The sequence below is a fragment of the Thermobia domestica genome, chromosome 14 (assembly GCF_964235325.1).
Source record: "Thermobia domestica chromosome 14, izTheDome1.hap1.1, whole genome shotgun sequence".
NCBI lineage: Eukaryota > Metazoa > Arthropoda > Insecta > Zygentoma > Lepismatidae > Thermobia > Thermobia domestica.
The window spans coordinates 171,134,341-171,206,429 of record NC_137467.1 but is presented as its reverse complement, the minus strand read 5'-3'; the positions used below and the strand labels follow the sequence as shown (position 1 = coordinate 171,206,429).

At 37.8% G+C, this 72,089-nt stretch overlaps 1 protein-coding gene across 1 annotated transcript; it reads right to left on the bottom strand.

Annotated features, from left to right (window-relative positions):
- Nucleotides 1-26,611: 26,611 nt before the first annotated feature.
- LOC145670109 (alpha-galactosidase A-like) lies at nt 26,612-60,536 on the bottom strand. Its single transcript, XM_081738479.1, has 5 exons — nt 60,448-60,536; nt 41,831-42,001; nt 33,368-33,542; nt 28,948-29,122; nt 26,612-26,646 (listed from the first exon to the last, which is right to left on the bottom strand). Exons 2-5 carry the CDS (start codon nt 41,983-41,985, stop codon nt 26,612-26,614), a joined length of 540 nt encoding a protein of 179 aa, XP_081594605.1. The 5' UTR covers nt 41,986-42,001; nt 60,448-60,536.
- Nucleotides 60,537-72,089: the final 11,553 nt, after the last annotated feature.

Below are 72,089 nucleotides of genomic sequence, written 5' to 3'. Positions count from 1 at the left end.
GCTGCTTCGTGTTGAACTGCAGAATTCCCTCGCGTTCTTGAAAATTTCCCACTTTAGCAGAGTTGGTAATTCTCGAGATTTCTGTCGATTTAATGTTTTTTGCTTCTAATTTCTTTATTTTAAGCTAATATCTAACACAAATATTAAAATCGGGTTTGTTATTAACCTGTCCTGCTGGGGAAACCTTCCGAAATTTCGAACATATAAAGAAAACGAAGATATTTTCAAAAAACTTCAAAATAAAGAGACGCGTCATTTATTTTGCTCATGGTAGTACCACGCTATGCCTACCCACCACTGGATCATCTCTTAGCAATATACGAAAGTACCGAAGCCATAGATCAGTATAATCCTGACCGCCGTATCTACCACGAAAATCCACATATATATTGCGCATAACCTCCGTACATGTGCTCAAGAAACATTTTAACACAATAGCCAACTCTGACACATTCTCGTCAACTTGATTTTGCTATTGGTTCTCTACTTCAATCCACATTATTATATAGCCTGACATCATTCTCCATGTCCTATAAATCAAAAGGTTGAAAATATCTCTGGCCACAGAGAAGGTGTTGCCTTCTACGGCCCGCCCATCCATTGGATGGGAATGAAACTCTTGTTAAAAAAAAAATCTACGGCCCCTGAACTGGCCACCTGGAATCTCTAACCAGGTAAAAAAATAGGGTATCCGTAGCTGGCGGAGAAAAATAAGCAAGTCCCTAATATTTCCATCCCATTGGTTGAATCGCGAACTTCTAAATACGGTTGGATTACTTACCTCTTGAGGTTCAAGGAAACAACCGTCGAGTTGATTTAAGCCTCCACGGAGGCTAGCACACCTAACTGCTCTTATCTATTGACGACGCTGCTATTGTTCTTGGTTTTACGGTTTATTTGGTATCTCATACTCGGGCTTCGCCCACCATACGGCTTTCACGATGGCGGACTCTGGCGTAGACACTGGCAAATCCATAACCGGTCGACACAAGTTACCTGGCCTCATTTCAGGACCTTCCGGATGTTCGACTAAGGTGGAAAAACGAAAAGAGCGTTCAAAAGACCTAACTGCTCGTACCAGGAGTGCATCTCAAAGTTCCATTAACTCTGTTGCATCACTGTCTTCAAGAATCCAAGGTAGCTATGCTACTCGTTTGCAGCTTTCACCACCTAGTAAAAAACCACATAAGACTTTGGATATTGAGATAGGTACCAACAACATGGAAACCGAACCATCTGCAGCTTCTGATTATTCCAGTCCACCATCTGCAACAACTTATTCATTTCTTTTGACGAAATTCGACACTAAATTTGCGAACGAGAAACATATCGCCATACAACTTCGCAAATATCTCCCTAGAGCTTCGTTAAAAGAAATTGTCAAGACTAGAAATGGATACATCTTTAAAACAGAGGATCCTAATTTACTCAGCACTATTAAGAACAAAGTGCCTATTGATACGTTTGGCAAAGATGCTCAACTTAGTAGCCTTAATGCATCTAAACAAAAACAAATGCCTCTTCCAAGACGTACACCACTGCTATCTGTGGTTATTCGGGGTGTCGATCCTTCCTACACCGATGAGGAGATTCAAGAAGAACTAACCTACGAAGGACACACTCTCCAGAAAGTTCTGAGAATCCGTAACGCTACAGGCCCTACATTCATTGTTCGAGTTTTAACATCATCGCAAAGCACCATAGATAGTCTGCTGACAAATGGCGCATATATATATAACAGGAAGCATCGTGTCGAACCCTCTCGCTCCTCTGCACCAATGCCTGTTCGTTGTGAAAAATGTCAGGCTTACAATCAGCACACTACCGCCAACTGTACTAACACCAACGTCTGTGGTTACTGCACTGGGGAGCATTTAACACGTGCCTGTCCAAATCTAGAACGGCCACCTACTTGTTCTACTTGTCACGAAGCACATCCAACATATAGCTATAAATGCAAAGGAAAACCTGCTCCTGAAGTAAATCATCCAGAATATGTAGTACCATTGCGCACACATAATTATTCCGAGGATGTTCCTCCTACTATGGACTCACCTATAACAGTACGAAATCTTCTTTCTTTCCTCACGCTTACCTTACAAAATATCCAACCATTTCATCGCTCTCACGTCTTACAGCAAATTACTCACGCAGCAAGAGAGATTTTTCATGTTAACTTCTATGCAACTTATTCAGGACAAAATGTATACTTTCATACCTCTCGCTTGGAAACCACTGTTTAGCTTTGTCTGTTTCATCATGGCTTTAACGTTTATATTCCTTAACATTCGTTCACTTCACACAAACAAACCTTTATTCGAAGCGTTACTACTGGAGGAAAGAGCCACAGTCTTTATTCTTAATGAAACCTTCCTTACTCCATCCATCTCTTGCCAGTTTCCTGGCTACACACTGGTTAGGCAGGATAGCTCCCTTCCGCTCAAACGAGCCAATGGAGGAACAGCTGTGGGTTTTCCACATCGTGTTCCATCTCGCAGACATCATTGCAATTTACCTGGTCTTCCTGAGTACCTACTACTCACATTATACTTCCGTAACATAGCTATCACTGTTGCCACCATTTATATCCGACCCGGTCATCCACTACCTACCTCATTTGTTCAGTATATTTCAGATAATTATAAACGATTTATAATCATGGCCGATTTTAACATGCATAGTAGATCAGAACACGACAGAACCGCATTCCGAAACTTCATTACAACTCATACACTTGGCATCATTCATAATCTGCCTAAACATACACGACCCATCTCACAAACTACTCCGAACATCGTCATTACTTCAGCTAATCTGGTCTCCCAAGTACATATCGATGTTCTTGATCCAGTCGGCAGTGACCATGTTCCAATTAAACTTCAGCTCCGTACAACTTGTATGAATTCCTCTAATCATTTCCAGCGCACTAGTCTCCGCTTTGACAAAGCAAACTGGGATCAGTATCGAGCTCATCTCATGACAGCTATAGAGCCATTACAACCACCCACTACAGAAGACGAACTATATGCTCACATAGACAATCTCACCACCACAATTCAGGAGACAAGTTCTCTATTCATTCCAGTTTCTACCTCCACACCATACCGGCCTACATTACCTCCGCAATATCTCACATTCGTTACTCGCTCTCGACAATTTTATAGAGATTTTCAAAGGACTGGCAATCCTGAATCCCTTCGGCATTATCAGCAACTTCAGCGGATGGTCAAAAACTACATATCTGCTTACAAACTACGCTGTTGGGTTAAAACATGTAATTCTCTCTCTGATGTCAATCATCCGACGAAGTATTGGAAACGTTTTAACGCTCTTTGTGGAAAGTACACCAAAACACCTTACCCACTATTACAAGAAGAATCTCGCATTCAAACAGATACAGACAAAGCCAACGCTTTCGCTGATTTTCTTCAAACAATATTCACACCTAACGGATCTCCTCCTACTTATCACCATCCAGCAGACACAGTCAATACTTCATCTCCTTCTTTACAGCCTCATCCACACCATACTCTTCCACTTAATCAACCTTTGACAGAACCAATTACAGTTCAGGACATCGTCACTGTTGTTCGAAATAAACGTAATAGTGCACCAGGATTCGATAATATCACTTATCGACATATCAAAGAAAGTCCGCTCCCATTGCTTATTCTGCTTGCCAGCATCTTTATCTTCATTCTCCGAACAGGCTATTTTCCTATCCAGTGGAAGACTTCAAAGACGTTAATGTTTCCAAAACCTCACAAACCACCTGAAAGCGTATCATCGTATCGCCCAATACAATTAACGTCTACCTTCAGTAAAATCTTAGAACGCATTCTTGTCCGACGTCTACACGCATACATCGACAGACGTCACCTTCTTCCCATCCATCAAGCAGGATTTAGACCAGGCTATTCTATCAACGACCAACTGCTTCGCTTATCCACTATGGTCACACATCATTATAATTCCGTCAAGCCATCATGTCTTGTACTGTTTGATCTAGAGAAAGCGTTCGACAAAGTTTGGCATTTAGCACTTATCTATAAATTAATACGGCACCGTTTTCCACTCACATATATCCGTCTGATTTACAACTTTTTAGTGGGTCGCCTTTCCTATGTTTCTATTAACAACTGCCTATCACACCCTATTTTTCTACTATCCGGAGTTCCTCAAGGATCGGCTTTATCGCCACTTCTGTACATTCTCTACGTTGCTGGTATGCCTCCACTACCAGATAAAGTCCATCTTTTTCAGTACGCCGATGACACTGCATTTCTTGCTTTGGGATCGACTATCCAATCAATAAACAAATCTTTGCAAACAGCTATTAACGATTTCCTCCGCTGGTGTGAGAGATGGCAACTTACAATTAATGCCACGAAAACTCAGGCGATTGTATTCATTCCCTCTAAGAAAACCTCACGAGTCCGTCGAAATCCCAACCGCCTCACACTTCATGTCAACCATACACCTATACAGGCACGCTCAACAGTGACCTATCTTTGCATTACATTCGATAGACATCTAACATGGAAACCACATCTTCAAACAGTCACCGCCAAGGCTTACAATAGACTCAATCTTCTAAAGAGGTTAACCGGAACAACATGGGGCTTGAAACCTACTACAGTATTAAATACCTACAAAGCTTTCCTACGACCGACTCTAACATACGGTCACACTGCTTGGATTGCTGCTGCACGCTCTTTCTACGAAAAGCTCTTAATCTTAGAAAGACATGCACTACGTATTGCATTTCGCATTAAGTTACCTAGCCCAACAGCAGAATTATACAACCGCATTGAGTTTCCATCTCTACAGTTTCATCTTGAAAAGTTACGTCTCACCTACATACACAATCGTTATGAAGCACACCATCCTCTACTTCTGACTACTATGCATCATATGGCACTCCACCCAGCAGCATTTCGATATTTCCATCCGCCGCTCTCACTCCTGTATACTCTGTACTGCTACACACTACCTCCTGATGCACTAGACCTGGAGTTACTTGCTGACTACCAAATTCCTGACCAGCTTCCGCTCATCTTTCCATCCTATGTTGCTCAATAAATCCACCCACAACTGCCACCCATTCCCTACCTGATGTTAAAGCCCGCAAAGGTCATTAAGTCTTTGATAGTTCTAATAAGCTTTAATACAGAACTCTGAGACCCTCACAAAGTCATACACAGCTACTATTTCCATACTTCAGTTCCCTAAGAGAGGGCATAACCCTCTAACAGGGCTCTAGCCGGACGGGCTAGTCACTTACAAAAAAAAAAAAAAAAACTACGGCCCGTGATTTGGAAAAAGCTTTTCACAAAGTGTGGCGTCTCGGCCTAATTCACAAACTCATTAGACTTCAGCTACCTACCGAATACATACGTCTCATTTTTAACTTTCTCTCCGGCCGCCTTACATCTGTTGCCATTCGCAATAGCCTGTCTCATCCGATTTTCTTATTATCAGGAGTTCCGCAAGGTTCCGCTCTTTCCCCTCTCCTATACATTCTATTTGTCGCTGACATGCCACGCCTCCCAGATCACGTCCACGCCTTTCAGTACGCAGACGACACTGCTTTTCTTGCTCTTGGCACATCTATTCAACATATCAACCGTATCTTGCAACTCGCTATAGACGACTTCTGCCGCTGGTGTAGACACTGGAAACTTACAATAAATGCTACCAAGACACAGGCCATCATCTTTCTCCCGAAGCGGAAAACATCTAAAGTACGCAGAAATAGACGTTGTCTTTCTCTCCATGTGGATCAGGTTCCGTTGCAAGCTACCAGGACAGTAACTTACTTAGGCATCACTTTTGATACTCATCTTACATGGATGCAACATCTTAAAGCAATTACGACAAAAGCTTATAATAGACTTAATTTACTTAAACGTCTCGCCGGTACAACTTGGGGTCTATCACCGCACACTATTCTAAACACTTACAAGGTCTTTCTTTGCCGTACCTTAACGTATGGGTTTACAGCTTGGATAGCCGCTTCCGACAAATTCTACCATAAGCTACTTGTCCTTGAACGCCACGCTTTCCGCATAGCCTTTCGTATACAATTGCCTAGCCCAACACGTGACCTTTATAGCCGCATTTCTTTTCCAACGTTGCAATATCACCTCGAAACCCTCCGACTCTCCTACATCCGTAGCCGTTTTCAAGCTCACCATCCTCTTCTGTTTGACACAATGCATTATTTAGCACTACATCCTACGCCTTCACGCCATGTACACACTCCATTATCCCTTCTTTTCACGTTATATCATTACACACTTCCTCCCGATGATCCCATGCTTATGCTTCTAGATGATTACACCATTCATACTCATCTTCCCCTCATTTTCCCCTCATTTCACGCACAGTGATTTCCTTTGTATACTAACTTGGGTACCCCACCGTCTTACATCATAGCCTAGAGTCCCCCTAGGCAAGAAGATAACCTCATGCGTCTGTTAACATCACACCGTTGTGTTGTTTTGTGCATTGCACCTCACTCCATCCTTCATCTCCATCATCACGTAACTACAGAATCGTATCTTACACTACATTGTTTCTATAATTCCTAATCTCACAATAAGCCTCTTTTCATCCATGTTATATTTCTCTCTTATTATGTATGCTATTTCCATCACTTTCTCACTACTGACAATCTCACTTTCCATTTCATTACTATTATATTTTTATTATTGTAAAATAACAATCATAAATGTTTGTAATTAATAATTTGTTATTTTGTAATTCCTAACAACTAATGAATGTATGTATGTCTTTCATTCCTGGAATGTATTCATCATTGTATCAATATATGTAAACTGTGAACGTTCTTTCTCCAAGCCAAATGTTAAGGAACGCAAAGTTCCTTAAGTCCAGCATTTCAACGGATAAAGATGTAATAAAGCACTTAGACCACCTCACGACCTTTAAACCTCAGTCTCCTCACAGCACTTCCCTCAAACAGGGTGTAACCCTGTAAAAGGTAGCTAGCTTGGCTAGCATTAAAAAAAAAATCTACGGCTCGCGACTCACTCAGAATCGATTATCGATTCACAGGTCTGAGGTCGATTGTTAACGCTCTACGAGCATTGTCTAGCATTTTTTGTTCATTTAGGGAGGATTGTACTGCTACAGACAATCGACATCCCCTTGCAGTCCGTATTGCTGACTCAAGTGGGAGCCCGTGGCCATCATCATATTCGTTTTCTCATCTCTTTTGTGGAGGGCCAGTGCTTGCACTGACCGACATCTCCGCGAGGATGTATTGTTGCCTCAAGTGAGAGCCACAGTGGGCTTCCTCTTGATCGAGGACGCTTTAGAACCTAATTTCATAATCACTTTCATCCTCTTCGCCGCAATCTTTAGCGCCCATCTGGATGGCGTCAGGTGGCCATCCGGGACTACCACAGCAACCTCCTGGGCCGTCTCTGAATCCCACGTTAGTGGGCCAGGGGGACTGACCGAAGTCATACATCTACTTCTCAAAGCAAAAATACTGGTAGATCCCGATCACGCACACCGGATAAACATAACACTTCCTCAACTCAGCCACCGTCTAAGCGTCATCACACCGTGAGTGACTCAGAACAGTCGGTCTCGTCCATGAACCTTGACGACGGTAATGAATTTCCATCTCTGCAAGATTCCTCCAAACCTCGTCTCCATTCATTCTTACTAACTAATTTTGATGCCAAATTTGAAAACACCAAGCTGGCTTTCCAACAGCTCATCAAATACCTACCCCGCGCTTCAGTCGCTCAAATTGTTCGTACACGAAACGGGATAATCTTCAAATCGTATGAGTCAACATTCTTAACCACTGTACGTAACAAATGCAGCTTTGAAATTTTTGGCAAGAATGCTCAAATGAAGCGACTCGACTCCAAGGAATTTAAACAGACGCCACCACCACGAAAACCACCGGCTCTGTCAGTTGTTATTAGGGGGGTTGATCTCTCCCTCACAGAGGACGAGATTCAGGAAGAACTCACTCTCGAGGGTCACTCCATACTTAAGTGTATCCGCATTAAAAGCGATCATGGAGCCACGTACATGGTACGAGTTTTAACTAATTCACAAACCACCATTGATGACCTGTTAACTTATGGCGCTCTTATCTATAAAAAGAAGCATAGAGTCAAGCCATCCAAATCACCGCCACCTTTACCACTGAGATGTGAACGCTGTCAGGCGTACAATTCTCATCCGACTTCGAAATGCACACAACCTAGCAAATGTGGATACTGTAGTGGTGCCCACGACACCAAGGCTTGCACTAACTTAGCTAAGCCCCCTCAATGTTCTACATGTCCGGAGCAGCACCCGACTTATAGTTATCGCTGCAAAGCACGGCCTACAGCTGAGCCTCTAAATCCGGAGCTAACTGTGCCGTTAAGACCTGTTTTACCACCAACTCAGCAAGCTCTACCACCACCAACTGCCGACGAAGCTATTACTATCCAACAACTACTTTCATTTTTCACTATCGCTATGCAAAATATCCATCCTTTTCTTCGCCAACACATTCTCGGCGTGGTCAACCACTCTGCTCGCCTCATCTTTAAGTGTTCCTTTCAAGCCACATACTCTGGCCCACACGTTTATTTTCATGTTACCCCACTTGCAGAACATGCATCACCCGAAACTTCCAACCCTTCTGCTGCATCGTAATTATGGGTATTTCTCTATTATTTGTTAATATCCGGTCACTAGCCTCTCACTATACCCTTTTTGAGCAGCTTCTCTTAGAAGAAACCATCCAAGCCTTTCTCATCAACGAAACTCATCTTACCCCATCCATGTCGTTCAAAGTACCTCGATATAAATTTCTTCGTTGCGACTCTACGATAGCAGCACGCCGAGCAAACGGGGGTGTGGCCATCGGCTTCTATCCTTCAATCAGTCATCGCCAGTATCATCCATCCTTGTCTAATCTGCCAGAGTATCTCATTATTACTCTGTACTTTCGCTCTCTTTACCTTACCATAGCCACCATCTATGTACGCCCTGGACATCCAATCCCCTATTCATTCTTTCAATATATATCCAATACCTTTAAATACTATATCATCATGGCCGACATCAACATTCATAGCCGTCCGGATAATCAAAAACAACGTTTCTTTGATTATATCACTACTCATACCACAGGCAATATTTTTCATATCCCCAAGCCCACTCGACCTATCACTGAAACCACACCAGACGTAGTAATTTCCTCTATCAACCTTTCACAACGGTGCACTCTTGAGGTACTAGATTCCATTGGTAGTGATCATCTTCCCATCAAGCTTCACATAGATCAACCACAGGCTCCTACTCCTCGAGAATTACCAGAACCTCGTCGTATTCCACGCTTCGACCAAGCAAACTGGGAAGATTATCGTTCAACCATTACCGCCGACTTACCCCATATTGAGCCGCCTACAACAGAAGAGGATCTATATAATCGTATCTCCGACATCACCAGCTCTATCCGTCATGCTTCTGACCTCCACATACCAACCACTGCACTAACCAGGTATCAACCTCGCTTACCACCAAGCTACTTACCTCTAATACACCGTTCCCGTGAATTCTTCCGTGAGTTTCAGCGCACTGGGAACTTAGAAGCTCTTCGACATCATCGCAAGCTCCAGCGCACAGTCCGAAATTATGTCAAGGCATATAAACTCCGTAACTGGGTAAAGACTTGCAACACCTTAGCAGAAACTTCCCACCCAACTAAGTACTGGAAGCGTTTTAATATGCTAACGGGCAAACTTACCCGGACGCCTTATCCATTGCTAATTAACGACTGTCCGCTACATACTGACGAAGAAAAAGCCAACGCTTTTGCCGACCACCTCCAAACTACATTCACACCCTTTTCACCAGACTTTCCCCGGAGGCATCCTACTGACATCTTAAACTTATCAGCACCATATCTACAACCAAGTGAAACGCATATCCTCCCCGGTAATAATCCTCTTACCGCTCCTATCTCTACTGCTGACATCTCATCTGTTGTAACTCGCAAAAAGAATACAGCTCCTGGTCTGGATCGGATAACGTACCGCCACATCAAAGAAGCACCTTACTGTCTACTCCTCCTTCTTTCTTATATATATACGTTCATTCTCCGTACCGGCTACTTTTCTCCAGACTGGAAAAACTCATCTACCCTCATGTTTCTAAAGCCTAACAAACCTCCAGCTTCTGTTGCATCCTACCGACCGATTCAACTAACCTCCGTATTTAGTAAAATCCTAGAACGTATCATTGTCATCAGACTTCATCTTCATCTCACTACCCATAATCTGTTACCTGTGTATCAGGCTGGTTTCCGTCCTAATTTTAGCATCAACGACCAATTACTCAGACTCATAAATCTTATTACGAATCATTATAATACTGCACGTCCGTCTTGCCTCATTCTTTTCGATCTCGAAAAAGCTTTTGATAAAGTCTGGCACTTAGCTCTCATGTTTAAACTTCACCGCTTCCGGCTTCCACTCTCTTATCTCCGCTTCATCTTTCATTTTCTTTCTAACCGCCTCTCTTACGTAACCATCAATAGCTCTCTATCTCATCCTATTTTTATTCACTCTGGTGTACCTCAAGGCTCCGCTCTTTCACCCCTTCTATACCTTTTGTTTGTAGCTGACATGCCGGCACTTCCTCTCAATGTGCACACTTTTCAATATGCCGATGACACTGCTTTTCTCTGCACAGCCCGGACCATTCAACAGATTAATTCTTCTCTCAGCATAGCGATTGACTCCTTCCTTCGATGGTGCAATACGTGGCGACTTCACATCAACTCCACTAAGACGCAGGCAATTGTCTTTATTCCACCTCGCAAGCGCTCTCGAATACAAAAAAATCCGAACCTTCTTAACATCAGAGTCGATGGCACACGAATTCAAACCGCCAAACAGGTTACTTACCTAGGTCTCACTATAGATCATCACCTAACTTGGCGGCCATATTTGAAAGAAATCATTCGCAAGGCCTACAATCGACTAAATCTACTTAAACGTCTTATTGGCACCACCTGGGGATTACAGCCTAATACAGTCCTGAATACCTACAAGGTATTTTTACGTCCCATCTTGACGTACGGCCACCCTGCCTGGGTTAGTGCTTTGCCTTTTTTCTATGCCAAATTGAAAGTACTCGAACGCCATGCTTTCCGTTTAGCTTATCGAATCAAGCTCCCGAGTCCAACACAGGAGTTGTATGACCGCATAACTTTTCCTACCATACTTCATCACATAGAAAAGTTAAGGCTCAAATTCATTACCACCCGATTTCAGCAAAGACATCCTTTACTTCTGGACACCATGGACATCGACCGCCACTACGATCTGGGATATAATTTAGTCACTTGCCCTCTATCTTTGCTCTTCTCCCTTTATCTGAAAACAATTCCACCTGACCACCCCGATCATTTTGTCGCTTCTGCCTACGCTTCCGACCATCTTCCCCATCACGTCTCGCCCACATATGTTGCACTGTGAACTCATCATACTAACAGGGCTTCACTCGTCTTCATCACTGTCCAGAGTAGCCCCTGGACAAGAAGATAACCAGCATTCGTGTTTCTAACAACTTGTTTGTGTTTGTCCTGTCAAGTGCACCTCATCATCATCTTTCCCAGCCCTAATGATTACGATCACAAGATCATAATGACCAAGTGGATACCATACTTCTATAATATAATGAAATAAAGATGAAATATAATAAAGTGGTATATATAAAATGATGCTCCAGTCTTCCTACATATCCCTTAGACCAGCTCCAATATTCTCTCTGCCCCAATAATTTCACCTCTCAACCCGGATAGAGGGCGTAACCCTCGCAAGGGAGCTAGCCTTCGGCTAGCAATTAAAAAAAAATAAAAAACTACGGCCCGCCCATCCATTGGATGGGAATGAAACTCTTGTTAAAAAAATATTTCTCAATCTGTTAAAAATCGTGCACGTGGTTTAGCATTCACGTATAATTTTTATAGGAGCAAAACTGGGTAATTTATGCCCTTGCTTCGAAAATCGAGAAGAAGGGTATTATCGTGTCATATGATAATTTTGCGTGATTTACCGGCATAATAGTCGATCCATGATTATACTAAGAGCTACCGTAATTTAGGAAACTCTTGCAACGTGATTTTTCTTATTTAGATTTATGGAAAATTACTGGGAGAATATTTCTCGTGTAGGAGATTACGTGTTTTGTTTCGCTCCGAATAAAGAAGCAAGGTATAAATTTATAAGCCATAACGCCAAATTGTCTTTAAAATGGAGAAAAAACGGCTGATGGAAACTTACTGCTTAATGGGCTCCAATTCCCCAATTGAATATGGAGTCTATATGGGAGCCATAGACGCACACACTTGCATCACCAACATGCATGAAAAATTTGTTTCATCATGCATGTTGGAATAATTTGTTTACCCATACACGTACCAACTCGCTGTCCAACTTACTAGAAGAATGAATCGGAGGAGTCACGTGATTGTTCCGCTGTCCTGATTGGCGGACTTGAATATAAAACAACCAACTTGCATGAACGAGCACATACATGGTAAACATGCATAAAAAACGGTAATACCATCATATATGTTTACAGAATATTTTGAAAACTTTCAATATGCATAAAGGAGGCCATACACAATCAACTTGCCTGTAGTTTTATAATGTTTCATGCATGTTGCAATGTTTCTTCATGGATGTGTCTGCGAGTATGAGCCCCTCTACATACGCACACATGTCCAACTTAAACTCAAAATCAACTCAAGCTTTCACGACCACGCTTTTACTGAAACTAGAAGTGAAATGTGAAAATAACTTCGAATACAAATAGGAAGTCTATACCGTAAATTTCGGGAAGAGGCAATAGAGGAAGTTTAGAATTTACTGCTTTTCTTTGCAGCCCCCACTCATTGTTGGACACATTTAGGGTAGGAGAAACAACACATTGCTGTTCTTTCTTTCTTTACCAGAGGCCCAGAACATACATACACATACTCATACACACAAGAAGAAAGGAAGAGAGAGAGAGAGAGAGAGAAACAATTGCTGTTATAAAACTCCAATCCCTCGGAATGTTCATTGAGGTCCGTGGCACCTCTCCGAAGAGAGAAATCTTTGGGGTCGCAAATGTGCATTTAGTATCTGCTGTACTTCAAAGGAAACAGTGAAGAAGATATTTTTTAAGAGAGAAAGATGAGCGTATGATGTGATTCGTTTACTATTTCTGTGACCTACGCCCTTCTCCAATTTGTCACAAATGGCAAAGATAATTCTGCTGACCAGTTTTCAGTTTATGGAAGGGGATGTGGTGTTTTAAATTAGGGTTTGGGTTCCTGACCTCTCAGGCTAGAAAAACTTTATTTGAAGACATTTCTGCCTCTTTAAGGCGAATGGTCTGAAAATTTTCAGCTTTATCAGAGGGGCTTTAGCGTCAATAATTTTTCTTTTTTACAGCAAATAGCGGTACTTGAGAAGTAGCGATGGGGCCTGTCGTTTCTTTCTGTTTATGTCAGAGATGTCGTCACCTGTAAAACGGCTGCTAAAAATATTGAAAACAGCAATAAAAGGACAACTCTCTCGTGTCATTTTTTGTCCTTTTGCTGTCACTGAGTCACAAGCTTCAAACACACTTGCATTTTGATTTTAGGATTTTTCAACTGGTTTTAAAACTTTAAATTCAAAACGAACGTTTCTAGTGCTCTTTCCACCATTATCAGAAAATTCACAGCATTTTTTTTAGGTAGAAAGAATGTAGGAAACATTATCCGCAATCCGCACAGAAAAGATATATTTATATATCCGCAAATACCCATCTTGAAGCGGATATCCGCATCCGCGCAGACCTCTACACATAACAAAAATAGCAAATCGCAATGAGTGTATCGTTCTAATACATTAATCTTATAAACAGAACGGAATCGAAATTTTCATTCCATTTAAAAGTGTTCTTTAATTATACCTGGTATTAGGAATAGGCACGAGTGAGTTTGAGCGAGTTTTCTTTGAAACTCGACTCGACTCGAAACATATATCTTTCAGCTCGACTCGAGAACTCGACTCGAAAAATTTCCTCCAACTCGACCCGAAACTCGACTCGAATTTGATTCGAGTTTCGAGTCGAGTCGGGCCAAAACGAGCCAAATCTTGTGTGCAGTTCTAAATACTCTCTTCAAGTATCCTACATAGACAACATAATTATTATCAATGATACTACTCCTACTACAACTTATTATTATTATTATTATTATTATTATTATTAGTATTATAACGACACCATGTTATAAACATGAAAGATGTATCTGAATACTAAAGACTAGTTGACTGCCTCGGTAGTCGTAAAGCCTAAGAGGCAAGGACATCGTGCAGAAGGTTCCCGGTTTATATTCCGGAGGATGGTGATGATGGGAGAGTGAGGACGGTGATGACGTTTATAGGACCCACCAACTTAATTGCTCTAAGACATAAAGTACATTCCCAGAGAAAGTGCATTCCTTGACATCTCTTCACCTAGAAGGTGGCAGACCTCGAATCAGCTTAATTTCCTGCGTAATGATTGAAAACAGTATAGTATTATACAATGAAAATTCTGTTCGGTGCGAGCGGTCCCAGGTTTGATTCCCGGTGAGAGCACTTAGTCGAAAATGTGTAAAAAGCTTTTTAGGCCAGCCATCCTGAATGATGTTTTCCTAATTCACACCAGGCCAATGCCGTGGTGGTACCTAACTTATAGATCCAAGGCCGCTTTCTTCTTTCCCAAATTCTTTCTTCCTTCCCTTTCCTCGGGCACTGTAGTCGTAGAGGAACGCCATCCCTCAAACGTGACGGGCTGAATGGTCAAGATGGCGAAAGCCCAGAAATCTAAAATCCATCCATCCATCCGCAACGAAAATTCTAGCACCTTTTTTGTTTCTAACTGTTTGCTCTCCCTTATCCTAATAGCTTAGATAGCAGAATAACTTAAAATAAAAGAACTTTTTATTGTTTAAAAAGACCTAATGTCTCGTCGATTGTTGTTCTTCACTCCCCTCCCCACTTCCATAATACCCACTGATTGAAGTTTCACCGAGAAGCATCCAAACGACTAATAGGTCTAGATCATTAGAAATCTATTACATGAGATTTCTTTGCGTAAGAAAATTGGAAGTTATCTTTTAATTTCAGAACTACAACTTGTGAGGCTTTTGATTTTCACTTAATTGGTAACTTCAATGGTATCTTCCTCGAAAAACTGGGGTGCGGAGAGTCACTCAGGTCAACCACTATTTCGGAATAAAATTTGGGTAAATGAAAGACAACCCTTGATGTCCTTCTGTGTTATAAACATTTTCCCATGGTATTCAAAATATTCTTACACATTTAGTCCTGAAAAGGACTATAAAGACCCCTCATTCCACAGAATGAATTGAATTATTCAATATTTTAATGTTCGTGGCAAACGCTACGTATTATTATCAGGAAAATATTATAGGCTTGTCCTTTGGGCAAATCATCTAGGTGGGCCGCGGTGGCTCAGTGGTAGAGCGTTCACCTCTTGTACATGGGGTTCTTGGATCGATCCCAGCTCGCGCCAACTGAACATTATGGTGGACAAACACTGTGTGCGTTGGTTTTCTTGTGGTTCTCCCAGTTCCTCCCACTTTCTTCATTCCAATATTTCTTTTATTTCTCATCATCACTTTCTCCTTAACCTAGTTGGCATAATCGTGGAACGTAAGATTTAAATATTTAATTTCATTTCTTTTCAAATCAGCTAGGCCGCTACTTAGAGAAGCTTAGAAATATTTTCTTTCCGCATCTCTTTGTTGATTTTTTATTGTCCAATCCTCTCACTATCTAGAAGTTTGGAGGTTTTACCGCTTCAAACAAAAGTACAGGACACAAAAAAGAGGATTTTGTCCAATTTACCTATGGCAGATTCACAAAATACGAAACACATGTCCAAAAACACTGTTCCAAACAACATGTTGTAAATCATAACCAGTCAGTCTCCAGAGAAAGAATTCCCCCCTCCCAACCGCATAGTGCTCGTCAGAAGACTCAGGAACACAGATAAAGTATATAACCACTGTTTGCAGATCTGATATAACAGGTTGCCAGATCTACATACTTATCTTGAGATCTAGAGTTTTTGGTCGCAATAAGGAAAACCAGATTTTTTTTAAAAGTATGGTCTACAGATTTTCTGTAGTGCAGGAGAATATAGGGCCTACTCAAAAATATTGTGTAGCACAGTTTTTTTTAGTGATGTCAATGAACGTTAGGGCTTTGATAGGGCTTTATTGAACTCCTTGAAGGTATCTTGCTAAGGAGGAAATGCGAGGATGGACAATAGTCAAAAGAATGTTTCGCTGTCTTCCCCTATTCGTCGCGGTCTCTTCTATACTGCAAAAGATCTGTCATAAATAAAAAATAATGACCATAGAACAAACAAAAACTCGACCTTTGTTTCACATTATGTAGAGTCAACTGTTGAACCTGCCGCTGTTCTAACATTACCACATTGCTGCACGAAGCGTTGTTGTTAGCAGATAAGTGACAAACAGTTAAACCTAAGATCTAGCGAGCCTCTCCTATAGGTTTCTCTATTATTATTGCATTGGCTTAAGTTCTTGATGAGTGCACTTGCTACCTACATGTATATATGCGTTTGTATCTATAATTGAGTATATATCTATAAGTGAAAGTTAATTGTTACGTTAAGAAACTTTTAACAAGGAACATTTTCCCCGCCACTTTTTTCCTATCAAGTGGCGAATATACTTGCCTTCTATGTGTGCGGTCCCTTCTGTATTCTCCACAAGTTTCCTTGCCTCGTTTTCAACAAGTGGTAGAAGCAACTTTATTATTCTTTTCCGGTTGATTTTCTGTATGAGCAAAAAGCTCTGAAAGTTAAGAAGACGATTTAGAGTACCAGAGTCATATCCAAAGGAGGGGAAAGGGACTCATGGCCCCACCCACCTAAACCAACGAAAACTACTAATCACTGCTTCTATCTATTAATTCTTCAAGATAGCTTACAAGAAATTTATAGAGTGGAAAATTTACTCTTGACTATACAAGAACTTAGTTATGAAATAGTATTCTTCACAGCCGAACCAAGAATTTCTGTAAACGAGGGCCCAGATGCAAGAAGACCCATTGAGTCAGATGTACAGTCACTTCAATAAAAGCGACATTTGACTTCTAGCGAACAAACAAACTCAATTCATTTGATCATGTTGAATCATCTGTGCCGACTCTAATGGTGCAATTGGTTTAAATGGGTCGGCTCGCGGCTTGTTCACCTGAGAGACGAGCTAAGAAAAAACGTTAACATGCCATGTCTACTGAGCCGATGAGTCATCTCAAGCGAGCCGGCTCGAGCTGATGGCTCATCCCAACCGAGCCGCTCGAGCCAAGTTGGTGACTCATCCCAAAAAAGACGGCTCGAGCCATTGCTCAATTGAGCTGAGTCGATGGCTCATACGCACCAAACCGGCTTAAGCTATAGGCTCAATTGAGCCGAGCTGATGGATCATCCCAATCGAGCCGGATCGAGCTGTTCTCTCAGTTGAACCGATCTGAGCCGGTTGGCATAACTGCCTGGATTGGGCTTCTGCTTGGACTCAAAAATTAGACCGTACAGGTCTGAGCCTTGATAGTAAGAACTACAGTATTTACTTATATTGGTGCTCAGGACATTTGAAACTGTCTTGTTGTAAAAATCTATTGTTGTCTCGTTATCGAGACGAGACGAGACGCGAGCAATGCCCCCTCTCGTAAGCAACATTAAAAGTAATCCACATTGCTACTTATATTTCTCATGGCTTTCTCTTTCCAGTCTAGTCAGGTCATGATGTCAAAACGAGCTAAAATGAGCTGAACGAGCGAGGCATGTATCAAACTTGACTCGACTCGAAACTCGATCTCAAAACAGTTACTCGACTCGAGAAAATTACCTTTGACTCGACTCGCAACTCAACTCGAATTCAAGTCGAGTTTCGAGTCGAATCGAGTTTTAGCTCGACTCGTGACCATGGCATTGTGGTATGTTCTTAGAATTATAGAAACAACGTATTGCCCACAGTTTGGACACTGGCACAAAGTAATCTGATATAAAAGAACCTCAAAAGGAAAAAAAGGTTTATTAAAAAGTGCTTGAGTTTTGGAAGGGGCAGCTTCCAGAACGTCATGCTCGATACGTCCCTGATTCAATGCATTATATATATTTCTTACAAAGCATGAATAGTAGATGCGTAATATGTAAAATTATATCATAGTTTGACTTCTAATCGGTCTTTTCTTAACAAATCCATAAATTTCGGCGTTCTGCCTGCCTGTTTTATGTCGGATAAGCGAAACTCTACTGTATTTCCAAAGATAGCATATACACAGAGGCTAGAGGTCTTCACGGACCGGATCCGGCCCGGCACCTTGAATTTAAAAGCATTAGCAGATTACGGGCGGAGCTAATGGAGCCCAGGCTCCGGGACCCCAAGCTTAGGGGGCCCCTTAAAATCCCTCTGTTTAATACAAAAATATAGCAATCAACTTATTATATTATAGGCTTCAGACCTATGCTAAATTTCTTTCGGCTCTTTACGCTCGCGGTATCGCTAGATTTAAGTCTTTCCATCAGCAGTATTTAACTGTTAATAATGAATATAATTATTTAACTGTTAGGGCCTAATAATGAATGTAACTAAACTAATTATTGTAAACTTGGAGCACATTAAAATATTACAGCAAAGTTCTCGGTAGTTCGATAAGCCTATGAGGCTGTGGAAGGCAGCAAAGAAAATTTATGCGCTGGAATTATTCATAACATAGAGCCCCCTTAAATAGTCGGCTCCAGGGCCCCATAAGCCTTAATCCGTCCCAGTCTATAAGCAATATTTCACGAAAAGCTGGTATTTTTAACAAATGTGTTCGTCATCAAGTTTTCATAAAGTAGTCCCTTTCTCCTTTAAATAATTTCAGAGGCCGCGGTGTTTCAGTGGTAGAGCGTTCACCTCTGGTGCATGGAGTCCTTGGTTCGATCCCTGCTCGCGCCAAGTGAACCTTGTGCGGACAAACATCGTGCGCATGGGTTTTCTCCGGGTTCACCCGTTTTCTCCTACTTTCTTCATTCGACCATTTCAATCATTTCTCATCATCACTGTCTGCTTTAGCTTAGCCGGCATAGACGTGGGACGTAAAACTTAAAGATTTCATTTCAAATCATTTCAATCAAAAAACAGTTGCAGGAAGTATGTAATTTCGAATAAAACAAACTACTATATAAAATTCTAAGTATATTATTTTTTTAAATGAAATTCTCGCGAACCTTATTTCTAAGTCGAAGGGTAAAAAGACTAAATTCACTGTCTTATTATTATAGATCCGTTTCAATGGAAGCAGTTGAAATAGTTGGGAAAAATTAAAAAGCTATACCCTATATTCCAGTGTGCCAGAATCGGTATAACGCGGCACACTGGTGTGTCCAGCAAAGTGAACAGTGTGACGAAAACTTTTTCCTATTATTTGCAAGAATAATTGTCGAGTTTCTATTATTATTATTATTATTATTATTATTATTATTATTATTATTATTATTATTATTATTATTATTATTATTATTATTATTATTATTATTATTATTATTAACTATTCTTCCATGGATCAGCTATCTGTATACAGTTAAGCAACCAGAAGTATCACATTGAAGTAATGATTATAATTATTCACTTTAATAATAATAGAAAAGTCTATTTTACCGGGAAATAACTGCATCCGTCTTGAAAGTTAGGACTAACAACAAAGGGATCCAATGTTCTGACCACACACTGCCCCAAAGTCTATTATACTCGATTTTAGTGCCACCCAGGCCCGTGCTGGCCCACCGGGACACCGGGACGTGTCCCGGTGCGCCCTCCGAAATATCACAGTATAAATAAAGTTACAAGTTTTTAGTAATAAATTCTTACAGTTTTGTTGGTAAAGAACCCGTGAAAGGTGCAGTACGCCCTTTACATTAGTCGTCCTTGCGAGTCCGCATCAAAGATGAACGACTTTATTTACTCGTCTGTATACCACAGTTCTGTAAAATAAATGCATACAGTTACTATTGGTAAAGAACCTGTGAAAGGTACAGTGCACCTTTTACATAAGGCGCCCTACGAAACATCACATTATAGGTAAGTGGTTTTAGTTATCCTGTGTACCAGCTTTATATAATAAATTCAAACAATGATTGTTAATATAGAAGCTGTGAAGAATACAAGGCGTCCTTTACAATTCATACGTTGCTATTGGCAGAGAACAGGTAAAGTGTATAATCACTTACAAAAATATTATAAAGTTATGTAGCTATAAAACGAAACAACGTGATACATCAAGAATAGTTCGGATAGTCAAACGTACGATGCGTTCATGAAATACTACACTGACACTAGTCTCTAATTTACGATTTTTACGGCATCGAAGCTTTCAGTCTTAATATGCGTCCATATATCCGAGCATATTTATTGTTCCTGTGTGTTTTAAATCAGTGCTCGGATAATCAGTACCTATTGTAATTCTAAAATATAGCTATATTAATTTCCGTAAAATGTGGTCTTCCTGTCACCACAGCACGGCGCGTTCTCAGGTTGTGGATCGAGGAGAAGGCTTCTCGGATATAGAGATTAGCTGCGAATATACTGAATAAGCAGTCGCGGACAGACAAGGAGTGGTCCTCCAACTTAGGGATTTGGTGTGGGGCTAACAACTCATCCTGTGAAAAAAAGGCTTGTTCAGATATATTCGTAGATTCCTCGGATCAGAACTGATAACTTGGCACGAACTCAGCAAAGCAAAATCGACATGAGAATTGGAACATGGAAGATAAGAAGTCTCTATAAAGCAGTCGCGTTAAAATGTGTAACGAATGAGTTTAGAAATAGAAGATGGAACTAGTGGGATATCAGGAGGTTAGATGAGAAGGAAATGGAGGAGTCAAGTCGGGAAATTTTACGTTCTTTTACGGGGAACGAATTAAAAACTACCAACTACGATTAGAGCTTTTCGTTCACAAACGAATACGTAATATCAGCAATTACATGGGTTGAATTTGTTAATGTAGTTTTTTGTTTTACTTCTCTTAATGGTCGGTGGTGTAATATTATTGCTTTAAATGTAAGTACATGCCCCAACAGAAAATAAGGATGACAATAAAAAAAGTTTTTACGAAAGAATAGAACGGGTATTTGGTCATCTCCTGAAATACCATATGAAAATTCTGTTAGGCCGTTTCAATGCAAAGGTAGGACGAGAGGATATTTTCAAACCGATTATAAGGAATAAATGTCTGCATAAGGAAGGTTGTGGCAACGGCGTTAGACTCGTGAACTTTGCAACATCCAGAAACCTTATCGTGATGATTATAAAATTCCCACATCGCGACGTTCATAAATATACTTGGATCTCACCAGACGGAAAAAAAACATAATCTAATCGATCACATTTTAGTAGACAGAAGAAAACAGTCTAGCACAACTGATGTCCGGTCGTTCAGAGGAGGTGATTATGATAATAAGAGAGAGATTATCGTTGAAGAAAGTAAATATTTAATATCTGAAAACGGAGCGGTTTAATTTAAAGAAATTAGAGGAGAGTCAGGCGAGAGGGGAGCCAGATTGAAGTGTCGAATAGACTCTCGGTTTTAGAAGGTTTGGAGTGCACTAGTGTTCAGGATACTTGGTTGAAATTAGAGAAAACATTAAGATTTCAGCAAAAGAAATATTGAGACAGGCAGAAATACGTAGGAACTAAGCATGGTTCAACCAGGAATGCAATAAAGTAGCAGAGAAGAGAAAACAGAAGAAACAGCGTTGGCTACAAAATCCTAACGAAATAATTACATAAAATTTCACTATCATCTGGCGTAAAACTTCCAAAACTTTTAGAACAAAGAAACGCGGTTTTTGAAAGCTAAAGTTAATTAACTTGAAGATAATAGTGAAAAATAAAAACATTCCGGACATGTATAAATGCAACAGACTTTAAAAAGGCTATCAATTTCGTGCTTATATATTAAAGAAAGCTAAAGGAACAGTTCTCACTGATCAGGATAGCATCTTAAATAGATGGAAAGATTTTCTTGACGATTTGCTTAACACATAGTCAAAAACTAATATGCGTGGAAAAGGTGAAATGCATACAGCATAACTGTATATTCCAGAACCTAACCAGACAGAAATAGAAATCACTATTAAAAAATTAAAGAAACACACATCTCCGGGTGTAGACAAAATTCGGATTGACTTAATTTTAGCTGGGGGGGGGGGGGAGTTCAGAAGAAAACCAACAACACTGATTTAATAATTATTGAGGCATTTCTCTTCTGTCAACATCCAATGAATTTTCTTAAACATTCTATTAGCAAGATTGACTCCATACGCAGATGAAATTATTGGAGATTATCAGAGCAGATGTAGGTAAAATAGATCAACTATCGACCAGATATTTACTATTCAACAAATACTTGAAAAGAAATGGGAATACAATATTCTGGCACATCAATTATTGACTTTTGACTAGGGTAGGAGGGAAACATTGTACAACATGCTTACAGAATTTGCAATACCGAAAAAGGTATATTAATTAAGATATGTTTAAATGAATCCCAAAGTAAGGTTCGAGTAGAAAAATTCTTGTTCAGGAGCTTTCACGTTGAGAATGGCCTGAAAGAAGGAGATGCGTTGTCGCCATTATTATTTAACTTTGTTCTGGAGAACACTATAAGGAAAATGAAAGACAGGAATCAGGACCTAGAGCTGAATTGTATTTACCAGGTTATGGCGTATGCTTATGATGTAAATCTAATAGGGTATGATAGAACAATAGAAAGGAATGCAAAAATCTTACTTAACGCTTGCAGAGATATGGGCTTAAAAGTAAATGCAGAGAAAACTAAATAAATGGAAGTTTGTCGGGATTGTAATACTGCATTTTATGTATGCGTTAAAATACCAAATAATATTTTCTTTCGACAAAGTGGATACTTTCAAATATCTAGAATCATTATTAACAGACCAAAACCATGATCACAAAAAAAAATTAATGTCAACTGAAAGCAGGGATTTCGTGTCATTATTCAGTTAAAAATCTTTTGTTGTCGCGAATTCTGTTGAAGAATTTGTAACTTAAAATATAAAATGATAATCATGGCTGTTGTGCTGTATGGTTGGGAAACATTGGCACTGACTCTGAGGGAAAATCGCAGACTGATAGTACCGGTATTCGAAAACAAGATTCTTAAATCAATATTTTATTTATTTATTTATTTATGACTTCGTTTACGTGGCGAATTTAAGGCTCTGCAGCCTTCTCCGAGCACTTAACCACGTGCATGCATTTTTTTTAAAAAAAGCACCAATACATAGAAAATATTAACAATTACAAAAGAAAAGTATTGAACCACATAAAAAAAATATACTACTTAAGTAAAAAATAGTTAAACACTTCAAAAACAAAAATTGAAAATAATATACAATAGAGGAAACAAAATAACATGGAGAAACCTAGAAGTATGAATATATAAACAGTACAAATTAACATAGGTTTCCTACTGGTTGTGTGTTCATATGTGGGTTATTAATAATCTGGTAAAACGAAGATGTCTCATGTGCTACCAGTATCCTTATCTTTACTTAAGAGAAGGGAATTTACAGATATTTTAAATTTGGCAACTGTGGAAACGTTGTGTATTAATTGAGGTAAACTGTTCCAGAGGCGTGTAGTACTTACTGTGAAGGATTTTGAGTATGAATCAGAATTGTGACTGGGTATGGAGAGCAAGAAATTATCTTGTGATCTTGTGCTTCTAGTATGAAAGTCTGATAAATATAAAAATCTACGGGCTAGGTAAGATGGTTCTGACGTAGTAAGTATTTTGTATATACAATAGGGTAAGGTTATGTAAGTTTCTTCTTCCAACTAACGTCAGCCATGACAGTTTTTTTATAAAAAGATGGCATTTTGGACTCTTTGCAAGCGCTTTGCTTCACTTTCTGTTAGATCAGAATAGACTGAGTCGCAATAGTCAAGATGTGGAAACACCAGTACCTTGACAAGTTTGATCTTCAGAGATATTGGTAAGAAATTTCTTAGTCGCTTTAACATATGCAGGGCACCAAATGCTCTCTTGGCACCATATTTGAACTCCAAGAGGAACGGGAATGGGGAATGGCGGAAACTCCATAACGGTGAACTGGATAATTTTATACCGCTTACAAAAGCATTGTTAGGGTGATCAAGTCTAGGAGGCTCAAACGGGCAGGTTATGTAGCCAGAATGGAAGAAATTAGAAACGCTTTCAAAGTTCGAACTGGAAATCCAAATAGGAAAACGAAAATTAGGAAGACCGAGGCGCACATGGGAGGACAATATTAAAATGGTTCTCTCAGAGATTGAAATATAAAGTAGAAACTGGGTCCAGTAGGCTAAGGACGGAAATCAATGGAGAGCTTTTGTAAATGCAGCATTGAACCTCCTGTGCCCATAGGCCATAGAGCTATATTAAGTTGTTGATACATTTAGCTTCTTGAAAGAAAGTATAGATGCCTTTCTATATCAGAATCACCATCAAATTTGTTTTAGTATTAACGTGAATAGCTAATTTATGGAAACCTTGAATCGAAATCTTCTTTACTAGAGAAAAAACTTTTTAGTTCCTGTAGTAACATTTCCGTCAAATAAAAAGAAGCTATGGAATTGGACACCGGAGGTTCAGTGTTGCATTTACAAAAGCTATCCATTCATTTCCGTCCTTAGACTACTGGACCCAGTTTCTACTTTATATTTCAATCTCTGAGAGAACCATTTTAATATTGCCCTCCCATGTGCGCCTCGGTCTTCCTAAATTTTCGTTTTCCCATTTGGATTTCCAGTTCGAACTTTGAAAGCGTTTCTAATTTCTTCCATTCTCGCTACATAACCTGCTCGTTTGAGCCTCCTAGGCTTGATGACCCTAACAATGTTTTTGTAAACGGTATAAAACTATGCAGTTCATCGTTATGGAGTTTCCGCCATTCCCCATTCCCGTTCCTCTTGGAGTTCGAATATTGGTTTAAGACTCTTGTTTTCAAATACTATGGTGATTTTGATATAGAAAGGCATCTATACTTTATTTCAAAGTATATATATATATATATTTTCCCGTTTGTATGGGCGCCCTTTTAGTAGGCTTGTCCACCGCCCTCATTAGTATCCCAGCACGGCCCTGGTGCCACCGCATAGCGATTTCCGTTTGTTTTCTTTGATACAAAGTTGGATAGAAATAGAACAAGTTCTAATTTAGAACAGTTGTATCAAATGTTGTTTATCAACCCAAAAGCTGCATACAACTTGGTATCGTACACGTTCAAATTCCACTTTGATGAAATATTTGATACAATATATGATGGAATATTTGTTCGTCTATAACGGGCTTTAGAAACCATTGTCCTTATGCAGAGTCGTTCTGACGCGTGATTAGTGCCATTCTAAAGAGTTCGACTAACATATGTTTCCTTCAGTAGTCCGGCCTTTACTATAACGCTAATCATACGTCAAAACGACTCTGCATAAGGCCCCATATATCTAGGAGTCAAAGTAATGTAAATGACTCAAAAATTAAATTTCAAGGACACAAGAGATGCTGTACATTTATTTAAGGTACGTTGTAGGAATTTCTCGAGTTGTGGCATGCTATGAATTAAAGCAACAGTTTGATTTCTGTTTAGATTCATAATTTGCAAAAATGATATGCTGCAGCATTAAACAACAATGATACAAAGGTGCCATCGCTTCTTTCTCTTGCTGCTGTTGTACCTAGAGTTTTACCCCAAACAGATATCGATCTTTTACAGAAAATCGATTATCAGTGGGCGAAAAATGCCCCTCATTATACCCACAGACCCAGACTTCAACAAAGCATTTATCCAGGTTGTCAGTAGAAAAGTATAACATAAAATATGTATATATAAGATACGTGCTTTAACCAATTAAATGAAGTCTTTTAACTGGATCAAGTAGTGTCTAAATACTATATGTTTTCAGGGCATACACTCATCATTACACGTTGACTCCAGTGGACGAAAGAACCTGAGCCAGCATTAACGATTTCTTTGTGTTACCTTATTTACCGCCGGTAAACATACAAAGCATAATTTATCATGGATATTCCTCAAAATACAACTTAAAATATCCCTTTTGTTTTTACTATGTTCTCTGTGCGTTAGTCCAAGACAGGAATTATCAGCATCTTCTAGTGGATAAAAAAGTCATTCAAGTGTATCACTACAGCAGGGCGAGCAATCATCCTATGCATATTAACGTACAGAACATGGAAGAGAGTTGAGGTAATACAATAGGTCCCATATACCAGGCAAGTTGACCGCTAAGTAACCACGAGGAGAACTTCCAAGCTCAATTGTACAGAGGAGAAACATGTATTCGTGTAGAGGGGAAGGCGATTTTTGTTGTCGCCTAGAAAACATTTGGCGAGCCATTTCGTAACGGTTTGCGTGAACGCAACGACATAAAATCTATTTTTTCCGTTAACAATATATTAATTATATTAATATATTTTATCATATTCAGTCGTTAAATTTTCCAGTATCTGTTTTCAAAACTGTAAAGAAAAGAATATAATAGTTAAATTGCTATGTTTTACGTTTTCCACATGTTTTGATACTACCTTGGTCCATTTTTCGAATATTATTCTCTAAAATAGAACAGACGAGGTACTGTGGGGAGAAACGAAACAAATGATAGGTTAATTTGTATTTACGTCCTACGTCAGTAACAAAGCCCTATAAGACGAGAGACCTACGCTCAAAATGAGATCTTTAGCGTACACATCATAACCGTCTGACATACAACAGAAAAATTTCGTTTCATTTTAAAAGTGGAATCTGACCACTATAGTGCATTCGATCGAGGCCCGATGAATCAACAGTACACACTTTGGTCACTAGACTAGAAAGAAAACTAAAGAACAAAAAAGAACAGAATAATCAGAGGCGGGTCTAGAGGGTCAGTACACGGAGAAAAATGCATAATCCAGTCGGCATGTAAATGCTGTTTTCACCAGGTTACGTGCGTCACCATATTAAGTAATGTTGTTTCAACCGTAGTACGATCTACATCACCGTCCAGTGAAAATTTTGTATTGTGAGACCACCATTTGAAATCTAGAATTAACGCCATACCAATTCTGACGGTGGTAACTTACGTATATAATGTTGTTACCACCTTCCTACGACTGTCCCCTCTTGGTTCTTTCTAAATCTATGACTCCCTACCTTACAAGAGTAATATGACGTCATATCATTCTATGAGAAGGAAAGATGTTTCTAGCAGGAAATCTAGACGCCAAACTCCAGACTTGGCATGGTGTTCCCATCTGCTGCACTTTTTTTATTAGATGAAGTTACATTACTTAGGAGCGCATCCGCGTAAATACGATGTATCCACATGGAAATCCTAGTCCTTTTTTTCTCAGTGTAAGAACCGAGACTATGATAGATATATCATGAGTTTATTGTAAACTTCCAAAAATATATAAATAATATCTTAAATTATTTTGTCACTCAGAAACTGGGGGCGTAGGCCCCCTCGGGCCTGGGCTATATCCGCCACTAAGGAAAATTTATGACTGCAACTTTGGGTTTACTATGCATTTTGATTACAGAGCTTCTTTCTATTAGTATGTTCAAGTTTCAATGCCGAATTCAAGCTTTTCTGCGTCAGCGTGCCTGTTCAAAATAATTGTTATATATTATTCAAAAGAAGGGGAAAAAACGAGTTTAGGAAAAAAAAAAAGAGTTTAGAGGTTAGAAAATGCCTATATAGGGAGGATGTTGCGAGACGAGTCCTACAAGAAGTATCTCAAATCTAGACTGTATAAAATTGAAGCCTGTTTTAAGTTTTCTTTCATTTTTAAAAATAAAGAAGATACATTCCTTCCTTTATTTTCTTAGTTCGGTCTTGATAACTTCAGGTGAAATGCTTAATTTACAACTTACATTAGATACATTATCATAACCAAGATAGTATATACTGTATGCATAAGTTATAAAATATCAAAATATAATTCATGTACTATCGAGACATGCTCTTACATTTTAAACATTTTATTCTATGGGCCTATAAGCTGTGGTATACTCGCCAAAGTTTCAAGGTACGCCACTGTAAGCATAGGCACCCGAAGTGGGGGCCAGAGTGGGGCCCAGGCTCCCCCTGGCTTACAAAAATGTATACGTAATATAGTAAACCACGTATATTAACTACCAGACGTAATATAGTAACCATGGAGATGCCTCGCCTAGAAAATTTTCTTCGGGCGCCCCTGACTGTAAGTCAGGTTCTCATGAAGACAACATTTTTAAGGGTTATGTTACGAAAACCGAAAGGACTTGTACCAGGTATTACAGCGGAGTACCGGTAATCCGAACAAGTTCGGGAGGAAAATTTTATTTTTTGTGGCGAAAATTCACAGTTTTAGGAAATTAATAACTAAAAGGATGACAACAACTGACAAATTGCCGCCGCAGCAGAGTGAAGTGAATTACACAAAGATAATATACCTAATGGAAAGATTTGTAACTAGCATATGTACTGTACCGGTACGTGGAAAAATAAAGTTTTTCTAACATTTTTCCAGTACAGTACATATACTGTAGTCAGAAAACGTGTTTTGAAATACTATATGCTATGCATAACAACACAATAGACCCGGTCACCCGCTTCAAACCGCGAGTTTGCTGTTATTCCGTCTAATCCGAACAGGGTTCTATCCCAATTAGTTCGGATTAGAGTGACTCCACTGTATTTAGTTACAGTTAACAATTTTAAGGGATTTTTAAAAATGGAAACCATTGAGTTAAGTTTTCAATTTTTAAGTGGAAGGGATTTTGAAATGTTCACGTACCTACTATAAAATCCTCAGGCTCAGCATAACAACCATCTACTTTTATATAGTCAATTTCCCAACTTGCAAAAGTCTGAGCATCAACTTCTAAGTGGCCAAGAATTCCTGGATAACCTCCACAGGTATTAGTTCCATAATCCTCATAGATTCCTAATTTTAGTCCTTTAGAATGCACCTATCGGGACAGAAAAGAAACACAATTAATTTCATGAGTACGAAATAATTGATAGTGAAAACACATTATTGTGCGACTTTCAAATTAAATAAATAGAAGGAATAATACGAGATAATTCCAAAGTACATTTTGAGAAATTTAGTAGAAGACAAGAAACGCTATTCAATAGATAAGAATAAAAAATTAATTTTTTTCTGGTGACGTGATTCTAGTAAGTTTTCTCAGGTTATCATCAGGTGAAAATATTCACTTCCAACGTTTCTAAAGAAATCGGAAAGAAAATTCTTCACAGAATTAAAGTGGATTCAGTACCAACATAAACTAAGGAAGAAAATAGAAGAGAAACCAAGTGAACTTTGCTAACAAAAACGAAATAAATCGAAAGACGAAAACAAGGAGAAGAGCTATTCCGATTCAAAAAAGAAACAATGGAGCATCTATGTAAAGAGAAAGAGGAAAATATGAAAACAAAGAAAATGATGTTGTGTCCAAAGTAGAAAATAAAGAAACGAACGAATAGAGAAGAAGCTAAGATATCTAACGAAGAAGAGCAAGAGGATAGGAGAAGAGAAGTGTGTAATGTTCAACCGAGAGAGGAAAATAAAATATGGGAAAGGAAATATTATCGGATAAGCACAATAAAACCAAAGGAGGAGGAAGAAGAGGACAATGGAAGAAGAAAGAAAGGTAAGGTAAGAGTGTGAGGTTGTTGTATAAGTAGTTATCGTGATATAGTTTGTCGCTTTCTTTATCTATACAGGACCGTACGTTATTACAAAACTTTTAAGGAACAGTGCATGGCTGTAATTGTTGTCAAGCGAAATATTAGGAACACAAGACTTTAAAAATCTAAACGTATTGAATTATCCACCATAGAAGAAACGTGAACTACTGCAACAGTATGCATTATACATTAGAATTGATTATTTTTAAAAATCCGAACATCTCGGTGACTGTAATATGCCCAAATGGTCCGTTACATTTCTCTTGTATTTTATTGGTTATCCTTGTTTTGTTACTTCTGTGCCATGTCTGTTATTTTGTTATTGTTTTGTCTGTCTATCACATGCACGTAACTGTTGTTTAAGACATTTCATATTTAATGATTAAGTTTAGTAATTGTGCTGCAAGTTCATGTAAAATGGATGTGCATATTCTCTATCTGATAGCTACTTACCTTTAACTTGTCTGTAAATTATCCAAATGTCGTCTGTGGTATGGAGAAAACAAAAATTGTATAGAAGAAATAGAAATAGTGTTTTAGACGGTCATTTTTTTGAAATACAAATATCTAACGTCGAAAGTGTCTACATACAAAAGTTTGGGTTTAATTAATATACCAACAAATATAAGATAATTTAGTGACAAAAATATTAATAATAGAGACTGGATGTTAGGTAAAATGCCTATTCTTTAATATTAAAGATATGATCAAAAACAATGTCTTAACTTTTATATGGAAATTATAATTTCAATTTAAGCCAATTTTATTTTGCCTATTTTACCTATTTCGACACTTACTGCCTAAATTATATATATATATATATATATATATATATATATATATATATGGAATGCATGTAAGTTTCATTTCTATGTATAGTAAAAGAAGATATTAACAACCAAGTATATTTCTGTTCTTTGAACATATATGACTTGAATCTATTGTTTGAATTGTATTGAGTATTTATCTTCATTATTTCGAGTTACTTTTTGGTGTCTATTTTACTGCTTATTTTTAAATTTTAAGTGCCTATTTTCCTAGTTTTTAATGCCCAAACATCCGGTGTCTAATTATTAATCGAATAATAATTTCAAGACTTCGAACATTGAGAGAGATTTTTTTTTAAATCGTGTAGAAGATAGTTATGACAATGCACGGCTAGATCTTCGCTCACATCCCTAATGATTTTAAATTTCGTCACGTCATGCTGTACAATTATATTGTCTGCTCATATAAAATACGATTAATTCAAAGAAAATTTTGATAATCTCCCAATTTTAATATATGATTTAGAGATGATATACATACTGAAATATGTAATATTTACTAGCACTGATTTAATATGAGTATACTTTCTGAACAGGATTTTCATTGTAATTTAAGCTAATGTAAAGTCTATTTGGGGTTAGAAACACAGATAGGAATTTCTGGTAATTCAGTAAAAATGCATTGTCTTCTGGAAGTAATGAGACGATAAATTATGTAATGAAATGGTAATGGAAAATGTGAGTTACTGATGCTGTGAGTCTATGAATATATATTGTAATGAGAATGTTAATTATTATGATAATGATGAAGCTAATGATTTTCGACGGCAAATAACTCTGCGCTCTTGTCAATCGGAATATTCTACTTGTAGTGGTTTAGTTGAAATTCTCGCTATTTTAATTGTATGTGTCATACTAACCTAACCTGTTGTCTCTATGTACATAACGTTTGCAGGTTTCTTCAAATGGGTTCCAAAGTTGGTCGTACGTTTCAATAAAGTGTTGAAAACTTACCAGGAAGAAATGGATAATTTGCTCGTCTGTGTGCTTGATAATGTGTAACGAGAGCGGAACTTGTGTTTACTATTTTGATAAGCGCAAGTTAATCGCATGGTTGGTTTGTGGGAAAGTATGAGCATTTATATTCAGATGGCTGTATATGTACGTAGACACTTCAGTTGGTGTCTTTACGCAGAGAGAAGTACGTATACTCTATTCATTTTAACAACATGGGTCCGAATCTTCCTAACTGTAAGCTAACCCGGCCCTACCTTACCCTACTTATCCCTACCTTAGTCTACTCGCCCTATCCTACTCTATTATACCATTTCCAAGCGGTCTTAAAAATTGATATTTTTTAAATTTTCGTAACTGTTATTGCGCTTTTTGTCGAAAACCAAGTGAACGACCAACTTCGAAATAAACGCCTTTTAAATTATATTTAAGTGTATATGTCGACTTGAACTTTCTTAGAACTTGCTGTATTTAACAAAGTAAACATTTGTCTATAATTTAGCACAATGCTAAAACTAACAATTAACATTACTTTTGTCACCACACTAACTGCACTTGTGACATCGAGGTTTTGCACAAACGATCCCGGTTATTCCAGCTTTTGTATATCATATAAATTCGTAGCACTATCACAAGTCTGAGTCTGGTTTCGTATTATTTACCTTTCCAAGCAATGGAGAGCTCAGCATCCAGATGAGGAGAAGACTATTTGGACGTCCAACAAGCATTACTTCAATGCGTTAATCATCAAACATAAAGAAATGTAGAGGTTTTATTAAACGCTTGCAGGGACGTGAGTTTAGAAGCAAATGCAAAGAAAACTAAATACATGAAAGTTCTTCGAGATCTTAATACTTCAAATTATGGATTACTTAAATTATCAAATAATACATTTAACAAAGTGGATACTTTCAAATATATAGGATCAATATTAACAGAGCAAAACCATATTCACGGAGAAATTAAATGTCGACTGAAAGCAGGAAATTCGTGTTATTATTCAGTTCAAAATCTTTTGTCGTCGCGAATTCTATCGAGGAATTTGAAGCTGAAACTATATAAAACGTTAATCATGTCTGTTGTATATGTTTGAGAATCATGGTCGCTTACTCTGTGTGTAAGTATTTGAGAACAAGATCTTAAGACGAATATTCCGACCTAAGAGGATCAGGAATGGTGAATGGCGGAAACTTCATAACGAGGAACTACATAATTTACATTGTTTACCAAATATTGATAGGGGTCATCAAGTTTAAGAGGCTCAGACGGATAGGTCATGTAGCCAGAATGGAAGAAAGTAGGAATGCTTTCAAAGTCTTAACTGGAAGTCCAATCGGAAAACGTCCATTAAAAAAACCTAGGCACAGATGGGAGGACATTATTCACATGGATCTCGCAGAAATAGGAATGCAAAATAGAAACTGGATCCAATTGGCTCAGGATAGAAGTCAATGGAGAGCTTTCGTGAACGTTGTATTGAACGCGTGGGTTCCATAGGCCATTGAGTTAGTTATTTAGTTAATCATCAAATATAATGTGTTAGTATTACTATTATTTTATATCAATTTAAACAATTTCCTTTTGTTGTAACCCCACCAATCTAATTTCTTATCTCTTGTCTTAAAAATGCTGCTAATACTTCAACGAAAATTCACAATTGACAAATTAGATCTCTGAAAATTCTACACGCATTGTGTATAGTGCTAATGTTTGTAGGCAAAATATTTGAGAAATACTCACGTAATCTGCTAATGCTTTAATTCCATTGGGAAATCTATCTGGGTCTGGCTGCAATCTGCCTTCTTCATCTCTTTCCGTGGCCAACCAGCAATCATCGATGATCACGTATTGATAACCAACATCTGCGTAGCCCTCGGATACCATAGCATCTGCTATCGTTCTAAACAAATTTTCACTACGAAAGAAACAGAAGTTTCTTTTAAGCAAAAAAATTAGAAATACCAATTTATGTTGAATTGCTATACGTTAAATTGCATGACATAAATAGTTTTATTGATTAGCTTAGTTTTCAAAGACGCATTGTTCGCTTTCTTGGAGAACGTTTTGATCAAACAATCCATTGAATTGTATGGCGCAATTAACGTGATACCTGCGCCAGTATTGAAATTTACTCAACCATAGCACAGTGTTTGTTATCACATTCAAAATTGAAAATTGAAAAACTGCTACTTTGAAATATAGAAATACAGTATTATCCTCAATTTTAAGTTGTTATGCTGATTCTTTGTCTTAAATTAAGGAAAAGGAGAGCATATTACCATTACATGCTTCAATACATTATAGACTTAAATTAATACGAAAATTACTCCTGTATTTGCGGTTATGATTCATACATACACAGAAAATGATTTTGCCTCTAAATTTGGAATTAAATATGGACATGGAATCTGGTTAATCCTGTGCGTAACAATATTGCAATAGTAATATATATAGCTCCAATAAACGTAATCTAATCTAATCTAATACAAATAAAATAAAGAGTTTGTGTGTTTGTTTGTCTGTCTGTCTGTGTGCGGCCTGGGGACCTGTCGAGTGGACCGAGAATTACCAAAATTGTGATCAGGGGTACCTTCGCCCAGGCTTCAGATCACGACGAAGTGATTTTTTTAAAATGTCGAACCAGGGGGGTCTCAAGGGGCGTTTACCGAGACATATAAAAGTAGTAGAAAATGACCGATATCAATGTCGGATTCATAGTTTTCGCGGTCGCTGAGATCAATTATGAAACTCCGATCGCATTAATTTTCAAATTCACCCTATTCGGCTGCGGGCCGGGGGTCACCGGGGAGGGGAATATCGAGACATGGAAAAATAATCCAAAATGACCGATATTAGTGTCAAACCTATAGTTTTCGCGGTCGCTGAGATCAACGGTGACACCTCCATTAGCGATGACTTTCAAATTCAGCTACCATTATATGCGTGCAATGGTCACCGGGGAAATACCGAATGTAAAAATAATCCAAAATGGTCACCGGGGAATGTAAAAATAATCCAAAATGACCGACATTAGTGTCACATCCATAGTTTTTGCGGTCGCTGAGATTAATGGTGGAATTTGCATTAGCGGAGACTTTCAAATTCAGCTACTATTCTATGCGGGACGGGGATTGCCTGGGAGGGATACCGTGACATGTAAAACTAATCTAAAATGACCGACATTAGTGTCAAATCCATAGTATTCGCGGAGGCTGAGATGAATGGTGATACCCCGAAAGGCGTTGACTTTCAAATACAGCCCCCATCGGCTTGGGGGCCAGACGCGTTTTTTTAAATTCGTACCATGGGGTTTCAGGGGGCGTTTACAGGGATATGTGAAAGTATTAGAAAATAATCGATATTGTTTTTCATTGTTCAGTTTGTTTACATATATATTTTATCTGACCCATACAAAGAATTCAAGTATTCGGATATCTTAAAAATTACAGAACTTTATGTAAAATTGTGATATTATCTGTTATCATTTTTTCTGTTATTTCAAATTAATTTTCGGTGTTTACGGTCCATTTACGAGAAGTGATTTTCCTTTAGTTGGAAATATATAGCTCGAGAAAAGCCAGAAGTAACATTCTCCTATTTCCTTCACATTTAATCAGTGGTGTAATGCTATAATTTTTGGTAGGCATACGCTCAATCGTTTTCAAAAGTACTATAGCGTATACGCAAGACTATTTGGCGTATATGAACCCCAATATAGGCTTATTCTTTCGTAAATTTAAGCTGAGCATATGCTGGACTACAAAAATTTTAGGTGGGTATACGCCGTATACTCCCGTATATGCCCCATTACATCCCTGCCTTTAATACTAGAACTATATTAATAGTATATCTTTAATGTTTATATCTATCTATCTATCTATCTATCTATAATATATATATATATATATATATATATATATATATATATATATATATATATATATAAGTTGTTGTTGTAATATGGAATTGCATATTAAGAAACTAATTGGGTAAATTTAAGGAAAGGTTTCATTCTGCAAATTTGGCCAAGCAAGATTTTGGTCCGCGAGGTTTTGACGAGGCGAGATTTTGGCTCTCGGGGTTTTGGGCGGCGAGGTTTTGGCCACGCGAGATTTTGGGAGGCGAGGTTTTGGCTACGCAAGGTTAAAGGCGGCGAAGTTTTGTCCACGCGTGGTTTTGGCCCGGCGGGATTTTAGCCCGTGAGGTTTTGGGCGGCGAGGTTTTGGCCACGCGACGTTTTGGCCCGCGACGTTTTGGGCTGCGATGTTTCGGCCGCGAAGTTTTGTCCATATCCTATATTTTTATGGTTCTCATCACCCTACTCGTTTTTAGAGTGTATGTAACAGGTAGAATGCTAAACGTAATCCTACTTTGAGCTTCTACACATCATAAACGATAGATAAGGCTGAAGTTAACACATAAAAGTCTTAAGATAATGAAATGATTACCAAGTTCCTAGTTTTCTTTCGCATTTTCAATGTTTATTAGAGTATTAAAATATTCGTATATTAAAAGTTGGTTATTTTTTTGTTATAATTGTTTAAAATAAATAATACTATCGAATTGATGAGGGCTCCACAGCACTTGTTTTTAGCATTGTCAAAGATGCTTCTTTTACTTTTCCAAATGTTCCTGTTTCTTTCTTTCTGTTTCTGTTTCTTCCAAAAAGTTAATTGATTTTATATAATTTGTTAATGTGTTAAATTTATGTTAAGATTAGATGAGGAAAATAATGAAATCATGCAAAAATTCTAAAGAAAACCACAGACACTTTACAAACACGACCTTTGGCATCTTGTAATCTCAAACTCTTAACTGTTTGTCGGTCGTTATGATAATATCTATCCCTCCAAAACGCAAGCTGTAGGCCTACTATCTCGTTAACAATGGCAAGCATAGCAACTACTGTATATATAAAGATTATTAACAAAAGCTTGTTTATTTTTAATTTGCCCATTTTTCTTCTTCAAGACAATGATAATAAGTGAGTCAGTCATTGATAATCAAAAGTGTTATCAATATCTTGCGAACTATGAGTGTAAGACTAGGATGTTATAAAATAGAGGATCTGCCCATACAACAAAATCATGAAGCCATACGTCACAGCTTGGCCACGCCTACTTTGCCCACTCTACGCCACTAAGATCGCGATGTTTCGAGCCAACAATCACGGCGGAAACGAGAGTAGCCAATCAGACGTGCAGGCTCAGACGATGCTCGATTGTTCTTCGGCTTCATTTAGTTCATATGATGAAGGTACGTATGGGCAGATCCTCTATTTTATAACATCCTTGGTGTAAGATTATTATTGATATATCCATATAAAGTATGAACAAATTTATAATTAGAAATAATTTCTAGAATAGCGTAACTTATAATTTTCATTCATAAATGAAACTACTTCATTTTAGAAAATATCGTAAAAGTGGGCATAATAAGAAAACTTCGTTTTTGAGGAATCGACTAAAAACACAAAGTATAGCTTCCGTTTCTATCCCTCCCAGCCCAGAAGACCAGTGAAGACAAACCTTCCTTGTGAACTGCAAATGAGGGTTAAAAGAGCACTGGAGTTCCAGATCATCAGCAACCTGCAACTGTCGAAGGTAATGCTGGAAGATATTCGATTTGTGCGTGGTAGCAGAAAAGAAAAACTCAGATTTACAAATTTCATATGCAAGAAATAAATCTGTGGAGAGAATACTGGCCCAAAAGCAATGTTTTTTTGATAAGTTATTTCCAGTAAAAATTTTTTTGCAGTTAAATATGTAGTTACAAGTTTTTAGTAGACATTTTTTTTTAAGAACGCCTATTATTGTAGGCATGTAATTACGTAAAACATGTAATTACCACTAACATACTTGCTATTGTATGTAGTATTAAAGTTTGTCATAAATTTCAACGTTTGTTTTTCATTATAACCCAATTTTAGCAATAAACAGAAAACACGGTCTCTAAGTAAGTGTGCGGCATTAGTTTAACTTTTCTAGCGTGGGTAACGCAGGGTTAATTAATCTTATTCATGAAGAGCAGGTGCCTCCAGACTTCCAAGAGAACAGGATAATGGCACAGTAGGAGCTGAGAAGTGCGAGAATCACAGAACGATAACCTTGCTTACGTATGCTTCTAAAATCTTTTCAATAATAATATAGGCCTATAAATGATTGGAATCCAAGGGAGAAAAAGTAGTATCAGATAACCAGTTTGGCTTTAGAAAGAAAACCGGAACGAGGGAAGCAATAGTTGTATTAAGAGAATTGCTGGAAGAAAGAAAACCGGAACGAGGGAAGCAATAGTTGTATTTAGAGAACTGCTGGAAGAAAGAAAACCGGAACGAGGGAAGCAATAGTTGTATTAAGAGAATTGCTGGAAGAAAGAAAACCGGAACGACGGAAGCAATAGTTGTATTAAGTGAATTGCTGGAAGAAAGAAAACCGAAACGAGGGAAGCAATAGTTGTATTAAGAGAATTGCTGGAAGAAAGAAAACCGGAACGAGGGAAGCAATAGTTGTATTAAGAGAACTGCTGGAAGAAAGAAAACCGGAACGAGGGAAGCAATAGTTGTATTAAGAGAATTGCTGGAAGAAAGAAAACCGGAACGAGGGAAGCAATAGTTGTATTAAGAGAATTGCTGGAAGAAAGAAAACCGGAACGAGGGAAGCAATAGTTGTATTAAGAGAATTGCCGGAAGAAAGAAAACCGGAACGAGGGAAGCAATAGTTGTATTAAGAGAATTGCTGGAAGAAAGAAAACCGGAACGAGGGAAGCAATAGTTGTATTAAGAGAATTGCTGGAAGAAAGAAAACCGGAACGAGGGAAGCAATAGTTGTATTAAGAGAATTGCTGGAAGAAAGAAAACCGGAACGAGGGAAGCAATAGTTGTATTAAGAGAATTGCTGGAAGAAAGAATCCTAATGGAAAAGAGCAATTTACCTAACATGTATGGACCTTGAAAGAGTGTTAATGGATCAAAATGTTCAAGATTCTGAATGAAGAGGCAATAAACTATAAGGAGCGAAAAATAATATACATGGTGTTTGAAAACAACAATGACAACGTTTGGGAGGTGATTCCCGAAACCAAGATAAGACAAAATTTATAGACCAACCTGGGTGCACAAATGCTTCCTTTCGAAGTTATAGGCTGCCGAAAACATGAAAAAAATGAACTTCAAAGGTCCATAGCTCGAACACTATGGGACCTACCGTAGTCGAATCATTACTTCACTTAGGAACTAACATGTGTCCTATCCAAAAATCCATGTTTTAGAATCCTAAGGCACTCACGCAACAATTTTTATAGAGGAAGTTTGGGTATGAGCATATAATTCGAAATACTCAAACTACTCCTATAAAAATTGTTGTGGAAGTACCGCAGGATTCTGAAACATGGATATTTGGATAGGGCACATATTAGTTCCTAAGTGGTCTTGACCCGGCTACGGTAGGTCCCATAGTATTGGAGCTATGGATCTTTAAAGTTAATTTTTTTCATGTTTTCGACCACCTATAACTCCGAAAGCAAGCATTTGTGCACCCAGGTTGGTCTATACTTTTTATCTTATCTTGGTATCAGGAATTACCTCCCAAAACGAAGTCGGTGTTGTTTTGAAACATCCTGTATAGTGCAGAAATTTGAATGGCAGGTAGTCATAACGTCATAAAATGGGGTCTCTAAATTTCTGGCATATAACAAGAGACACTGAAAACTCATTTATTTAATTTAATAGCCGTTTTTAGACACACTTTAATTTACTTTCTAAATTACAACTTAAACAGAATTCCACTTTGCTCTTCCGTATTAATTTTCCCTTCTTTTCGTATACCTTTGCCTTGGGCTTACGTAACATGAGCTCCTATGCTCTTTCTGTCCAAATGAGCGAAATAAGAGAGACATGCAATAATAAATTGTCAGTTAGCCGAACGTAATTATGGTATTTAGAGGAATTGTTGTAACTTTTTTTTAAAGAAAAGCACAAAAAAGTAAAGAATATTATTTCCAATTGTGTTAACGACAAATTAAGTTTCTTAGTGCCTATGTGGACAGTGCACACACCTTTGATTCTCGGGAGATCGGGAGTTGATTCCTGGGGGAGCTAATGTTTTTAGGATTCGACGTTAAGCTGTAGGTTCACTTCTCATATAGCCTCGTTGCTGAAAGGAACACTACATTCAAATGAATTTCAATAGGAAATATGCACATTAGCTAGATTTTTTAGGACGCTGCGTAATAGTATTCCCCAGGAGACGAGAAATAAGTTTTTTTTTGTCTCGTCTCGATCCTCAAGAAACATTTGTCGCCTCATCTCATCTCACTTTGTAAAATGTACAACATTTTTTTACATGATTTTTTTTCTTAATTTCATCCAAAAGAAGTCATCGGAGTCCTTTACGCAAGGACGCCGATTTCTCTGTAAATTTGGGGGTTCCATTCAAATGCAGAGTATATATATATATTAGGATTTTAAGAGACAAACTGCATTCAAATTATGCCAAATATTGTATATTCATAAATACTATAAGCAGGGCCGGATTTAGCATTTTGGCGCCCCTAGGCCCAATAATTTTTTCCGCCCCCTAGTCTGGTTAAAGTTACTTTCCTCAAAATCTTTATTAAAAAATTATTTCCGGCCTATATGTTAATTGCTTAAACACCACTCCAGGATGCATTTTTATCATTGCAAGTTTTTTGAGGAATTTACTTGGCTCTGGGCTTAACAAAATACCGTTAATGTATTAACAAAAGATTGGTGAATAACTTTGGTTTTGTTCAATTTAGCCATTTGGGAAAATAAATTTTGAAAAACTCTGTAATACATTATAAAATAGTTTTAATCTCAGAAACACAGCTTATATGAAGTATTTTGATAACGTGACACAAAAACTACGTTTTAAAGTAAAACTAGATATTTTGTATGTACAAATAGTAAATTGTACTAGTATAAAAAAATGACATTTTTGAGATCAACGTTGTAACGAAGTTGATGCATATGTTGAAAAATAGTTTAACTTTACCAACAATTATTTGTTCCAATGAACTTCAAAATCAGAATGCTTTATTAGCCTGATTTTTTAAATCAATTCAAAAAATATGTTGTTATGGCTATTTATTTTTATTTCTAGATGTTTTTTAATTTTTTTCTCTCGGCCGTGCGCCCCCTGGGAGCTTGCGCCCATAGGCCCGGGCCTACCGGGCCTATTGGGAAATCCGGCCCTGACTATAAGGGGACCCACATGAGCTTTGGGGTTCTCGGGGCCCCCTCAGCTCCCCAGGATCGGCGCCGTTGCTTTTACGTCATGAGAAGTCCACGAAGGATATGATATAACAACACTCAAACCTTATTAATTATTGTTATAGATTGTGTAATGACTCACGTATCTTTAAACGTTGATAAATGCTCTTTTTTGTGTTTGTATATACAATCAATTTATCAACTTATAGTTTTTATACAATAAATCATGCAACAGTTAAATAATTATTTGGAATCTAAGAATTGGATTATTGTTCGCGAAACAAGTGAAATATATCATCTTGTACTTCTCGTCTTTTGAATAACAATACTGCGTGACAAACAACTCTCATCGGACACGAGTAAGCATACAATATGTATAGAAAGGATCCCTTGAAGGACTTGTGCTTCTGTGAACCTTTGAGTTTCTTAGAAGTTTTCATCCCGGCGAAATTAAAATACCGCTAATTTTACAGTAATTTTGTGATATCTTGCAAATAGATAAAAGATAATCGAAATGTGGAACAAGAGCGCCCTAGACAATATTATTTTAGACGAGAAACCGTTATCACGACTCACTTATCTGCTTTCGATTTCGAGTCATTTTGAAAATCGGCATTTATTTTCGCGTTTCTAAACGGCTGAAAACGGAAAGCTACTAGGTGAGGTAACGGTACCTCATGCAAAATAATATTGTCTAGGGCGCTCTTGTTCCATATTTCAGTTATCTTTTATCTAGGCCTATTTGAAGATATCACATAATTACTGTAAAATTAGCGGTATTTTAATTTCGCCGGGATGAAGACTCTTAACCCGTAAGTTATAGCTTCTGGTATTATTATTATTATTATTATTATTATTATTATTATTATTATTATTATTATTATTATTATTATTAATAATAATAATAATAATAATCACACTTTCCGGATGCAGTTATCCGTTAGCCGTATACCTTTAATTAGCAAGTACAATACCTGATGCAATCATCTGGTTCATTCACACAGTCTGTAATGCATCGGAATCTCTCCCAGGCTAGCCATCCCATTGGAGGAGTGAGAGCCAATCCGTTGTCCAAAGCATTCCCTACGGCTAGTAGTACAAGTCCAACTGTCAGGCGAAGCCACATCATGGTCAGCTACCTATTACTAAAGAAATGAAAATATGAACTCATTACCATAACAAAACAGTAATTTAGTTTATTTTTAAAATTTTTTTTTTACATGTAATGGTGCTATGCTAGGCTCAGGTCCTCAAAATGAGGGGACTGATCTAAAAAAAAATAGATGTGCCTACTACAGAAATAGACTTGTGGTGTATCACCAGATAATATTTATTCATGACCGATTAAAATTTAAGGGAAAACCATCACTATATCGTTTCCAAGGTCACGTAGTACGGAATTGAAGATTTGTAAAGCGGAGTCATCTTAATAGTATATGATTCCGAGGTGATCTAATCAGCTGCATTTGCCTTATATTTGGAGAGTATTCTAATTAAACAGAAATTAAAATTTAAGCCTTAGTGATAAATTTAGGCCGTTTCTTATTAACCGTATTATGTATCGCCAACTTGCTAGTCTTATAATGACTAGGGATGGGCAAAACAATTATTTATAAAAACCGGAAGCCGGTTTCTAGAAAAACTGAAATTCAAAAAACCGACATTTCAGTTTCTCCAAAACCGGTTCGGTTTTTCACCGAAACTGGTTTCGGTTTTCTTCAAAAACCGATTCGAATCTTCGCCGAAACCAGTTTCGGTTTTCTCCAAAACCGATTTAGTTTTTTCACCGAAACCGGTTTCGGCTTTCTGTAAAAAAACGGCTCGGTTATTTGCCGAAACCAGTTTCGGTTTTCTCCAAAACTGGTTCAGTTTTTAATCTAAACCGGTTTTCTCCAAAAACTGGTTTGGTTTTATGCCGAAACCAGTTTCGGTTTTCTCCAAAACTCGTTCGTTTTTTTCACAGAAAACCGATTTTGTTTTTCTCCAAAAATTGGTTCGGTTTTTTCACCGAAACTGGTTTCAGTTTTCTCCAAACGCAGTTCGGTTTCTCCAAACCCGGTTCGGTTTCTCACTAGAGTAGAGTTTCGTAGTTCTCCGAAAACCGGATCCGTTTACAACAAAACAGTTTTCTTTTTAAACATATTGGATTTTAAGCATATCGATTTCGGTTTGCACTTCCTTTTTATGAGAATTTACAAATGTTTTTGAGCTTCTTTCATATGTGTTCTCGACGTATGTTACAATGCCGTAAAATGAATAAACCGAAACCGGTTTCGGTAAAAAAAGTTTTTTTTTGAATTTTTTCAAAAACGGTTTCGGTTTTATTAAAAACCGAAAAACGGTTTTGGTGCCCCACCACTAATAATGACAAGCTTATTGAGGATATGAATTTCATTTCAATAAGTGACATGGTTCTGGTATAGCATAAGTTTTAAGATTTAGATTGTTTCGTTTTTCCTACATTTTCTCAAAAACTACGCATAACATATTACACTCATACATATCATTTTATTCCGCTAAAGAAGTTCTATCATTTGATTTCCAGGGTGGTATGATAATACACCGACAAAATGAAAAAGGTGGTAATCAAGTTGTTGGAATTTTACCTAGCCTGTAAGAAAATATTATGTTTTTCTGGGTAAAACCCACAATAAAATCCAGAGAAACCTACTTGCAACAATATACTTCAAAACTTGAATTGCCAAGTGAGTGAGTGCCAAGTAAAAATCTTTGACATTTTAAAGTTTTACGTCCCTCGCTTATGCCGGCTAGGCTAAAGGAGACGGTGATTATGAAAACTGAATGAAACTAGAATGAAGAGAGTTGGAGGAAACGGGAGAACCACGATAAAACCCACGCACACGGTGTTTGTTCTCCACAAAGTTCAATTGGCGCGATCTCAGATCGAACCCGGCCCTCCATGCACCAGGGGTGAACGCTCTACCACTGAGCCACTGCGGCCCCCTGCCAAGTGGAAAGTTTGTACCATGAAACTCGGGTAGGTCTTCACGAATTTCCCTCGTGCGACAAAGGGATATCATAATTTTACTTCAAACGTGCACAATAGAGAACATGAACACTTAAGAGGGATTTTAAGTCGAAATACGGCTTCAAGTGTACGCACACAATTTAATAAAACCCAACTTCTCCACCCTCAAAAAAAAAAAAAAAAAAAAAATCCGAATAAAATCCAATGTTACCTAATGAAATCCAGTGTGCAGTTTTTTTAACTGAATTTTTCACAACCTTGGTGGTAAGAGACATAGAAAATATGGGTCGAAAGCGGCACCGTTTTACCGTGGGAGGCGTTTAGCGAAGGCGCTGATATAGTGGCAAGTATCTTATGCAAGTTGAAAAATATAGCTTTCGGGTCAAAATATTACACAGAGAATTGCACCCGAAAATACAATGACATTCCAATGGTAACGGGAATGGTCACTGCAATACGGGGATCCCTATAGGTAGATGAAGGGTTTGTACACTTATTTCACATCTGTTAGAATCCTCGTTAAGCATAGATCACTCCGTCACCATCGGTAACTCATTACATTTGTTAGGTGCGACTTTCTTCGTAATCTTTTGCCCCGGCAGCGATATTTTTCCCTCTGCATGATATATTCGGTATTATATTAGCGTTTTTACCGTTTTTTGAACACGTTTCATGATAAAATCCATGTTTACCTTTCGACCAACGTTCATTATAGATTTTGTAAATTTAATTTAATGTCTATTATGACTTCTTTAATTTGTCGGTGTATTATCATACTACCCGGTAGATATCATTTTTGAACTTTAATAAGAGATACACTCCTATTAAAGGATGGCTGGTTCGACTGGACTTTAGAGTCAATTTCAGTATCAATGCTATGAGAGACGCGGATTTACAGTTTAAATTGGAATCCAAACTACCGTAAAGAGTTCAAATTTCAGAATTATCCCATCATGAATCGAACCTGGGACTCTGTGCACCAAAGCCACAGACACTAGGCATTAGACCAGCGGGGAGGGCCATATTCAGAAGGAGAGCAAATGCTGAGAATTGAAGACGGATCAATCGTAGAGTGTGGAACCTTACTCGATTTTAGATTGGAACACATGTGATTCCAGTTTTATGTTAAAATGTATGCAGGTGCATTCCAGAGATGGAACTTCCCTGAGCGCGATTAACACATCTAGAATATTTTTACACAAAGTAATATCTGTATAATAGTAAATCAATTTGTGTCGCACCCTAATTTACTGTGAGGGCTGTCGAGAATGTTCCAGATTTTTGACCTATCGCGGCAGTGGGCGGCTCTAAAGTCGTCATTTTGGTGCCAGAACGTTGCCACACTCAGTACGCATTCAGCTGTGGTAACGTGAAGACTGTGACGCTCTTACTGTGCTTTCTGCAACGTGTTACAATGTGTGCTGCAATAGCAAAACCCCGCCTCTTGTGAGGTGCGTTGTGTAATTAGGTTTTTATTGAAAAAAAAAAGCAAGTCAATTGAAATCCATCGCCAACTGTGTGAAGTGTACGGACATGGAATAATGAGTGAAGGCCGAGTGAAGCAGTGGTGCATTGATTTTAAAAATGGCCGTTACAATGTACACGATGAGGACCGCAGTGGTAGGCCTAGCCTTGTGTCTGATGAACTAGTAAGGCAAATCGACGACAAAATTCGTGCAAATCGTCGTTTCATGATTACGAAACTTGCTAAACATTTCCCTCAAATTTCACGGAGTTTAGTGCATGAAATCCTGGTGAAAAAGGTTGGTTACCACAAATGTTATGCTAGGCTGCTTCCGAAAATCCTCCCGGAGTACCACAGAAAGCAGAGAATGGCTGCATCTCTGACTTTCCTCGAAGATTATGCAAACAATGCGAACAAGGAGATGGATTGTATCGTCACTGGGGACGAGACTTGGATGAAGCATGTCAATTCTAAAACAAAACACCAGTCGATGGAATGGGGACATACGCAATCTCCCAAGAAACCAAGAAAGTGTTTGCAAACGCTGTCAGCAAGAAATATCATGGCTACTGTGTTCTGGGAGTGCTTCTGGTTGATTTTCTTGAACGTGGCACAACAATTACGTCAGAGAGGTATTGTGAAATATTGAGGAAGTTAAGGTGCGCGATTCAAAACAAGAGCTGGGGAAAACTTAGCGCGAAGATGTGTTTTCACGACAATGCACGCCCACACACGGCCAAGCGTACCCGAGAGCTCTTGGATGGTCCTGGATGGGAGGTGTTCGATCACCTACCATACAGCTCGAATTTCGCACCGAGCAACTACCATCTCTTTCCAGCCATGAAGACATGGCTCGCTACACAACGCTTTGATGTTGAAGCAGAACTGCATGCCGGTGTAAGCCAGTGGTTGAAATCGCAGGCGGCAGACTTCAACCGCAATGGTATTGAAGATCTTTTGTGACGGTGTGATAAATGCCTTAATTTGCATGGCGATTGTGGAAAAATAGCTTAAGAGTGTATCTTTCAAATATATATAATAAAATTTGATTTGTTCATTCTGTTACTTGTTTATTTCAAAACGTCTGTTACTTTCTGGATGGCCCTCGTATTTGCCCCCACTGAAACAGGAGGGACACCAGAAATTTAGAAATTAGGTAACTCGAGAAAACGGCATACTTTCTCATAACTTACAACATTGTAACTTCCGTTCTACAGCTTGTATAAGGTCTCTGTATACTTCAATTGAAAGTTTCTTGCTTTTATCCAGTGGCGTATTTAGGGGGGGGCTTCCGAGCTTAAGCCCCCCTGAAATCTTACTTACTACAGTAAAGTATATGAAATATCTTGCAGAATTTTCACATTTTCAGGCAAAGCCCACCCGAAAGTTCGCAAAGCCCCTCCCGAAACAAAATCGTAAATACGCCACTGCTTTTATCTTTTAAATATATATGTCTGGCATGCCTGACAAATTTTATGTTTATTCACTATCGTGCTGTGGATAGTCGGTACCATCATCACAGAAAAAAGAGCCCCAAACAATTCTTACTCGCACAACTTTTTGCACAAGCTAAACCTTCGGCCTCGGAGAGGTTGTATCTCTTCATCCTTGGGTAAACGGATGGTAATGTCGGAGGGAGCCCAAAAGAATAGTTGCTATAACACTTGAAGATACAAGATAGTTACAATATACTCGGAGCAGATTAGTTCTAATACGTATTTTGACAGAAAAGAATTCTCTCGTCGGTTCGTCTTGTTGAAATAATACAAAAGTTATATTTTCTCTTGAGGACTGGACGCCCAGTTCGGAAGTTGTGGCCGGTCCACTTTCGTGTAGTACAAATTCTCAGAAGGACTTTAAACTATGAACAAAGGAAAATGTGCACTTATTCAGAGCCGTAGCTAGAGTTTTCGGAGCCCCCTACACTCATCTTTCCAAGGATGTTATAAAATAGAGGATCTGCTCTTTCAACAAAATCTTGAAGCCATACGTCACAGTTTCGCCACCCGCCCACTCTGCCCAATAGGATCGCAATGTTTTGAACCAACAATCATGGCGGAAACGAGAGTAGCCAATCAAACGTGCCGATGCTCGGTTGTTTTTTTTGGCTTCATTGATTTAATAGAATAAGGATACATATGAGCAAATCCTCTATTTTATAACATCCTTGCACCTTCCACATTTTTTTTTAACATATAAGAGAAGAGCTTTTGTTGTTACACTACGCTGAATTTGTATCAGGCTGCTTGGATTTTTTTTTTTAAATAAGAGCTGTTTTGTTGAACTTGACAAAACTATTTTTAGTTGTACACAAATCCACTTGATGAACAATTATGGAAATTTACAACTATTTATAACGTTCATACTATCGATAACAAATGAAATTTCAATACATTAGAAAATATGTGCTTTTAAAATGTTCAGAATGAGTGATAGTATTTAAGTATTTCCCGTATAAACTTGTAATTTTATTATGTATGTATGTGACCACACAAATAGCATTTTAATTTCGATTCTTATGCCGTAACAGAGACATTTTGTGAAATGTAACGGGAATTTAGAAGGAGACTTCTGTGCGAATTTCTCAATATTGATCGATGGAGCTGAAGGTTATGTTCAGAATTCAAAATATAGTTTGGCTACTATATTTGAAATTATAGAAATTATTTAATTTCTTAATGAAAGTTCTAGATTTAAAGTCACTTAGTATGAATTAACATGTCAAAAATATATTGAAACACACACACACACACATACTTACGTATATATATATATATATATATATATATATATATAATGTCTCTATATGTGGTTGATGGAAAAATGATCCCAATAAATTCTTTCAGATTGAAAGCGTTTTGTATGTCAATATAATAATAATAATAATAATAATAATAATAATAATAATAATAATAATAATAATAATAATAATAATAATAATAATAATAATAATAATAATAATAACACTGGTAATGATCAGTCTTTGAAAAAAAAAACTAAATTCGTTGGGTTAAATCATGACATCTTAATCCGATTGGGTAGAAAAGCGTGTTAAAGGTTGGTTTAAAGGGACAAGTTTTGCTGATAGATGGCACTACAGTCTTCGTATCTCTCCCATATATTTTTTTACCTTTCGCGAAAATTTACAATTTCTCTTACAAATTTCAACCTAGAGACTTCAAATTTTTAGAAAAGGAACTTCATAACCTATTAAAGAGAACAATCCGTGCCGATTTTTTATTTAGAATTTTCTTCATTGTTGAAATGGCTTGATTGTTGAAATGGATACCCAAACCTTTTCAATGAAACTGTTTCAACAGTGAAAAAAATTCTAAATAAAAAAAAAACGGCACGGACTGTTCCCTTTAATAGATTATAAAGTTCCTTCTCTAAAAATTTGAAGTCACTAGGTTGAAATTTATAAGAAGAATTGTAAATTTTCGTGAAAGGTAAAAAAATACATGGGAGAGATACGAAGACTGTAGCAATATCTATCGGCAAAACTTGTCCCTTTACACTAACCTTAACTAAGCAAACTGCTCACCATTAAAACGCAGAACACATGGACTTTGCCCGTTTCTGATTTTGGAAACGCTCCTGCGTACAGTATGTCATTACTCGACACCTTGTATATCACATTGTCATTAACAAATCATATATAATAATTTTCTTTAAGTAGGAATAAAGACGTGCTGTGACTCTTATTGACATGATATGTTTAGGTTACGAGCGGAGCGAGCAAGAAAAGTTTAAACAAATTTATTTCTTTGCTAACCGGCAACAGAGGGCGCCAATACTTTTAAGGGGCGACGCGTCGTCGTTTACACATTTCCAATACTTTTCCTTTCTTTTTGCTCGTTCGGTGCCCTGTTGCTATCAGCGCCCGGGGCAACCGCCCTTTTAGCTACGGCTCTGCACTTATTTAAGAAAAATTAACAACTAATATTTTTAATAAGTATCCAAAATACAGTATCTTACCAGTATTAACTCTGAAGCAATACACAAACGTTTTGAGTATGAGCATTACATGCAATCGGTATTTACTGTATGTTTTTATCTGTTGAAGTAGTTTTGATGATTACGAAATAAGATGATAAAATTTTTATCTACATCAAATTAAATAATTGACCACGAGCGATAATCTAAGTGACCTCCAGCAATCCTATTGTTAAAATTTTTAATCTGTTCATGAAAACAGACAAAATGACTATGAATATTCCACACAAAGAGCAAAAACAACAAGTCATTAGTACTCTGTATACAGTACAATATAGTCTATAAAAAATAAATCACTAAAACCTACAACTATTAGCTGATATGATTTTTTATTTCACTTTTCAGTTTAATTTTTTCTTAGTATTTTTCTGTTATTGTATATTTATTTTTATCTTTTGAATACAGGCCGTTTACTGTTGAAAATTGAATTCTACATTGAACGTATAAAAATGTTTTGATTATTATTGTTTAATTTTCAGGTGATTTTGAAGTTGTGACAACCATCAAACATTACACAGAAGCCAGGCTTGCCAACCATACGATAATTTATTGTGATATACGATAATTTAAACTTTAATAGTACATACCAGTGGTTCTCAATCGATGTGTCGCGACACACTGGTGTGTCTCGCAGTCGCCTAAGGTGTGTTGCGAAATTTTAGAATTTCAAAATCATGAAGAATTTAGTAGTTTAAAATCTAGAGAGACTTTATTATAGGGAGCTGGCTTTAATGCGAGGCTGAGGAATTCAGAGTTGATTGACAGGTTCCCCACCCCCCGTCACCAAGAAACGGTCACTCGACGGTCCTGGGCAGCAGGGGCGGATCCAGGACCGACTTCTGGGGGGGGCGGTGGCTTGTCACGCTGCTACTTTTAAGGGCTCCAAACTTTGGGATGGGTTTTATTTATATATATAAAATAAGAAAGTTTCCTTTTCTGGGAGGGGGGCGATCGCCCCAATCGCCCCCCTCTGGATCCGCCCCTGCTGGGCAGGGTTGCCAGTGCGTTGTCAAAAATTCAGCTAATACTCATCTAATTCAAAGAGTTTATACAATTATGCAATCCCTTTCGAAGACCCCTGTATACGTGGACACACGCAAATTAGGCTGTGATCAAGGGCGCCCATCAGGGGGGCCAAGGTGGGGCGCTTGACCCCCTAAGAGGAAATTGTACTTGGGAATATCGAAAACCCAATAGAATTTTTACATTAGTTACAGCAAAATATGAAGCTATATTTGAAACGTTGCTTATACTTGCCCCCCCTTGGAAACAATACATGGGCGACCTTGGCTGTGATAACAAATGCTTCAGTTTTTTCTCCCTCGCTTCTTTGTCGCACTGCACTATGGCCTTCTTTATTACTTATCTAGCTTCGCTGTGTATAGTTTGCCCTCTCTTACGCTGTGAAGCCATTGTCAAATGAATAATAAGCAACAAAACCGCAATCACAACAGCACTCAACAAATAACCAACTCACACTAACTCTTCAGAGTGACATTCATGGGACAATTTTTTAACCCTGGCAACGCTAACATAAAGAAGGAGGGTAAGGGAGTATTGGAAGAGTCAGGCAGAAAAATTGTTGAAATTTTGCCCCCTTCACCTGAGCCCCCGCTGGTAAACAAGCTAGCTCCCTACAATACCAGTCAACACCTCCAGCGGTAGCAATAATGCTCAGTGCTATATAAAGTCATTATAAAAAACTAATTGGTTTCATTATTATAATATATCATTATTATTTATAATAAAAATATCAAACAAATGTATCGAGATGTTCTAGATGTTCAGTAAAGTGTGACGTCAGACAAAAAAGGTTGAGAACCACTGCTATATATGATAAGGTCCTAGCGATAAAAAGTGAATATACGACAATTTTGAAACGAACCCTTTTTCCATGTTTGAATGTGCAATCAAATTGTAGATGTGCATTAAGTAATTATAAAACACACACACACACACACACACACACACACACACACACACACACACACACACACAATAAGATTTTTAAGTCGTCCCATCTAAACCTTGCATTGATTTTTTAAATTCAATTACGTTTACGAGGAGATTTAGAGTACTGCTATTAAGGGGAAAGATGATGAGGACAGTGACACTGATTGGGATTCGAAACTGCAGATTACTAGATGAATTTATTATATGTTATTGACTAGCGTTTGGCTAGCTGGGAGCTCCGCCCCCCAGGCCCCCGCGTTTGCTCGGCCTACGGCCTCGCATCTCTTAGGTATCAACCTTTGCATCAAGAGTGAATTTTGTGCATTTATTCTTTAATTACATTTCCTGAATTTGGCACAGCTGAGGGCTTCGGCCCCTGATCCTCAGGTTTATTCGCCCTACAGCCTCGTATCTCTTAAATCCATAATTCTACCAAATTTCAAGCTTTATTTTCCTATTTCCACTATCTAAAAGATAAGATTTTGTATCCTAAGAAAACGCCCATTTAAATAACATGGGGATTTCTTCATCCCCCCTTTAGACCCCTTAAAAACTAAAAATATTCACTATTGGCAATTTTCCTGTACGTTAGTCCCGGAAGGCTACACTCTTACGAAATTTTATCATTCTAGTCGTGCCGGAAGTCTCTAAACATTTTGGGGTGTAGAAGATGTCCCATATAAATAACATGGGGAAGATTTTTCAGTTCCCCATAAAACCACTCTACAGTTGGAAATTTTTATTTTTAGCGATTTACTTAGTTAACGCTAACGAAAACGTACAAGCATACCGAACTTCATGTTTTTATTCCAATTCTAAGTACCTAAAACATGAGATTAAATATTCAAAAAAAAAAAAAAAAAAAAGGCCCATTTAAATAACATGGGGAATTCTTCATCCCCTCTTTAGACACCCTAAAAATTAAAATTATCCACTTTTGGCAATTTTCCTGTGGGTTAGTTCCGGTAAGCTACAATCATGCCAAATTTAATCATTGTAGCCCCACAGGAAGTGCTTAATAATTTATGTCAGCTCATGTAGTTTTATATATAGTTAAGATAAGATATTACTAGTAGTATTATACTTATTTCTAAAATTATCATGTCCATAACGAGTATACGATAATTTTTTGTAATATATGATATTTTTAAGGACGAAAATTGATAATTTTGCTCCCTGAGGATGACAACTCTGCACAGTACGTTTGTCTTGCACTTAGAGGCACTTTGCCCTTACGGCGATACTTACAAAAGGAAGAAGAAAGTATTGAAGAAAAATGTTTCCAAAGTTTTAGATTTTTATCCAAAGATTAATGGTTGATTATTATCTTTTAGTTTTTGAGACGTATTAAGAATTATAAACCTAGCAGATATTTGCACAAAGTCACAGCCCACAGTTGTTTTGTTGAAATAGAAATCTGTAGTGTATGAGTACGTATAGTGATTATTTGTCTTTGTATTTGAATGCAAAGAAGTTTACTGTAGTCAAAATCGATTATTCTACCTTATTAATCATTTCTTGTACCAGTACAGACCAACGACTGTGGATTTGTGATCAGGGACATAGCTAGAGAGGGGCACGGGGGGCACCTCACCCCCAAAATCTTGGCTTGGCCCCCTCAAATGTTTATTTAAAATTATGTTACAAATTGTTTTTATCCGACAATAAATGTAAAAATTATCCATAGTAAACTGAAATTATTCGTACTTCGAAGAAAAGGTTATTTTTTAAAACCATTTATAGGTTATTTCTTAAACATTAAGTGAACGGTAATATAAGATCAGTAACTTCGGGGCTGGGAGTCGTCTTCTTTAACATTCCTAGCTTCTTCCAGCCCTTAGTGATGCCAGCCTTAGAGTCGCCTTGAGGTATCAAGGGCTAAAAATCTATGCGAATGCACTTTTTTATAACCGACTAACAAGTAAAGGGTCCAAATGGATGAATTGAGATGCAGGATGAGACATAGTGCGATTTTTTTTTTATTTTATATATAAATAACACCTATCCCAGAGTTTGAAGCTCTTTAAAAGTAGCTCTAAGTAGCAGTATTAGAACCCACCGCCCCCCAAGAAGTCCGTCCTGGATCCATCCCTGGTGTCAGTCGAGGGAAATTTTCTTCAGGAAACTTTGAAATACTACATCTTATCAGAATGAACGTAACGGACCGTATAGCGTCACTCACACTGTAAGCTTGATTAGCCTACTAAGGTGATATAAGGTCAGAATAATCTTCTTGTGGCCAAAATAAGGTGTTACATTTTCGAAGGTTATTTTACGCTTCCTAAATTTTAATATGTATAGTGATGTCCATAAAAAGACACAATCCCAAAGTCTCTTCCTTTTCCTTAATTTGTATATTAAACATTATGTTCTTCACCTCTGTCGTCATCAATGTACGAAGTGAAAAAAAAAAAAAAAAAAAAAAACAGGCGGTATGTTTGATTGCGATTTTGACTCGACATACCGGCTATCTGAATGTTGAAGTGCGGCGAGGATATTTGCCTAAAATATTCCATTTCTATTTACATAATGATTGAAAACCATTGGTGTGTTTCTCTGTAGTTACAGGCAGTCGTTCTTTCAGAAAAAAATGTTCCGGGGGGCACTCTTAATATTCTGGGGGGCACTGCTGATACACAGTAAAAAATGGTTGTGTTAATTCAACTCAATTTTAACACAGGGCAGTGGTTCCAGCGTGACTATTATGCTGCCAAAATGTCTTGAGCCATGGCAAAAATGCGAACTAAAGCTCACACCCTCACACACCCACGCGTTGAGCCAATAAGGGTTCAGCTGTTGCTAGCGAGAGAAAGCGAGTGGAATTCCTTCAGCCGATAGCAGCGCTTGCAACGGAAGACTAGGGATCAAGTCAATGTGGCATATCTTTACCACTATGCGGTGTTAGTTCAACACATACGCCACGGTGTTGGCGTTTAACACAGGGTATGTGTTACATCTTTAATACACAACCGGTGTTGAGCCATGCCATAAGAATTAATGAACCACAAAATTACTCCCCCAAAATATGTTAAATCGCCTATATGCGTAATGTGTTTACAGTATGCTGAGTCTAAAAAAAACACTTTAAACAAGTAAAAAAAATGTACTCCATTGGCAGGGGAGCACGAACCACCAACCTTTTAATTATTAGCCACGTGCTCTTCCGACTTGGCCACGGAGGCAATGAGGTAAACGTCGCTTGTAGAGGGATAAATTTGTGAGGTCTTTTGAATTTGGCTAATCAGAGTGCTCCTTTAAGCCGCGTATATTCGACGATAACCGTCGGGATAAGATATAACCGTTCGTGATAAAATAAAATCTGCTCGCCATGTAGATCTAATTTTATAACAAAATGACAACTGCCTATTTACTTTATTTTATAGTTCTTCCATATTCATTTTCAAATGATCGGCGCCGGTTGCCATCTAATAAAGTTGATGCGTTTGTTGCTTCTAGTACACAAAAGAAGCAATAAATGCATCAAATGTGGGAGATGAATTTAGGACACCTAAATGGCACATGCCTAGCACATCCTGTGCTGTTAGGGTTTCTTCAGAAACATTATGTAAAACAATTGAAAACATCTCGCGGTTTGCATTTTGAAATTTTGCGTATACCTGGATTTGTTTAAGTATTTCTTTCTACTGTGTTTGTCTGTAGCTTCAATTCATAAGCCTTTATAATTAGATGCCCACTTGTGTCATTTCAACTACCGGCATTTGACACACAACTCCAAATAGAGAGTGAGTTGTTCTAACCATTTGTTTGTGTTATATTTTAACACAATCGTGTTAACACATAGGCATGTCGTTGAAATAACGACTTTTTTACAATGTACTATTCTATTTATTATTGTATTATAGACGTATTATTTTGGTGTCTTCTGGGGGGACACTCTCAGAGCTCCGGGGGGAAATTGCTCCCCAAAAAACATGTCTGGAAGAAACATTGGTTATGGTTAGCGGGTGGACATGGACATCTCCAGCCAACAACTTTGTGGAAAAATAAAGAAAATATTCTCTTATGTTGTAATATAGTGAATTATACACAAAAATGCTCAAAAACCGAGTTTTTGTCTTAATTTATAGCGGGAAAACTCCCGGACCCTCACTCGACTGAGGGACATTCCGGTAAGTCCGCCTCCACAGCAGACAACCCTTAAATCCACCAATGCTCAAAACACGACATTTATATGTATTAAGGCAAGCAGACACGCACATACACAAGAAAGAAACAATTCAATATGGTAAATCAAAATGTAAATAAGGCGAACTTTTTTGAAGACAATTCATTTTGAAACCAAAAGGTAGGAAAAAGATGTCGGTGTTGTCAGCTTAGAAATTAGTTCTACAAAAGAAATGAAATCTTTTTACATGCAAAGCTATTCGTTATAAATTTAAGCTATGTTCTTAGGTGATACCCATCGTACGATGCCTCTCTACCTAGGTATATAGCTTGAAATCTAAGATGGACTAACGCAAATCTAACACATTTCAACAGAGACTAGATGTTGTAAGGTACACAGGGCTAAGGCTATCTTTCCGAATATATGTACAAGTTGTCCAGAAATTATCTTTACAATTTCGAACATTAATAGCTTTGGAATGTAAAAAGATTTTCACATTCTGTTGTTTTGCGGTGAATGAGGCAACTCATAAATTTTTTCAATCTGTTTTATCGTTTTAGGTTAGCCAGTTGTAAGTGAGCATGTGGACCCATCAGGAGAAAGCACAGTGTGTGTGACATGGTTCATAGAGACCAAATCGGACACACAAGTCCAACGGAACTTCCGTACACAATTTCACAGGGAGCCATCATCCCAACCCACCATCCGCGCACGGCACACCAGCTTCATGACAACAGGAGGTGGTTCTGTGATTGACGAATTGAGCAGGTATGTACAGCATTTGTGGGCAGTCCGAAAAAAATCAATCCGTTCTACCGCTAGACAACTGCAAATACCCATTCCACAGTACACATGATGCTTCAGAAACGGCTGCGTCTCTATGCGTATAAGGTAAAGTTGTTCTAGGAACTGTTACCAACTAAACCAAAATGGCCTGAGTTTGCAACAGACATTTTACAACGTATCAATGAAGATACAGGGTATTTGAATCTGGTGTGCTTTAATGATAAGGCAACATTTGATGTGTCGGGCAAATAAAACAATCATAACATACGAATCTGGGGTTCAGAAATCCCACATGAAACATGGGAACTTGAGAGAGACAGCCCAAAGATTAATGTCTGGTGGGGTCTAATGCACAACCGAATCATTAGCCGGTGGACCTGTTTTCTTTGCCGAGCCAACAGTTACTGGTGTCACCTATCTCGATATGCTTCAACTTTTTGCCATTCCGCAGTTGGAGGATTTGCAGCCCAATGTTGTGTTCCAGCAGGATGGTGCTCAACCATACTGGTTCGCAGCAATCCGTGATTATCTGGTCCATACCTTACCCAACCGATGGATTGGACGGTGTGGCTCCATTCCATGGCCAAGGAGGTCGCCAGACATTATATCCCTCACCTTTTCTTTGTGGAGTTTTGTGAAGGATAGTGTTTACCGTACACCGGTTACTGACATAGCTGACTTAAAAACCCTCATTACAGCCGGTCATAACACTGTCACACACGAGATGTTGGAGCGTGCGTGGCAGGAACTTGAGTACAGACTGGATGTACTTAGGGCCACGAACGGTGCACATATTGAGGTGTACTAATAAACTTTGTACATAAACTTTATGAGTTACACTATTCACTGCAAAGGGCAGAATGTAAAAATCTTCGTCCATATATAAGTGCTAGTCAATATGTTTGTAACTTAATATCTCTTGAACAACTCGACCAAACTCGATCAAGTTTGGGCCTGTTATCATTTCACTTTGAGAGTACAACATAGCAGAGATGAAGGGGGATATATAAATAAACAAATAAAACTTAATAACTGTTGTACCACAAGACCGATTTCGATCAAATTTGCCACAGAAATGAGGTTCGGACCTGGGATGGCTTTTATAATTTCATTTTAAGCTTTAAGGGTACAATTTAGGGAAGGGGGAGATATTTAAAAATGAACAAAAGTGAACATTATTGGTGTCGAATCCATAGTTTTTGGAGTCCTGAGATGAACAATGATACTTCTGATGCCGTTTAAATCCAAATTCAGCCGCCCCCCAACTTGAGGAGATAAATAAAAATGATCGAAAATGACCAATATTAGTATCAAATTCATAGTTTTCGGGGTCGCTGAGACGAAGAGTCACACTTCCGATGCGGTTTAAAATCTAAATTCACGCATTCATTTACGTCCGAAATGAAACATTGTCCCAGTGCGAAGAACGGTAATGTATTTGTTTATTTCTAAGCTAATATATATTACATGTACCCTTTTCCCTAATTTATTGTCAGAGCATAGGGCCCTTCCCTATTTTCGAATATGAAATGGAAAATGAAATTTTTCAGTTTAACGTCCCACAATTATGCCCGATTGGCTAACGGAGGCGATGATTATAACAAGTGAATGGTGGTGGAAGTATTGGCGGAATGAGAAAATGGGAGGAAACGGAAGTACCCCGAGAAAGCCCTCGGACACGATGTCCACTACAAACTTACTTGGCTGGGATCGAACCAAGGTCCCCACACACTACAGGTAAATGCTTTACCAATGAGCCACTATGGCCTCCTTTCCTATTTTCGAGGATCCCATTGGTCAATATCCTGAGTTTTGGGATGTCAAAGGCCAAATATTTCGGGAGTCATACTCAATTTTTTTCAATCTTATACCACATTCTTATTCCACCAATTTGTTTCATAATAATTCACATGGCCCCGCGTAGCGTAGTCGCTAACGCTCTCGCTTTCGTTGCGAACGGTCCCGGGTTCGATTTCCGGTGGGGGCACTCGGTCGAAAAAGTGTAAAGCGCTTTTTCAGGCCAGCCACTCTGAATGAAGTTTTCCTGAGTTTTCCTCATTCACACCAGGCAAACGGCGGGGTGGTACCTAACTTATAGGTCCCAGGCCGCTTGCTTCCTTCTCCAATCCTTTCTTCCTTCGCTTTCCCCGGATAGAGTGCTCGCCGTGGGACGCCATCCCTCAAAAACGTGACGGGCTAAATGGCCTTAGATGCCGAGAGCCCAGAAATCTAAATCCTAAATCCTGAAATAATAATTCACTCTTATAAACCATGTCTCCTTTCGTCTACAGGGTATAATCCTTGGGCGTTAAATGAGAAATTTCTTTCAATATTCTTTAAAGTCTCACGACATTCAGTCATTCAAAAGTACAGAGCAAGTCAAAATGATGGACCCGATTGCAGACATTATGTTCTATGATATCTAATAAACAAAGTTATTGCGAAACATGTGCTGATAAAGGTAAACTGTCAAACGTATGGCAAGTATTATATGTGAACACCCCGCGTAACACGGCACAAATCAAGCCGATAGTGTATCTACCAAGGATGTTATAAAATAGAGGATCTGCCCATACAACAAAATTGTGATGCCATACGTCACAGCTTCGCCACACCTACTCTGATCACTCCGAGCCACTAAGATCGCAATGTTTCGAGCCAACAATCATGACGGAAACGAGAGTAACCAATCAGCATGCCGGCTCAGACGATGCTTGGTTGTGGTTTTTTTTTTGGGGGGGGGGGCTTCATTGAGTTCATAAGATAAAGATACGTATGGGCAGATCCTGTATTTTATAACATCCTTGGTATCTACTGCCACATCTTTTGTAGCATCTTGCGGTAAATATCATCAATGGCTACTGTGATGAGGGCACGCAGGTCATACATGTTGTTGCAACTGGTGATACCGATACGTAAACACGATTCTTTACTAAACCCCTACATGAAGAAATCACATGAGATCAAGTCATGTGCACACTAATCATAGACTTGTTACATAATAATCAAGTACAAAGAAAAGATCTATGTTCTCCAGCCAACGCCATTTTCCTTAACTGGTCGCTCCTGACTCTTAGCGGTAAAAACTGGAAACACTGCGTGGAAACTAAACTTTGCAAGTTAACCTTTCAAAGCGCCTGTCTTACAATAACAGATGTTTATTATATTTCAGAGATTATGAAGAAGGGACCTTATCAAAGTATATAAAACAGCTCTCCCAAAGGAGAGAGAAGTTTTAAAATTTCCATGTTGTCCACCAACCTATGGTTGAGGTGTACAAGAACAAGATATTTCACAGAATAAATTTCTGAAATCGGGTCCATCATTTTGACTTGCCCTGTATTTAATGATTTTTTGCTTCTACATTGTGTAATAAATTGCTTTTATGTTGAAACTTCGAATCCATAAGCACGTATAGGAAAGCAAGCCTTAACCAAAAGTGTTCTTAAACTAAGGTTAAAGAGACTTTTCGGAACATTTGTCTTCAAAGTTTTTTGCCACTCTTCAATATTTCATGAGTTTTTTTCTTTTTTATCAAACTTTCTTCGGGGGAAAAGGGCCTGTCCGGTTGCAATGATGTGAACGGACTTTGGGAGAGATGACTGAAATTCTGCTCAAATGTAGAAGGGACCATGTAGATTCTATATTTTAAAAGCAAATTGTCCTAAAATGGATGGAAAATAGTGAAAAATGACGAACTATGAGCATTAAAATCAATGGAAAAAATGAAGTCGCCCATATGTCTTAAAAACTATAATAAGGAGATGGCTAATTGAAAACTTATTGCAAGGACATAATAATAAAGAGCTTAAAAACGATGCATAGCATGTAAGGTAACTATGGATAGAACATTGCCAAAAGTCAAGTTGTTTGAGTAAAATCAATAATAATGATAATGTATATGCATCTTCTTCGAATTACCCAGGGCGCACCACGCAGATGTTACTTGCTTGAAATATCTCAGATCTTGATTTGGAATCTGCAGACTTGATTTAGCACACAACGTGACTTTTGACCTGATTACGTTACTTTTGACCTGGTCCTTATAGCAAACCAGATAGACCGTTTCTCCCCAAAAGTGAACACAGTGTTGTATTATTGTTGTACCCTCATTTTGTTCCAATGTAAATTAAATACAGAACAGACCCTTTAATATTACTAACAAAGGAGCAAAAATATGTAGGCCTACTTTTTCAGTTGGTTACGAATATATTGGAAACCAAGTGGAAAATTTAGTGCAAAAAGCCTTTAAAATAATTAACATATTATGCCTTACCAGTATTTACTTCAAGGAAGTGTGCAAATGCTTTGAGTATTACCGTTAGTTGCAAGTCAGTACTTATGCTTTTTTATCTACTGATGTAGTTTAACTTGTTACGAAATAGTGATAAATCTTTTTTCGTTTGTCCCTCATAAATTAAAAATTGACCACAAGTGATAATATAAGTACCTCTAGTAATGTTATTGAAATATTTTGAAATATATATATTTTTTAAGATAACAAAAAAAGATAATAATGACGTAAAAATTATGAAAAAGAACATGTCCATTCTACTTACTATATTTCTACTGTTCAAGATTTTTATTGTAATTAATAAAAAAAAATACAACTATCTATTACGTGATGAGTGTTCACTGACTTTCATTTGACGTGCAGTTTTTTTTTTTTGCTACCATTTTTCCTTTGTGTTATTGCATAATTATTTTTTAAGTACCAAATGCCCCACATGTTACTGGGGTAGGGGTAGGCACGAGCGAGTTTCAGTGAGTTTTCTTTGAAACTCGACTCGACTTGAAACAGACATCTTTGAGCTGGACTCGAGAACTTGACATGAAAAATTTCCTCCAACACGACTCGAATTTGGGTCGAGTTTCGAGTCGAGTCGAGTCAAATCGAGCTAAATCGAGCCAAATCCTGGGTGTAGTTTCAAGTACTCTCTTGAAGTATCCTGTAACAAGTATAGACAATATAATTGTTATCAGTGATATTACAACAACAACAACAACTACTACTACTACTACTACCACTACTATTATTATTATTATTATTATTATTATTATTATTATTATTATTATTATTATTATTATTATTATTATTATTATTATTATTATTATAATTATTATTATTATTATTATAAGAACATCGTGTATAAACATTAAAGATAGACGGTTTGTACCTGAATACTTAAAACTAGTTCACTCCCGACCTCAGTAGTCGTGAAGTCTAGAAGGCAAAGACATCGTTCACGAGGTTTTGGGATTGAGTTCTGGAGGAGGAAGTATTCGGGTTCGAGCCAAAATTGTTAAAAGTTATAGATCGCCGGCCAAACATGTTCAAAACTGCTCGGCGCGGGTTTAGGGTTGTCAACGGCTCGAGCTGCTCGGCTCACATCCCATTCTCTAACGAACTTGAGAGAGAAGTGACCGAGTCAAGATGTCACCCTACCAAGCTGGTTTGAGCCGAACGGAGCAGATGGCTCATCTCAACCGAGCCGGCTCGAGCCATCGACTCAGTTCAGCCGAGCCGAACTAAGCTCGTTATAAAAAATTTCTTGTCGTCTCGTTATCGAGACGAGACGAGATGCGAGCAGTGTCCCCTCACGTGAGCAACACTAAAAGTATTCCACATTACTGCTTACATCTCTCATGACTTTCGCTTTCCAGTCTAATCAGGCCATAATTTCAAAACGAGTTAAAAACGAGCTGAACGAGCGAGCCATTTATCAAACTCTACTCGACCTCAAAACAATGACTCGGCTCGGAACTCGACTCAAGAAAATTACCTTTAACTCGACTCGTGCCCATCTCTAACTGTGGGTATCATTTCCTTTTTTCTTCTGCCCTTTTTCCATATACAGGGTGACCTGATAAAATGTTGCACATTTTTAAAGGCTAATAAAACAAAAAGTATTGCAGGTAGAAAATTAATTATTTAAAGACATAAAATTGTATTGAAAACGGTTTGTAATTACTCTGTTCTGATTCGTTCTGTTCTTATACTTTCTTTAGGAAGCCCAACAGCTACTGCAGAACATTTTGTGGACTGTAAAACAGTCTGTCTCATAGCCTCAATATTCTGAGGTGTACAAGCAAGTTTTAGGTAGGGATGGGCAAAACCGGCTTTTATAAAACAGGAAACCGGTTTCTAGAAAAACCGAAATCCGAAAACCGACATTTAGGTTATTTTCAAAACCGGTTCGGTTTTTTGCCTAAGCCGGTTTCGGTTTTTCTCCAAAACCCGGTTCGGTTTCTCACCAGAGTATAGTTTCGTTCTCCGTAAACCGGATTCGTTTACATAAGAAGGAACCAATACCGGTTTCGGCAAAAATCGCACTGGTTTTAGTAAAAACTAGAAACACAAAACTGTTTTGGGAAAACACTTAAAACTATTTCTGTGGAAACAGAATCGGTTTCGCAGAACATTTTAAATACTATTCTAGTCAGAAATAGAACCACTTTTGGGAAAAACTGAAATCGATTTTCATGAAAAACTGAACCGGTTTTGGAGAAAACCGAAACCGGTTTCGGTAAACAAAACGAACCGTTTTTTTGAGAAAACTGGAACCGGCTTGGAAGAGAACCGAAACCGGTTTTGGCGAAAAGCCTGTTTTATTTGAAAATGTTCAAAACTTGGTTTCGGTATTCCTAAAAACCGGAAACCCGATTTTAATGCCCACCCCTAGTTTTAGGTCGGCCAGATGATTTTAGTTCCAACGTTGCGATCGTTGTTTGTTAAATTCTTGACCCAGTGCAAGATAGTCTTCCGATTAGGAACATTTTCATTACATGGAATAGCATACTTTGAACAAAAAGTTCTCCGCATCTTAATAACAGACTGCTGCTTTTAACAAACATACCAACTGTATATGCGCAATGAGCTCACCAAACCATAATAACGACTGAAAATAACAGGAGAATGGTGAGCGAAAGGGATAACTCCCATGTCTCTCGCTCCTCCACTGACAACGCTACAATCAAAAAGTGGGTTTTATTGGTTAATGTTGTCAATAATTGTATTGTAAATTGTTGTGGCACTTCAACACACAACAGAGTAGTTACAAATTGTTTCAATACAATTTTATGTTTTTGAATAAACAACCCCATGCAGTAAGCGTCGGTAGACCACCGATGGGCAACTAACGACATCTCGCCAAATATTGGCGGCCCCGCAGCGACGATCCGCGGTTGCCCCACTTCCGTTTTGAAAATTTTACCACCAACGGCAGAGACGCGACGAAACGAAAATCAACAACAAAATTATTCCCCCAAAATATGTTAAGCCGCCTATATACGTGATTCGTTTACTTTAAAGTAAGTCTAAAAAACTCTATAAAGAAAATGAAAAAAAAAAAAAAGAACCGCCGGTTGGGCGCGAATCACCAACCTTATAATTACTAGCCACGTTTTCTTCCGACTTCGCCACGGAGACGATACAGGAAACTTCGCTTCTAAAGCGATAAATTGTTGAAGTCTTTTTAATTTGGCTAATAAGAGTGTTCCTTTAACCGTGTATATTCTACAATAACAGTTTGGGATCAGATAAAATGCGTTTGCCATGTAATTTTATACAGGGGTGGACTGGCCATAATCAGGTACCGGCCCGATGGCCGCTGCACCCTCCTCACATCAGTGCCTTTGCGCCCTCCTCGGGAGGGGCTAAGACCCATTTTAGCCTCCGGAAGGCTCACAGTTTTCTCTCTGAACACATTTTAAAAACAACAAAGCTATATACATAATTATTTTATAAATTCGCTAGCCTTTGGCCAGCTAGGGCTCAATCCCAGACTCCGGTATTTGCTCGGCCTTCGGTCTCGCTCTTTCTGTTTTTGGTATGGGAATGCTATTAATGATATTAGATTAACCCTTAAAAATATAGATTTGACTCTAATATCGGTCATTTTGGACGATTTTTACATATCACCCTTACCAACCCCACGCTCCGCCCCAAATCCCAATATTCGCTCGGCCTGCGGCCTCGCTCTTTCTGTTTTTGGCTTTGGGAATGTCATTATAATGATCTTAGGGGCCCTGAAATTTATAGATTTGACTCTAATATCGGTCATTTTCGATTATTTTTATATATCAACCCTCCCACCACCACTGCTCCGCCCCCAGATCCAGTCTTTACACGGCCTACGGCCTTGCCCTCTGGCCGAGTTTGGGTGTTTATATATCTTTCTTTGGGCTTCTCCAGGAAATTCAGATATTTTTGAAAGAATCCCAGAAATGACTTGAGGTGTATTGGAACAAAACCCAAGCGTCCGTCTTGAGGCTATTGGGATAACTTGATGGAGAAGTAAAAGCAACGCTGCTGTAAAAATATTTGGACACTTTCATTACTGAGCACCTGACTCAAAGGATGCCAGACCAAGAAAATGAAAACCAGTATATGTGGAACTCCTAACAGCTTTAAATGTGATTGACTACTCTCAAGAATTCAATTCCAAAGTCAGACATGATGCAATGTCTCTCATTCAAAAGTTGTACTCCTTTGAGACTATCATTGTGGATATGATGTTTTTATTGATTTTTAAGCATACTACACCTTTATCAGACTACTTGCAAACAAAAAACTTGACTATGTCCAAGCATGGCGCCTGATATCCTCAACTCAAAATAAGTTGAAAGAAGCTAGGGACCAGTTTGACAAAGTCTACAAAGCAGCAGAACACTTTTGAAACAGAAATGTCAAAAGGTATTGAAAGACTCATTACAGATATTCGTAGTCTAGAACAAGTTATTATAGAAACAGAATTGCCTGAGGTAAGATGTAGAAAAACAAAGAAAATGGCAGGGGAATCAGCTTCTGATGAAGGAATTGAAGACAGTAAATACAGATTTGAGGTAACCGTTTTCAACTGTGTTCTAGACCAAATTTCTAATGGTATTCAGGAACGACTTGCTGAATATCAAAACTTATACTTAGATTTAGAGTGTTTTGATCCTAAGAAGTTCAAGAGTTTAAGTCTGGCTTCGTTGTCACTGAAAAGAATCACTGTATTAATTCCTGATTGTGAAGAGGGGAAACTTAAAGAAGAGCTTCTTTCGTTTTCATCAACGTAGGAAGAGTTTTCAAAATCCTCTTATGAGAACCAAGAAAAGAATCAAAAGGCTGTTGAGGTTCGAATGATTGAAGATTTGATTAAAGAGGACAAGTTTTCTGAAGATTTCATGGAGGATGAGGAGGAATATTTCAGGCCGATTGATGATATTGTGGATTTACGGTCTATAAAATGTGATGGAGTGAAGTGCAATTCTTGCTTTAAGTGCACCTTCGATGTGATTCTGCAGTACAAGATGTACTCAAGACTCTACACAGAATTATTCAAAGTTTATAAGTATCATCTTACATTACCGGCAATACAATTGTCCTCTGAGCAAGCATTTTCAAAGCTCAGATACATAAAAACAAGACTCCGTTCAAGACTTACAGATGAACATCTGGAATCATTGTTCTTGATGAACTCAGAAAGAGACATTCTGACCAAAATAGACAACAATCTTATTATTGACAAAATGTGTGAGAAAAGCAAGGAGATGCGAAGGCTCCTTCAAGCATAAATCAGTGACTTTACTTTCATTTTCCAGTTTTGTTTTTGAATTTCTTTTTTCACTAGGTAGGTATATAATTCTAAATTTACTTTTGTTAATTTGTAGTAAATGTTTCATGTATACTTTTTATCAATGGTTTTAAAAATAGATGAAAAATAAGTTAATGCTATGATGAACACAGCTTTAAAAGGACAGAAGTATGAAAAATAGCATTAGCCCCAAACTTAACTCAAATCTTCAGTTATAATTAGGCTGTTAACAAATGTAGCCGAAATATTTAAACAACTGGTGTGATTTTTGTAGTCTTAGTTAACGTGTGCAGATTTATATAGGCCTAATATGTTTAGTACTCAAAGTCTATTTTTTATGAAAATATTGAATTTGTATAATTCTATCGTGATTAACTGCAATAGCTACTTAATTTTTTGTTGTTTTTTGTATACTAATTTTCCGGGGAAAGCCACCCGACATTTCCTTTTAATAGGAGGGGTATTCGATACAAGGCAAAGCCTCGGATGGACGCCGCCCTCCAAGAGTATGTGACCGCGCCCTTTTTACATAGCCAGTCCACCCCTGATTTTATAACAAAATAACGTCCGTCTATTTACTTTATTTCATAGTTCTTCTAAATTCATTTTCTAATGATCGACAACAGTTGCCATCTAAATTCATACCATTATAGGCCCTCATCTCAAGATTTTTCACTTCATGATGTATAGGCAGGTGTTACTCTTGGCCACTGGATCTCACTTCAGGAACAATTCGTCAGGACAACATAATATATAATAATAACCGCATCTACATGACTGGCGATAGTTCGTGTTGGTCCATTCGCGATTCCCGGAGACGAATCGAACGAGCGCGGGTCAAAATGAAGTCATCGCTACTACGCGGTGGTAACTTCAACACCCCGACTCTAGATATTTGTTTCGACTCGACGAAACGCTGCCACCAGTGGCACACTAGCGGCAATCCTTCGACGCATCGCTGTATCGACGATCGACATTTACCGGCAAGAGGGCTACTAGGTGTTGACGACGTTTACAGCATGGGGAAGTTTCTATCTGCTATATTCTTTTATTTTATTAGCCTGTAGAATCTGGGAGGTTTATTGGGACACCCTATAGAATTCGTCTGAATTACAGGCGCATCAACCCTGAGATCTACCGGGTTCGGACCTTTCCTTATAAAGCTTCCTAACCTGACTAACATGTGCACATTTTCTTAATACTTGTTTAACTGAGAAATTATTGATGTAACCGAGGAGATTTGATTTTACACCTCATCTCTATTTTGGGATGTAAAACCTAAAAGGGAGAGAAATATTCTTTTCATATAAAGAAGGCCGCGGTGACTCAGTGATAGAGCGTTTACCTCTGATGTGATACTTACCTAAACAATGTTTCGAACTAAAGGCTTTTGAGAAAGGTCAAACTTTCAATCGCTTTTAACTTTGCTTCTGTTCATACTAAATTCATAATTTCATGACGATCATATTAGACACTAAAATACCTTAAATATGCACTTTCCTGTCCCACAGTCGGCTGAAATTTCATAAACCTGGTCAAAAGTAAATATATATATATATATATATATATATATATATATATATATATATATATATATATATATATATATATATATATATATATATATATATATATCTGAGAATTGGGTCGTATAACCAGAGAGCAAATGCCAGAGCTTAGAATAGAAACACATCGAATCTCCTGTCAAAAAGAAATTAAAGAGTCAACCTTCTGTAGGACAAGTGATGTTCACAGTGTTTTGCGACTAACAAGGACAAATCCTGGAACATTACCTGGGGAAGGGATCAACAATGAACAGTATAAGGTACAGTGATATGCTGGTAAGCAAGTTGAAGCCAACAATTCGTAATAAATGCAGACGTGATTGTCGGAAGACGTTCTTGTGTCGTATGTCAACGTGCGTCCACATACCGTCACCCACACTGCTCAAAATCTTCAGACGCTACGTTTCGAGGAGGTATTGGAGCAACCTGTATACAGTCCCGATCTTGCTCCGTTCAACTTAAGATGCTTTCAGAGGTCGTCGATTCAGCTCTAATCAACAGAAGGAAGCGGTGCATTCGTAGTGTGTTGCGCAACCTAAAAGTATTTTTTGCACAGGGGATCGGAAAGCACATACACATACACACACACACACACACACACACACACACACACACACACACACACACACACACACACATATATATATATATATATATGTATGTGTGTGTGTGTGTGGTACTTTATTTCTTGGTAACTACTGTCATATCTAAACGAAATTAGGCGTGAAAAGTAGCCCATTGTCTACACAGTAAAAAATAGTTGTGTTAATTCAACTCAAATTTAACACAGTGCAGTGGTTCCAGCCTGACTACCACTATGCCCTTTTAATTCAACACAGACCCCACGGTGTTAGCGTTTAACACAGGCGGTATGTTACGTTTTTAACACACAACTGGTGTTGAGCGGTGTTAAATTCGGATCTGTGTTAGTATTTTCGGTGTTGATTCGACACCATGTCAGGGTCGGTAGTGTGGGGAAAAGTATTGAGTGTTGCTTGTAGCGGTGTTGCACCAATACGAAGAAAGTAACAGAGTGTGTAGTTTGTTAATTATTTTGTGTTTATATTACACCATATCAAGTATTCATATAACACAGTCCCTGTGTTATTTAAACATAATTTTCGTATTATTTCAACACAAATCTAAGTCATGATTCAAGGTCAAAGCCGTATAGGTAACACCGTTTTGGTGTTATTTCAACACTCCCTGTGTTAAAATTCAATATCACTAGATTAACACCGTTTTTGGTGTTATTTCTACTTCAGTTTTGTGTTACAACGACACCTATTTCGGTGTTGAAATAACTCCGTATGCGGTGTTGATTGAACCATTTTTCTGTGTTGGAAAAGCTTGTGGTGTGCATGGTTACGATTACCGAAAATTCTACTTTTAAAATAAGAATAGTAAACTACAGAACACTTCATTTAGAAAATCTTTATAAACTTTTTGTCGTTCTCCCCAACACTTATTGTGAAGTACTGTATTTCTTGATGGTTCGAAACACAACCTTCACCAACAACTTTTTCAAGAATGGGAGGAAACTCTTACCTACATCCTTATAAAATGTTTGCCTCTTAATTGTGTTTCTACTGGTTTTCCGCCATGTTTGAAACAGTTCCCGGAATAGACTGGTGAGCTCTAGTACAGTGTAGAAGTGACACAGTAATATGGTGTTGTTTCTCGCTGTTGAGGTATTTCTTCAGAAACATCATGTAAAACAATTGAGAACAAATCGCGCGGTTTGCACGTTAAAATTTCGCGAATAGCTGGATTTGTTTAAGTATTTCTTTCTACTGTGTTTGACTGTAGCTTCAGTACATAAGCCTTTAAATTAGATGGGCAGCATATTTGACAATCACGCAGAAAACAACACCGAAGATTCTAGACCTGTGTTAATTTAACACACAGGCCGTGTGTCTTTTCAACTACCGGCATTTGACATACAACTCCAATTGGAGAGTGAGTTGTTCTAACAACCTGTTTGTGTTATATTTTAACACATTGTGTTAACACATAAGCATTTCGTTGAAATAACACTACGATTTTTTACAGTGTAAGAATAAAGATCGCTGTATTTGCTTGCTGGAGTCAATCACGGACAGGCTCGGCTCGCCTTTTATATTGCACTTTATTTCTGAGCAATTACTGGCCAGATATGAGTCAAATTTGGTGGGCAAATAGCCCATTGCCAAATAAATGAAACACTATAATTGATGGCCTCCTGGAATTACCTTGTATGTGCTACCTTATTTCTCGGTAACTGGTGACCGGATCTGGACAAAATTCGGTTGACAAGTAGCTCATAGTCTAGAAACTAGAGGTCACTGTATTTGGTGGCCAGGCTTGGCCACGGGCAGTTTTGGCTCGACAACATAGGCTGTTTTTCACAACTCTGCACGCCGAGAGCTTGTGAGTTCGGTTCATGTCAACTTGTTTATTCGTAGAAACAGGGGCTATCGGGCTCAATCCCCTCCGAAATAAATATGTTAGTTTTTAGCATTCCACGTATGATTTGGGTGTCATTGTAAATACTAAATTGTGTTTTAGCGCTCATATAGAAAAGGTTGTCAATGAAGCTTTCAAATCTCTAGGTTTTGTGGTAAGAAGTACTAGAGATTTTAATAATCCATATGTCATTATTATGCTATTCAATTTTCTAGTACGAAGCAAACTTGATTATGCAAGTATAGTTTGGACTCAGTATTATAAGCAGTACATTGCAAAAATTGAACGGATTCAGAATAAGTTTTTAAGATACTTATATTACAAAACCTATAGAATAAACTCTTATGAAAATAAAATATCGTATGCAACTCTCCTAAGCTTATTTGATGTTGGAACATTATCTGCTAGACGAAGGTATTTTCAACTTATATTTCTTTTTAAGTTAGTAAATGGAATTGTTGATAGTCCTGAGTGTTTGCATTTATTAAATTTTAATGTTACACATAACTGTTTGAGGACAAGATTGCCATTTATTTGTGGAAGATCCAAAACCATTGCACATTTGAATACACCTTTGATAAGTATGTGTAGATTATTTAACAATTTAATACAAAATAACATTGAAATTGATTTTGCTATGCCATGTATTGCCTACATAAGATCGCTTATAAAAATTTTACCACGTTTAGATTATCTATAGTACTGATATTTCTATATCTACTTATGTAAGTCTTCAATATTTGAACAATTCTTCTATTGTTACTATTTTGAATTTGCTTAGTAACAATTTTGTATATATTAAAAATTGCTATGATAAGTTGGTTTATGGATTTTGGTACGCTCCTTCACTTAAAGATGGCTTTATAAATCTACTTTAGAAGTATCTCACTGATCCTGTGCTCATAAAAATTATTTTATGAGACTTCTAATGTATTTTCTATTGTTTTTGGTCGTATGTGATTTGATAGTTTGTGTATCTTCTCTTTCTGGTATTTTATTCACATCTTGCTCTCTCTCTATGCATTCAGCATTTTGCCATTATATGTTCCGATGTTTTCTTGTGGATATTTTTATTTATTTTTTTCTTCTTTTTGTTTTTTCTTCTATTGTTCATTTGTAGATGTAATATTAATTTTGTAAGCCTGTTGTAACTGGGATAAAATCCTGTAATAGGCAGCAATAATAAATAAATAAATAACAATCCATCTTACCATTTCTACGAATTTCGCTGACTTCCCGTTTCCTTGTGCTCTTTGTTCAGAAATAATACTGTATTTGTCAAATTCCATTCCATGTAATAACTGCCTTCTTTTTTTTCTTTCTTTCATCCATCCTACTCTTCTGTTTCTTTTTGTTAGTTGTTATTTCCCTTTTCGTTTCTCCTATCATACTTTCGACCGTTGTTAGTTTTGATTCAATTCGGCCATCGCCAGTGTAACACCAAATCTAAGAGGAGCTAATAAGCGAAACTGGTGCTCTATACGAACTTGCACGGATATCAGCATAACGGCACTTGAGTTATTATAGCAAAGGAATATTTACATCGTTTATTTATTTATTTATTTATATCAGACTCCAGGCCCCAACGAGTCTTGGACTCACTTTAAGAGGCAATACAGTTACATTTCTTATACATATGGAAATACAAAATTAAATTGTTTATACATAATAGATATACATATACAAAAATAAAAATAGCTCTTAACCCCTTCTGTTCCGTATGTTTTTGAAGAATAAGATTCCGCATGTATTTGTTCTTTATGTCTTGTCTCATAATTATGAAAGTGACTATTTCTATTTACTATTATATTATGATGTATATTATTATTCATAATATTAAACATACAATATATAGCTGATTTTTTGGCTAAATAATCTATTGATAATACTTTAGACGTTCTATAAGTATTTAAATTTGGGTTTAAGAGTGTCAGATTGTAGAGGGTACGTAAAGCCCTATTCTGCAAAATTTGTAGTGGATGTAACGCACTTTTTGTTCGAACGTCCCCATAATATGTTCATGTAAGATAAATGAGAGTGTACATATGCATAGTAGATATATTTTTTTTTTTTAGGTTCGGCGATAATATATTACTAAATCTATTAAGCACCCCCATTATTGGTAAGATTTTTTTTTTTTTTTTTTTTTTACAGAAAAATGGTATGTGTGGACCCCATTCAAGATGCTGATTAATTATTATTCCATGATATTTAGTTTCAGTGACTCTTCTTATTTGTTGACCTTGCAAATACAGTGAAACCTGTCTTCAGCGGAATCGAGCGGGACTCACAAAAATTTCCGTTAAAAACAGGTTTCCGTTTAATGG

What these genes read in the sequence shown, in the direction of transcription:
- LOC145670109 (XM_081738479.1), bottom strand. Translation starts at nt 41,985, where the DNA reads ATGATGTGGCTTCGCCTGACAGTTGGACTTGTACTACTAGCCGTAGGG. An exon ending in TTAAAGCATTAGCAGATTAC is followed by an intron (nt 29,123 to 33,367) that starts GTGAGTATTTCT and finishes CTGTCCCGATAG; the next exon opens with GTGCATTCTAAAGGACTAAA. An exon ending in GCCTGAGGATTTTATAGTAG is followed by an intron (nt 26,647 to 28,947) that starts GTACGTGAACAT and finishes TTTTCTTTACAG; the next exon opens with TTTTGAAAACAGATACTGGA.